At 33.8% G+C, this 72,089-nt stretch overlaps 2 protein-coding genes across 3 annotated transcripts; one reads left to right on the top strand and one right to left on the bottom strand.

Moving 5' to 3' along the window:
- The first annotated feature begins 23,372 nt into the window (after window positions 1-23,372).
- Window positions 23,373-37,628, top strand: LOC110728808 (U11/U12 small nuclear ribonucleoprotein 65 kDa protein-like). The gene is made up of 11 exons (XM_021908472.1): window positions 23,373-24,031; window positions 24,737-24,808; window positions 24,944-25,168; window positions 30,210-30,291; window positions 30,371-30,544; window positions 33,374-33,538; window positions 33,627-33,788; window positions 34,709-34,796; window positions 34,984-35,042; window positions 36,203-36,268; window positions 37,042-37,628. Exons 1-11 carry the CDS (start codon window positions 23,841-23,843, stop codon window positions 37,123-37,125), a joined length of 1,368 nt encoding a protein of 455 aa, XP_021764164.1. The 5' UTR covers window positions 23,373-23,840; the 3' UTR covers window positions 37,126-37,628.
- A 332-nt stretch (window positions 37,629-37,960) lies between these two features.
- On the bottom strand, window positions 37,961-51,785 carry LOC110728807. 2 transcript variants are annotated; one of them, XM_021908471.1, is made up of 10 exons: window positions 51,447-51,785; window positions 50,294-50,448; window positions 50,076-50,210; window positions 47,586-47,696; window positions 47,046-47,324; window positions 46,539-46,738; window positions 44,570-44,843; window positions 40,060-40,170; window positions 38,670-38,858; window positions 37,961-38,567 (listed from the first exon to the last, which is right to left on the bottom strand). In XM_021908471.1, exons 1-10 carry the CDS (start codon window positions 51,628-51,630, stop codon window positions 38,220-38,222), a joined length of 1,986 nt encoding a protein of 661 aa, XP_021764163.1. In that variant the 5' UTR covers window positions 51,631-51,785; the 3' UTR covers window positions 37,961-38,219. The 2 variants fall into 2 exon arrangements, with proteins under 2 accessions (XP_021764163.1, XP_021764162.1); XM_021908470.1 differs by having other exon boundaries at window positions 37,964-38,567; window positions 47,046-47,327.
- Window positions 51,786-72,089: the final 20,304 nt, after the last annotated feature.

The following is a 72,089-nucleotide window of genomic DNA, read 5'->3' as shown; positions in this document are numbered from 1 at the left end:
GGGGGAAAAAAGAAAAAAAAAAGGTAAGACAAGCCTACTTCTCATATGGCAATCTCTCATCCCTATACAAGCCTATCTTTCAGATGGCAGGTTGTCATTCCTTGACAAACCTATCCCACATATGGCAAGCTATCATCTTTTAACAGGCTTACTTCTCATCCCTTGAGAAGACTGTAACACCCCCAAATCTCCCTCTGCGGAATATGTAGAAAAATACGTATAAATACCGTAGAGATAGACTTGGGCGTATTACCGCCGCGTGAAAACGCAAGGCTTATACTTCAAAATACTTTTGCAGCGGAAATACTTTATTCTTTAATAATATTTCAAAATAAAATTGTTCATTATTCATGACACAAAAACAAAGTCAAACTTTTCCTTAAGCTAGGTGAAATTCCCGTGGACTCCCATATGCATCAATCAACTTCCACCTGAAAAGTTCACCTGCTTACCATAAATGGTAAACAGGGCAAAGCCAAAACAAAAGCACGTATTAGCAAATTATGCTAAGTAGATTGTGTGTAAGATAAGTAAAACATCAATTAAATCATTTAAGTTTAATTTCAATGATTTCAACACAATCTTCCCAATATCATACTCATATAAGAACTTTTACAATTCAAATCTTTCAAGACAAATTTAAAACTCAATCGATTACATTTCAAAACCAATTCCTCACTAAGTGTGCACACCCCCCAAGTGGTTTACTTTATGAACAAAGGCCAATCTTGAGGAAAGACTAGGTCATGCAAAGTCCATAACCTTCTCTAATCCATTCCCTAAGTGGGATTTATAATCATATCGATTGATTAGCTTAAAGCACCTTTTAAAATCCGTTATACTTGAATATCAATAAACTTGTAAATCATTTTTTTAATCCAATCCTTTTTAATAATTTTAATCACAATTTAAAGTCTCTTTTGATTAACCAAAATCATTAATTGAAGCCATAATAGAATATAACTTCATAAGAATCATAATAAAACATAATTTCATAAGAAACACAATAAAACATAATTTCATACGAAATATAATAAAACATAATAAGCATAAATTTCATAATAAATCATATTTTCATAAGAAGCATAATAAATCATAATTTCATAAGAAATATATTAAAACATAATTTTATAGACAATTTTCGAAGGTATCAAACCACATAACGTACCTTGATCGTAACACGAGCGATTCACACAATTACTTCACTTAATCACGAACACCCTACACATTATTATAACCTTAATTATATAAGGCTATCAAATAAGCACAACAACTTAACCAATCTATCCTATATGTGCATGAATTTATTATTAATTATTATTATACTTTAATAAAATAATTTTCTGTTTTTATAACTTACATAATTTTCTGTTTTTATTCTATAATTTATTCAAGAAATAATATATATAAAATTCAATTACAAAATTTTAGAATTGTAAAACAAGTTTAGGAGAAAGGAGGAATTGAAGGATGAAGATGGAAACTAAGGCAAAGGAGGAAGCAAGGTGGCCGGCAGTGAGAGGTGGTGGCTGCCGACGGTGGTGGCTGGTGGTCGCCGGTGAGGGGCCGCCGGTGATGGTGGTGGCCGGAAGTTTGAGGGAGGAGAAGAGGAAAGGAAACTGTGAGAGAGAGAGAGAGAGAGGAAGATTTCTTGAGGTTTTTAGTGTGTGTCTTGGGGTGTTTGGAAGGGGTATTTATAGGTGTTTAGGTGATGAGTTTATCGCAATTTTAGGTTGTATAATGTATGGTAATTTTAAAGAATGGAAATTAGGGTTTTAAGGGTTTAGGAAATAATTAAATGTATGGAAGAATATTAGATTTTATTTGGTCATGAAATTTTTGTTTAGCAAGTTTTGAGCTTGGAGTGCAAGTATAGAATAAGATCAAATAAATTTTAGATTTAAGAGTAGAAATAAGGAATATTAAAGGATTTTTATTTTTAATAAAATAAATTAAAATTATTTAGAAAAATTATGAGTGGCCGAAAATATTGAGCTCAATATAGCTCAATAATTTTGGTCCCTCTATGTTAATTTTATAGATTTTGTAAAATAATTTTTATGCCTAAAATTAATAATCCAATAAAATTTATTTTGTGAAAATTAATAATTGGAAGGATAAAAATCAGATTTTTCTTTATTAATAGCCGAAAATATAATGAAAAATTTTAGTTTTATTAGTTTAGGAAATTAGTCTAATTTATTAAATAAATTAGGGTGGCCGAAAATATTAACTTAATATTTTTGGATTTTCTATGTTAATTTCATAGATTAGGTAAAATATTTTGTAATTATATATTTCATGAAAATAATTGATTTAGGAAGATATTAAATCAGATTTTTATTATATAGAATCTGAAAATACCATTTAATTAGTTTAGGAAATTAATTTAATTAATTAATTTATGAAAATAATTAATTTGGAAAGATACTAAAACAATTCAGATTTTTATTATATGAAATCTGAAAAAATACCATTTAATTAGTTTTAGGAAATTAATTTATTTATTTTAACCGAATTAATATAATTTCGGTTTATCTATTTAATTAATTTTTTTTTTTGAGAAATCAAAAATACTATTTATAACATTGGTGTAAAATGGTTTTATTTATTGGATTATCCATTTTAATTAGTTTTGTAAAATAATAAGACAAATGATTTAGGCGCCAGAATTCAATATCATTTTGGCTCCAAAACTAAAATATTCTTTAGGAAAATAATTAATTTAGAAAATACGTCAAAAATACGAGACTAAAATACTCTTTAATTTAGAAAATGCCTTTTAAAAATACGGGGTATTACAAAGACTATATCTCATATGGCAATTTGTCATCCCTTGACAAGCGTACCTCTCCTCCCTTGACAAGCCGACTTCTCATATGTTGTGATGTCATCCCTTAACAAGTCTACCTCTCATATGGCAAGCTATCATCCCTTGACAAGCTTACCTCTCATCCCTTGACTAGCATACCTCTTATATGACAAGTTATAATCCCTTGACAAACCTACCTCTCATATATCAAGCTATCATCTCTTGACAAGCCTACCTCTCACATGGCAAGCTGTCATCTCTTGACAAGCCTACCTCTCATATGGCAAGCTGTCATCCACTTTCAAACTTCTTTGCAACTGTCTATTACCTCCTGTAGCTTTTATGCATTGCTTGGGCACACCGGCCGTTGCAAGTTGCTTAGGGCTCGTTTTAGCCTTCACGTCATTAAAGGTTACTTCGGCTCGCGTATTATTAATCTCGTGGCATCTAATACACTTGTTTTGTGTGATGCCCGAACGTCATGTGATCTTGCTCGCACATCACACATGGGGCTAAATGTTTGGACCTAAGCTAGGTTCTTAGCCCAATCATGGTTAATGACAAAAATACCCTTCTAAAGGATCGGTCTAATATAATCTAGTGCATTATCTTTTATCAGCTTACAATTATTCTAATACATATTTACCCTTGATCTATTAAAAAAGTATCATTTTCCCACATAAAAGTAACTATAAATACCAAACATATGATTATTACATTTCTAACTTGAGCGTTGGAGGGGTGTTCCCGAGATCAACCCCCGAAACAGCTTACACTTTTGCAAGCTTTCAGACATATCGATAAGGATATTATTAAAGTATGTTAAGACACCGAATACAAGATTTTCCCAGAATACTATTTACACTCTTTTGGAGGAATTCTATTTCAAAAACAATTACCATATTTTATGTCTCATATTTGGGCCTTGAATTTTAGTCAGCGTGTCTCATACTCTCATATAGTGAGCACAAAATGTCAAAATAACTAAATAAGTATCAAATATTAAGTCGATCTTATATTTTAGTAAGTTCTTATATTGGCAATGGTTCTCAAATACTCCCTCCGTGTTTGAATAAATGAAATGTTTTGACTTTCATGAAATTTTAGAAAGATTAGTTGAATTTATTAAAAAACTAGGTATTAGTTTGAGGAGAGAGAAAAAAGTAAAGGGTTTTATAGAGACTATCAGTTAGTTGAATATCATTAAACACAAAGGGAGTATTGAATTATGAGACTATGAGAGTAGTATCAAAATTTTTCATATTTTGAGTCTTTGGGCAATAAGGCTCATATACTTCGTAGGTCGTATTAAACACAAAACGTAAAATTAGATTCTCAAATTTAGGGCCCGATCCAGGAAAACCTCATACTTTTGGGCCTTTGGCAATTGAGTTTAGATTATGAGCCTATTACACCAATCAATTTTATTTTATTTTATTTTTTTTTTATTTTTTTTGTTAACAAACACACCAATCATATGTTAAACCCAATAAGAGGGCGTTTGGTTCACGAAATATAGGTATGAGGTATGGGTTTAGAATAACTTATCATATGTTTGGTTGTCAAAAGTATGAATTTTAAACTCATAACTCAAATTCATGAGGTATGGGGTTTAGAAACCTTAGGGATGAGGTGGGTTTGGGTCATTCCATTCCCTTAAGTATCAAATACATGGTATTAAGTAGATAAGATTCCATTCCAAAATTAAACCAAACATATGGTATTAATTATCAAGTTCCAACCCGATACTACCTTAACCCCATTCCTGATTCCAAACTCATACCATTGTGCTAACCAAACGCCCCCTAAAATTTTTTTTTTTTTTTTTTTTTCATTCATTCATTTTCATGTTTATATAAAGTTGTTTTAAATTGTGGCAATCTGAAATACTAGTATACTTGGACAAAATGAAAGTTCAAATTCGTGGATTAAGAACTGTTAAATTTTCACAATCATTTTCCACCATGAATTTCACATGAAATTAGTAGTATCCGGTCATCTTCAAATATGGGGCATTTGAAGAGAAAGTTGCTAATTTATTACGAAAATATCATGTGAATATGTGATTAATAAATTTAGTATTCAAGATATACAATATTTTCCGCTGTATCGGTATAATCTTTAATCAATCATACATTGTATATTATAATTGATTTTCACTTTAAAAGGTTGTATTACTTTTATAAGGCCCCAATTCACCTTATTTTTGTTAAACTGAAATTAATTTTACTGAAATTCTTGGTCTAATTCAACGGAGTATTAAAAAGCAGAAAATATAGTTGTTTTTAAAAATAAAAACAAAAATTATCAATCAACATTACAAAAATTATCAATCAACATTCAACAGTAACCAAAAAATGTGTTTTTGAAGGTCGGTCATGCTCGACAGGCCTTCAACCCTCAGTCAACAGAGCCATCCCCTCGGCTCGCTACAGGCCCACGACCAACAGGGCTACCTCTCGGCTGGCGACAGGCCCTCGGAAAACCGGGCTACCCCTTCGGCATATGGATAGCCATTGATCACTCTTGGCATACCATTGATTCTTAAAAAAAAAAAAAGAATAAATAAAATGTGAACAGCTTTAAAGTAACAGAAAGCTCATAAAAGAAGAGCAAACTGTGTCGCAAGATCTGTTCTAAGGAGGATTAGTATGTGCCCGTAAAACGAGATGTCCAGCCACTATATACAAGTCTGGACATTAGATACCATCGGGCATCCATAACAACTCGCGTCCGAAATTAATCGTTATATTACTAGTTTAAATTACACTATCAACACGATTATTTACAATTTAATCGTCCTATTATTTTAGTCATCATGTTTCTAGTTTGAAATTCGAATTAGTCCATAAACTATGAAAATACTCCATAATAAAAAAAAATTAAAAAGTACCAGCAATCTCAGCCGAAAGATGGTGATAAATTTAAAATCTTCACTGATAAATCAGGAAAAAACATAAAATCATCATCATAGATTGCATAACATTGACTTAAATCAAATTAAGAAAATTAAAATATAAATTGAAATTATGAAAATAGATGATTTAAGAGATCAGATGGTAGTGCATGTAAGATATTCATCATCAAAATGCTGAAAAGGTGGATACAAATCCTCATTTCTCCATTAAAATTTCACTTGAAACTAGACTTTTTGATTAACAAAAAAAAAAAAAAAAAAAAAAAAAAACACTTATCCAAAGTCGAAAATTTCCAGAAATATAAAACAGAAATTTGTAAAACAAATGAACGAAAACTGAAAATTGAAAAATGAAGAAATAACTTCACTCCAAAAAGCTGCTGATGTTGATGCTTAATGAAGCCCGAATTTGAGTTTTTAAATTGATGAGAATAAACCCTAGAATTATTAACTTGAAATTGTAACCGCACGATTAGAAAGAAGCTCCCATCTGAGGCACAGTTGCCGCCTATTAATCAGAACAATTGCTGTAATTCTTGCTTGGGCCTTTATTCTGTTGTGGACTCGTAATGTATGAGTTTTGTGGTCATTCCATATAATCAAGCCCATTTCTTAATTATTTTGGGAAATTAAAAATAATAGGAATATATTTATTAATCATTTCGTTTTGTAATAATTGCAACACTTTTAAAGTCTTGTTTTATACTCATTTTGTCCCTGTGTTTTTTGCCCCATAGCCAATGTTTGGGTCAACTCTTAGTAATTTTGACCATAAATTTTCATTAATCTATAAGTGATAATATAGTTATGTGGGATCTTGTTGAATTTGTCTAATTGTATATTTTATTATAATCAATTTTTTTTATAACTTATACGCTTATAAAAATGGAGGTATTAACGTTTTAACACGCGTCTCATAGACCGTGATAACTCAAATGAAGCAAAAAAAAATAGGGGCAGAGTGAGTATTATGAAAGCATTTATATTAATGGGTGGCGATTTATTTGAAAGTCTTTAACTTGCTGGCATTAATGGGGAGCATGGATTAATGTTTTTGCAAACAATAATGGTGTTGCAAGGGAGAGAGAAAACGAGAATACGAGTGTAATTGTAGAAAGATGGGATTTTAAGTGAAAAAAATTGGAGGGAAAAGGGGTGCAATTAGGAGAAATAAGGGTCACGTGCAAGGCACATGGGAGTCAACGTCGAAAAACGGTGAGTCAACGCCTGAAAGTAGAGCTTGGTCTTTCCTACAAAAATTTATTAAGGTTTGACATTGTCAAAAAAAAAAAATTAAAAGTTTGTCTTAGGCCCTGTTCACTTCACCTTAAACAATAATATTAAGTAAAAATAATTTTAGTTTAGTAAAAAAAAGTTCAGTTCAGTAAAAGTAATTTCATTTCAGTAAAAATAAGATCAGTCCAATAAAACTAAGTTCAATTCAGTAAAATTCACTAACTTTAAAAAAGAAATATAATAGAAAATCAGTAAAAAATAATTTTAGTTCAATAAAATTAATTTCATTTCAACAAAAATAATTTTAGTTCAATAAAATTAATTTCAGTTCAGTAAAAATAATTTAAGTTCAGCAAAATTAATTTAAGTTCAGTAAAAATAATTTCACTTCAGCAAAAATAAGGTAAAGTGAATGGGGCTTTAGACAAAAATATCTTTTAAAAGGTTGACTCTGACAATTTTTCCCACTAACAATGACAAAAGACCCATTAATATAATAATATTTAATTATTTTTCTATCATAGACAATGATTCACCATTTGTAGGTTAAGGAAAATTATACCATGTAACCTTTTTTTTTTTTTTTTCTATTGCATTTTTCTTATATACGGTGTTAGCTTTTCCATCCATTTTAATGATATTTTGTAAGTTTAGGATTACTTTAGTAAGTAGTGCAAAAGGTGGATTACATTAAAAAAAGAAAAAAAAAATTAATCATATAAGACACAAGGTTACAAGGTCTAATTTCCCATAAGTCAGTTCATGTTCGCCTCACCTTAAAAATTAATTTAATATTCAGTAAAATTAATTTCACTTTAGTAAAAATAATTTCACTTCAGCAAAAATAATTTCAATTTAGCAAAAATAATTTCAGTTTAGTAAAAATTATTTCAGTTCAGTAAAAATAACTCCAGTTCAGTAAAAATTAGTAACTTTAAGGAATAACTGTAATAGAGATTAGTTTAAATAATTTCAGTTCAGTAAAATTAATTTTAGTTCAATAAAAATAATTTAATTTCAGCAAAAATAATTTCAGTTTAGTAAAAGTAATTTCAATTCACTAGAAAATAAGATGAAGTGAACAAAGCCTTAATATTAAAGATCAGTTCGTCAAAAAAAAAAAAAATACTCCCTCCGTCCCTAAATATAGTTTCCATTTGCCATATTTGATGGTCCTAAATATAATTCCCATTTGCTTTTTTAACATTTATGGTCTTTTAGAAATTACCAACGAATCCTCATTTTTTTGTCTTTATTAAGTGAATTGCCAAAAGTACCATCTAATTTTTTATTTTTTTTTTTAATTCTCTGTGCATCATTATTCTCTTTTGTACTTTGTTAAAATATCAGATCAGATCTGATTAAAAAAAAATAAAAAAAAAATAAAGGGACAACCTCCATTTATCTCCATGATAAACAAGGGATGTTACTCTAGTGACATAATCCTATATATAAGTGAAAGGGGATTTTGGGTGATAAATTTCACTTTCCCAAAAATACTCCTCTTATTTTTGTAAAAAAAACTATCATCCCTACAGAAAAAACTACCATCTGGAAAAAAAAAATATAACACCCTAGAAATTTCTTTCCTTTATAATACCTGTTTTGCTCCTTTTTAAAATACGAATTAGGAAATTCTAAGACATTACCGCCACCGTGAAAACAGCTAAGGTAATTATCAAAGATGCATAGCGGAAGACTCCAAAAATCATTCAAAACAAGTTAATTCAAAAGTCAAACCAAAGTCAACCTACAACTTGGAACCATTGTAGGTCCTTATCAACCCAAAATGAATTTTAAAAACCTTTTTGTTAGTCTCACAAGCAAAATATATGACAATCAAAACAATAAACCACATCATATCCTTATAGAAACTAAGCATGATTCGCTCTTCACTCATCATGGATATGCTTCATCACCTGAAAAAGCTTCACTTTACTTTGTTCGCACTACTCGTCATTAGAAATGGATCGTCGTAGGGCTAAGATAAAGACAAGGCCAAACAAACATAGAAACACACAATCAGCAAAGCTGAGTACATAAGCGTAAACAAATACACACTAACATGCTTTCATCCTATCAACACACAACTTACCTTGTTGCACCTGTTTACAAGCACACAACACAACCAACCAATAAATAGCTAAATAAATTGCTTATTTAATTTGATTACGCATTGAACGGGTTTTCCACCAATTCCCTACCCTAGATAAATTGAGGTAAACTACGCCGGGAGCTAACCAGATAGGCAAATGCCACGTGAAAGTGACTAGACGTCCTGCGCATAATATAAATAAAGGAAAATACAGCGTCATGTATTCCCAGTAAAATTTATGGTCAAATATAAAGTCGCATAACTCCCCCCATATGTTCATACTCGAGGTATATACGTTCCAAGAGTTTTGGTGCGTAATCTTTTTCACTTTATGTTATTTACATATTTTTAGACTTGGTGATGACTCTTAAATCATAATACATTCATTCATAATAAATCATTCAAGCAATCAAACACACCAATTTAATTCTTGAATAATTAGTGACCACATAAATTTAATGTTGAACCCTTTTTAAACTACCTCGGCATTAAATAACACCTTAAGCGCATAAAGCACCACAAATCCTATCCCTCGGTGTTTAGAACACCTTAAGTACACTTAGGCACCGCAATACATTTTATTCCTGTGTACTAAGACACTTAATAGCTCAATTCTCATGCTTAAAGCATCAATAAAAATTATATGAACCATAATAAAATTCCTTTTTTATATTCCAAACCAAATTATACATTTAGTTTAATTAAACATGCTCTCAATCATGCCAATAATAAAAGTGTGGTTCATATTCAACACACCAACATAATTAATTCCAATTTTCAATTCACCACAAATAATTCATATTTCACAAATCAATCACTAACATCAATCCAATCAACAATTCCAACTAATACCTATCATGATACTACTTTGGAATTAATTAAACAAAGTCTAGAATGCTTCTGACACTTAAATAATTACCGAGTACGCGAACATACACTAGTAGAAAAACACAAATGCGCACCGGTTCAAAACCCCCCTATCGCACCGGTTTTGAACCGGTCTAGATTTGAGGGATGCCAAAAAAAATAAAACTTTAGCACCGGTTCAAAACCGATGGCAATTCTTAGTATTAGCACCGGTTAATCGAGCGCGAATTAATATTTTTGGCATCGGTTAACCAGTGCTAATACTCACTGCCGCGCTTTCTTACGTTTGGTATTAATAACAATTGGCACCGATTAACTGGTGCCATTAATCTGTATATATTTATTTATGTTTTGGCAATAATAATAATATTAATACTAATAATAATAATAAAAAAACCTATACATCCTGCATTAATTCTACCATTATTATAATATATTATAATAACAATAATAATTATAATAATAATTATTATTATAATAAAAATAATAATAATAACAATAATTTCTAAATTGAAATAATAACAACAATACATAGATATTAATAATCCCAAATGCAATACAATGAAGTGTCATATTTACAATTCCTCAAAAAAAAAAGTGTCATATTTACAAACAATACTAATTAATAATGTAGTTAAAAAGTTAACAAAATCTAAATTCAAATAGAAGTGACATTTTACAAATTAAAGGTGATGAAAGACGCCAAAATGTCTCGAACTTCATTAAGTTTCTTGCTTGTCAACGGACCTTCCCTTTGTACCTTGCAAAACTTGGAATAAACAAATATTATGTTAGAATTAATTACTTAGGTTATGCATGTATAAATACATTTTTAAAAAATTAAATACCAAACTTGATTTATTATAAGTGGCTCAAATATATAAAATGTTTCTATTATTTGTAAGTATAAACAAGCAAGTAATAGTCAATTCATGCATTTACAAGTTCACTTAGGCAAAAATGGCCTAAAATGGCATGTAACAGCTTCTAACGTTTCCAAACTTTTCTTTTCAATCCAAAGACTTATATTAAGCTTATATACCATGTTTCTATTGTTGATAACCATAAACAAGCAACTAGGAGTCCAATTCATGCTTTTACAAGTTCACTTGGGCAAAAATGGCCTAAAATGGAATGTAATAGGTTATAACGTTCCCAAAGTTGTTATTCTCTTTCTAAATTTCAATCCAATGAGTTATACTAAGCTTATATACCAATTTTGTATTGTTGGTAATTATAAATAAGCAATTAGGAGTCAACATGCATTTACAAGTTTCGTTGGGAAAAAATGGCCCTAATAAGGCCTATATGACTTCTACTTTGCCTATTTTCTACATTTCTTATCAAATGAATTCATTCTTTCTCATAACATGTCAATATTACTTAGTTTTAGGCGGCTAAGGCTTGAAATCACATGAAAAGAGCAATTTACTAGGTTTTAGGACGCATTTTCATCCAAAATGGCCCAAATAAGGCCTATTTGACTTCTACTTTGCCTATTTTCTACATTTCTTATCAAATGAACTCATTCTTTCTCATAACATGTCAATATTACTTAGTTTTAGGTGGCTAAGGCTTGAAATCACATGAAAAGAACAATTTAACTTAGTCAATGGCATACCTCATCAAGTTGTAGTGTGTCCGTACAACTACTCACTATGTCAAACATGAATCTCATCATGTATAGACCACAATCAACTCCGTTATCTTGTTGTGCGCACTAGAATAGGAACAAAGTACATGAATCAAACATGCATAGCAAATTAGCAACATCGTACGCATTGTTTATTACGAAAATCACAATATCATGTGGCATTACCATCGGTGATTTCCATGTAAGACCCTGAGGAGCTCGACAATTTAGCTTCTTCATAACACTATAGAAAAGTAAGTTCAAATTTGATTAGTATGACTAATAAATGAGTTAGGTAATGATAATCAACACTAGGTAGCTATATTTACTTTTGTAGTATGGCCTTCACGAGCAACTTTTTTGGTTGAGGCAATCGAGCTGAATCAAATAGGAAGATTGTGTTATTGGAAACGCAAATCACTAGCAGGGTCCAATGCAAACTACATAAATTCACAATAGACAAACAAATCAATAATTAGGAGTCAACATATAATCAGGGGAAACAATTGAATTTGACATGGTTAGACGTACTCCTCATAACATGGGGAGAATATGAACTTGTCTCCCGCACGCACTGATTCCTTGATACTATGTTCAACATAGTACATCATGTCAGGGTGGTTGGCTAAGATTCTAGTAGTGGAGGTCTGCTCGGGGCATAACCACCCAACTTGACAAGGAGAATCAATGTCACGTAAGTGCTCCTGTAGTGCTCTGCATGCATGATAATAGAATATTAATGTAAAAATGAAGGTTAATCACCACTAATCCAAATAACATAATTTAAGCGGCATTGAATTACCTCATGAATGTTTGAATGAGGGAAATGTTAAGCATTGAACCACTTAGAAATTCCTTCACATCTTCTTTTCTAATCCATGCAATTGCATCCTCATCATAGTGGAACAATGCCTTAGGTACTGCAACTTCAATGGAGTGTCACTAGACAAAGATTAACACGATTGTGTAGAAAAGTTAAATCCTTAGAGAGCGATTGAAGGACCGTGCCTCCAACAAGTGGAGTAGCTTGCATGGCTGAACCTCTCGAAGAGTTCTTCTTCGACGCTTGTTCACTCTTCGACCGTTGTTCACTCATCTTCTTTGTAGGTTGATCAATGCTTTTAGGCTTCTCCACCCTCCTTCTCTTTGAAGTTTGGCTTTTATTCGAAATCTGATAAAACAAATCACGCAATTGGTTAGAAAATAAATCCATCCAAGTCTAAGGAAGACAACCGCGCAAAGAGTAAAAGGTGAACCGAAGTAGCCGAGGTCGCAGCAGCCCAGGCAGCAACTGCCAAGGCCGCAGCAGCTCAGGCAGCAACTGCCAAGGCCGCAACAGCCAGGCAGTGGAGATGGGGGTCGGGGAGTCTTGAGTTGCGGAAGAATTTTTGTATTTTTTTTTTAGGAAAAGTGAGAGTGCATATTGGTTTATTCAACACAAAATCTGAAAATCTTACCTTGTTGATCAACTTTACCCAAGCACGTGGCCATTGCACAAAGCTACCTTTTGCTTCCCAAAGTGTAGTAATCCCATCCTCCTTTATGGGCACCGGTAGCAGGATGTCATGGAACCCCACAATCACAGAATTGATCCCGAACAAGTAATGTTCTGGCCTAAACGGTCGCAAATGGACCGTATCATAGGTCGGTTGTGCACTAGCATACGCCACCAAATGCAAAGCTCCACTGTTTGATAGCCCCGGGCGTAGAAGGGCACAACGGGTCTCTTCCTACACCAATTTGGAAGATCACTTATAAGAACCAAACATATCACAAGGGGTCTTTTCCTACACAATTGATAATGTAACAAAATTCACTACGCTAAAAATAAACAAATCACCTGTAAATTTGGAAATTCATGAGGTGTTGGATTATAAAGCTCCCTCGAGTCCGCATGTGTAGGAGTACCAACCTACAATAGTAAATCAATAATGTCACCTTAGATATCACGTAACTCAATATGCCAAAACTAATAGATTTGAAATTACCTCATGTATCTCATCTTCTCCTTGTCCTTGTAGGTGACTACATGAGTCAGCCGGTGTAGTCGAGGGGAACGGCAAGCTCGGTAAGTTCATTTGCTTCGCCCAAGCATTGAATTCACCTACTATCTCGTTGTGTACTTGTTCCTTAATTGATGCCACCTTGGCATCCAAGTCATATGGTGAGTTAACACTTGCTCAAGATTTTCCTGATTTGGTGTATTCTGCACCCATCACCTTTTCCCATCCTAGCAATGTCCCTCCCAAACCTACTACTCGTCCTGGATGGTAGGGCTTTTCCAAAGCCAAGGTGAAAGGGTCTTTCTCTACAGTTGGGACGAGCTTGCCTTCAACCAATTCTTCAGTGTACTCAAGTTGTAGCAAAATAAAAAAGGTAACATGAATATAGTTAATGTTTTTGTATAGTGATATTTATGCAAAAGCTTCATAAAGCTCACAAGTTCATAGTTAGCTTACAAGTTCATCTTGCATTTTTTTGGTTTCCGGAGCCTTGATGACCCATTTTTCGGTTTCCTTGTCAAGCGCATGCAGAGAACAAATGAAATCGCCAGCACGACTCACCAACGTAGTGATCGTGGAATTACAGGGTTCTTTGGATGACCCTAGAAGTGAAGTGGGGTATACTCCCTCCTTGACCCACGTTTCCCTCCATTCACCAAATGTCTTAGACCCCATATGATGGGTGTACTGCCTCTGCAATGCATTTTTTGAATTTTTCTCCCGCAGTTCCTACATAATTAGAAATGTTAGTATCATTACTTCAAAAAGAGTCAATATATTATACAATTGTCAACAGATTTACCTAAACTTACAATTGCTTCCTTTTGACTTCTTTGAAGAACAAAAGCTTCCCAATCATCCTTCGATACGCTTGGCCATTTTTGCCATGGGAGTTGGTCTTCCTCGATAACTTCGTCATTTCCACCTCCACTATCCTTTCCCTTGCAAGCTTTCTTCTTCTTTGGTTTTCTCACAACTTTCTTATTGATCCATCTACGAACTAAGGTGGTCTTGAAGCCTCTGAATCTTTCCGCTACTAAAGATTCAAACACCCTTCGCTTGGCGTCATCATTAGGAATATTAAAATGACTCTGCAAGCACAAATAAAAGCGATTATTAGTTTCTCCTTTCAAACAACAGTTAGGTGAAGGTATTTATAATTGTGTAAATGTGCCAACAAAACACTTGCCCTTGTATCATCCCAAAATGTTTGAATCAAGCCTGGAGGTACTTGCCGCCAACCAAGTGTAATGGGGATTTTGCGCGCACATATGCCAACTTGAACAACATATTTTTGACGCCATTTTTCCGTAGGTTGGCCTACCTTGTCATACTCAGGACCATGGGACCGGCGAGTTTCTTAAAACTTGTCGTCGGACCCCTACCCTTTTTCTTAGCCGGTGCCTTTACCCCCCCTCCACCACCTGTGCTGCTCATTTGACCTTGTCCTTGGCTTTGAGTTTGAGGAGTAGGATTCTCACCAACCATCTCAGAAACTGCATTTTCAATAGGAGGCGCATGTTCAGCTGAATTTCAAATTCATCAAGCCTACGCTCAAACTTATCCTGAGCCAGATCAAGCCTACGCTCAAACTCATCCTGAGCCTGATCTTCTGGCTCACCGAAATCATTCTCCATGTTGACATCATAAAGCTCGTCCTCATCCTCATACACATCATCATCATCATCCTCCATATCCTCTACACAATTAAGGTCCTCATCGTCCTCCATGAGATATAAACACCTGCCATTACAAATATAACACGTTATTAGTTGTAATGGAAAATAATTTGTTAGGTAAAGTTATAATCAAATATAAATTTATGAATTATAATACAAATCAACATAGAAAATGGGCAAGTAAGTTAGTATATAGGTAATTTTTATTCCATTATCACCAAAATGACTCTCTAAATCACCTAACTTGTGATTTTATAGTACTGTCAACACTTAAAATATTTTTTGCTATCATATTTAACATGTTTTTAGCTAGAGTTACTTCATTCATTTAAAAGAAAATGTGAAAAATGGGGCAAGTAAATTAACACTTTCATTCATTTTCACCAAAATAATTCTTTAAATCACCTAACTTGTGATTTTATAATACTTTCAACGCATACAATTTCAAAATCACAAATAATAGTACCTCAATATAATATTCCTTCGTTGTGGTCTGATAGCATATAATTTGCTTGGTCGTCTATGTCATTTGGTACAACAGGTCTAGGAACAGTGAAAGTTGCTGAATCATCAAACGCATCATATTCTTCCTCATCCTCAACATCTCCAATGCCTAGGATTCTTCTTTTGTCGGCTAGCACAATAGACCATTTTGAATCGACTGGGTCAGTTATGTAGAACACTTGCTTAGCTTGAGATGCAAGGATGAGTGGTTCCGCACTATCATTCAGGTGGCCAAGATCTACAAGATTAAAGTCATCATATTTAACGTTACGCCTGATATTAACAACCCACTTACATTGGAAAAGAGCAACCGTGAAGTTACAATAATCAAGCTCCCATATTTCTTGAATTCGACCATAGTATAACAACTCTACATCAACGGGTGATTTATCCTTAGCACTTGCAAACTCCCTTGACAATGCCACAAGCGTTACACCACTGTTTTGGGTCGAGGAAGATTTCAAATCCCGACGCTCAGTCCAAAAAGTGTACACCTGCGACATGGTGCAACACATATAGATGTGCTTATAAGAACTTATCTTGGTCAGGTGACATTCATTTCGTCCAGATTGTTCCATGACCATCAAGTCTCCCTTCATGTCGAGAAGTAGGAAGACCAATACTTTCAGCAACGGCTATATAGCCGGCCAAAAAATTACCAATCTCCTCACCCACGGTCCCTTGAATCATACTTCCTTCCGGGTGAACCGAATTCCTTACTTTATTTTGCAATGTACCCATGTGTCTTTCAAAAGGATAGCATCACCTCATGAACACTGGACCGCACAACTTAATCTCACGAACCAAATGAAGAATCAGATGCACCATTATGTCAAAAAATGAGGGTGGGAAATACATCTCAAATTTGCACAAAGTCACAACCACATCCGCTTGCAAAGCATCAAGTGTACAAGGATCAAGAACTTTGCTGCATATTGTATTGAAAAACAAACAAAGGCTTGTAATAGCTTCCGTCACGTGCTTCTGTAAAATACCACGTATTGCAATTGGTAGGAATACTTGCATCATAATGTGACAATCATGGGATTTCATACTTGTCAACTTTAATTCTCCATTTAAGGATACAAATCTTTTCATGTTAGATGCGTACCCTGATGGAACCTTAATTCTGTACAGACATGCACAAAACATCTGTTTTTCTATCCTTGACAATGTGTAGCAAGCTGGAGGTAAATAAGCCTTTTCATCCTTGCCTTTACCCTCATATTTCTTCTTCGACGCATCCGTGGCCTTTCCCTTTTCCTTTCCCTTTCCCTTGCTCTTCCCCTTTCCTTTTTTCGAAACAATTTCATTTTCCTTTTCCTGTTCCTTTCCCTTTTTAACCTTTTCCCGAGCCCACAATTCTGGATGAACCCCCATCTTTTCCAAATCTAACCGTGCACCCTTTCCATCCTTTGTTTTGCCTTGAATATTCATCAGCGTTCCCACAAGAGCATCACGCACATTCTTCTCTATATGCATCACATCAAGGCAGTGCCTAACGTCATGTTCTTTCTAGTATGAAAGCTTCCAAAAGATTGATTCTTTTTTAAAGAGAGCAGTTGAGTCCGCAGCTTTTTCTGTTTTCCCAAATACTGTTCGTATACCCTTAACTCGAGCATAAACCTCCTCACCAGTCAATGGCCTAGGCGTAGTCCCCTCTTCCACTGTCCCATCGAAAGTCTTTTTCTGCCTACGGTACGAGTTATCGCGCCTGAGCAATCTTCGGGTCCGCATGTACACCTCTTTGTGAGAATGATCAAGGTGTATGCTTGGTGTGTCATCAATACAAATGGGGCATGATTTTTTCTCTTTGTTCTTGTACCCAGAAAAGTTGTCATATGCAGGAGAATCATTAACGGTTCACATAAGAGCTGCACGCAATGTGAACTTCTCATTCTTATGAGCATCAAAAACGGAAACCCCTTCGTCCCATATCTTTCTCAAATCATCAACAAGTGGCGCAAGGTAAACATCTATGTCGTTTCCAAGTTGCCTTGGCCCCATTATTAACAGTGAAGAATTACATACTTACGTTTCATGCACAACCAAGGAGGCAAATTGTAGATCACTAAAAGTACTGGCGATATGCTGTGTTGGGTACTAAGAGTGCCAAATGGATTCATCTCGTTCGTGCACAACCCAAGCCTTAAATTTCTGACTTCATCACCAAATTTCCCAAACTTCATATCAATGTTCTTCCATTGTGGGGAGTCAGCTGGATGCTTCAGCATTATGTTTTTCTTTCTTCCCTCTGCACGACACCTCAAGTTTTTAGTGTCTTTTGGTGTTGAGAAGAGACGCTTAAACCTTGGAATTATGGGAAGATACCACAACACCTTAGCAGGAGGTCCCTTCGTACCAACATTGCAACTCATGCACTTGTTGCGCGACTTCTTGCATCGTGGACACTCCTCCAATTGTTCATGTTCATTTCGATAAAGAATACAATCATTAGGATATGCATGTATCTTCTTATACTCCAAACCAAATGGACACATGAGCTTCTTTGCATAATAGTAAGACTTGGGAATTTCATTCCCGTCAGGCAACATCTCATTTAACGCGGTCAACAAAGAAGTAAAACTAGTGTCCGTCCACCCATGGTTCGACTACTTAATGTTAAAAAGTGTTAGCATGGCTGATAGTTTGGAGTATTTTTTGCTCCCAGGATACAAAGGCTTTTTAGAAGCCTCCGATAATGACTCAAACACGTCACCTTCAACACCATGCATCATCTCATCCACCCCTTCATCCTCGACCTCATCCACCTGATCATCCTCAAATCCATCCTCATCACCATTATCAATAATATATTCATCATTCCTGTATTCCTCGTCCACACGAATCTCATTGCTTCTATCATGTACATTATTCCCATCAACATCCCCACTGTACTCTCCTTCTTCACCGTGCCAAATCCACACATGGTATTTAAGCCTAAACCCATGACAAATTACATGATCTCTAATGATTTCAACACTATTAACCACCTTCACATTATTATTACAATCAACACAAGGACAATAGAGGCAATCGACACCTATTCTGCACTGATAAGATGAAGCCCTCTCGCAAAACTCTTGAATCCCATGAAAGAATTCCAATGTATCACGTCTACCATACATCCAACCACGATCCTTCTCCATTTAGTAAATTATCTCTAAACATAGCAACATATTATGAATAATGTATAATTGCTACATATATTATGTAAATCATATTCAAACACACACCATGCATATACCATTCATCTAGTGAAAAAAATACATGCTTCCAAGGGTCCTTATCACTCCAACCTAACCCATCATTGAACGTCTAATCTTACTAGTGAATGTATAGTATGTCGACTTTCCAATTTTAAGGAAAATCCGGCAGCATTTCCCCCTAGTTCTCCAAGTACACGATGTAGATAATTACTTACCCACATATGTACCCAGAGAACATGGTGAGGAAATGGTAAGCCAAGACGTTCCTTAAAATCGAAATAAAAAGACACACATTCACCACCTAAGTGAGAGTAAACTTTCAAGAACAGTCCCAACTGGGGACTATTCAAGACTTTCTCCTAATGAGAAAGCCTTGAACGGGTATCTAGGCATATGATGATGCAAGCATTCTATAGTTGCATTTATTTGTCATTAACAATACACAAGTCGTAATAGCATGAAAAAACTTTTATTAACTAGATAAAGAGAAAGAAATATAACTTAGTAAAGTTTACAATTCATACCAATATATCAAGTACAATGGATGACACTTTCTAACTTCCCACTTGAGCTAAATATGTAGTCTTCAAGCTAAACTTGTGCTTCACATATGAATATATAAAAATAAAAGAATAATAAACAAAATAAAAAACAAAAGTTAGTAATTAATTAATATCTACATACATTGCTAAAGTATAACACATCATTAATCAAATTAACAATTGCTAATCACTAATTTATTTAAAATTTAGAGTAATTAATGTAATTTCACTAATTTATTCACTAATTATAACACAATTGCTAATGACTAATTCAACCACATTATATTTTACATACCAAAATTCAACTAACTAACAAGGTTACTAACCTCTAATTTATTCAAAATTTCCCATTAAACCACCTAAATTCACAAAAAGAACATATAATATAGACAATTTAAGTAGCAATCAAAATTGGGGTTAAATAATATTGAAACCCTAGCTAACTTCAGTTTGCTCATGTGCCCAATAATTGTTCAAAATGCAAAATAAAATATAGGTAGAGCTAGAATTGAAAATAATTGTTCAAAATGCCCAACAAAATTAAAACTAACCCAAGATGGAAGAGGTGAAGATATCCACCATAATTGGAGGTGGAAGGGGAGGAGAGCTAGAGAGCAGAGGACGGCGGCTGCACGCAGGTGGCCGATGGAGCAGGCGGTTGTGGTGGATGTCGGGGCTACTCCTTTGCATGCGCTGCTGAATTGAAGAGGGAAGAGGACTTCGCGGTGGTCGTTGGAGGACGCGACTGTGGTGGAAGAGGTTTTGGTGCAGGTGGTGGCAGTGGTTGAGGGGGTACCCGTGCGCGCAGGTGGCGGCTGTGGTGGAGGAAGGTGGTGGATTCAAGAGAAGGGAGAAATGAAAAATGCGTGGGAAAAACAAAAATGAAAAGCAGGGGGAAAGAAAGAGAAAGAAGAGAAAACTGTATGGCGGTTTTTTTTTTTTTTTTTTTTTTTTAAATTCACACCGGTTTGAACCGGTGCTAATAACATCATTTCGCACCGGTTTGGTTTGCACCGGTGCGATTACTCTTTCACTCAATCCCGCCTAATTTTTTTGGCACCAGTTTTTAAAAATCGTTGCGCATTTTGCGGTGCTCATTTATGTTTTTATACTAGTGGTACCTCAAATATGATTTCAAAATCGCCACAACTACACGAAATCACTCACTTGGAAATCTCCTACAACCCAAAATTACAAAGAGACATTAATATCTATTCAATATAAATTTCCAGCGATATATACACTCTTTAAATCACTTATAAACCCTCTAAAACAAGCTGAAAATTAATTTAAAACCCCTACTTTTATTCCCAATTAATGGGTAATTAAAAATCCTTTCAAGAAACATAATCTAACCTTTATATAAAATTCCAGCTTTATAAAAACATGTAATATTGCTGTAATTATGTTTAAAAACACCTATTTCAATAATTCCAACCAACTACAATCAATTCCCACCAATATACATTAATTTAGAAACCTAGGATTTTCAATTTGGGGCTTTTTAATTCAAAAACTAAATCTGAAAATTTGTATACATACTAATCATAATCAAACATCATAAAATCATCACAAAATCCAAAATAATAATTAAATAAAGGCTAGATTAGAATTAAAACAAAAATATTTTTTTTTTGAACCACACGGACAAGGGGAGGGAGGACGACTGTCGCCGCCTCCCACCGGCGGCTGCTGCTGGCGAGTGCTGGTGGTGGCCAGCCAATGGTGGTGGTGGCAGCCGGCCACCCATGCGGTTGTGTGTGTGTGGGTGTCGTGCAAGGTGAAAGCAAAAAGGGGAGGGGGAAAAATTAAGGGAGAGAAAATAAGAGGAGAGAGAGAGAGAGTTTACCTTTGGGTATTCTCCACCTTGGGCAAGATCTAGCTTGCTCATAAGATGGGTATGTATACCCCCTCTCAAAACCCTCATATCCTTAAATTCCCTTTCTACCCTTAATGATCCCTTCTCCTATTCAAACTAGTCATTTGACTTTATTTAAATTCCATTGACTTTAAATTTCCTTTTATAAAATAATATACCCCAAAGTTTCTAAATAATAAAATAAAATATTTTCAAAGCAATTAAATAAATAAAAATGGACCTTTAATTAAAATAAATCTTTTTAAATTAATAAAATACCATAAATAATCCATTTCAAATTATTTAAATGCTTCATAAAATAATGATTTAAATTAAAATACGTATAAAAATACGGGGTATTACAAAAAAAAAGAAGAAAATTTCCATCTGAAAAAACAAAACAAAACAGAGAATCGAGCTTGATAGATTACTTACGAGTGCACCTAGACGCATAGGGCCCATGTATTTGGCTGCACATAGGAGGGTAATCTGGGGTTCGGTGGTACATTATCTCTCTCTTAATGATACAGTGGTATATTTTTGTGTACTATTATGCATGTATAAGGTACCATTAAAGTATAAGTTGTCTGAATAATACTTTTTATGTATTATTATGATGAGGGATGAGAATGGTAGGTTTTTGATAATAGGGACTCGTCGAATCCCCTATACGACCCCTGTTATCAAGAATTGCAAAAGGGCTAGCTATGAGGTATGGTGTCACATTAGCTAGAAGGTTTGGCTTTCGTAATCTCGCTGTTGAAAGTGATGCAACGAGTGCTATCCAAGGCATCATGGCAAGACTAATGGTTTGAGCCCTATACGTCTTATGATCTTATCTATGAAGATGTTAGACATGACAACTTATTTTTTAATTCTTGTGTTTTTTCTCATGTAAAACGAACATGTAATACGGTTGTTCATTGTATTGCTAGGTGGGATACCGGTATGTGTGATGAACTAGTTTGTACCGGACCTTTCCCTCAAAGCATTACTGTTTTGGCGGAAATTGATTTAACTTAATAATATGCTCGTACTACCTTTTCCTCAAAAAAAAAAAAAAAAAAAAGATACTCTTTGCCATCATGTTTTACACCTCATATTCTCATTATTTACAAAAATGCCATCCTATTTGCATGTCAAATATATAGGGCCTATGCGCCAAGAGTTTTCCGATTACTTACATGCACAACTAGTACAGTGTCCGTACGATGCACGGTTTAAAAAAATATTTATTTTGTTGATAATTTAAAATATTAAGTATTAGTGGACTCTAGTATATTAAAAAACGCATCATTACATGTTACATATATAATTTACAATAATGGCCAACACAAAAATTATGGAATGAATTTTCAATTAATATTATATAGGCGAAATTAATTTTAGAAGGAGTCGGATTAAATTTATCATAAACACCTCAAATTAGTAAAGGCCTTACTAAAAAAACTCTATATATAGGCTTTACAGAAAAATAAAAATCAATTATATAAGGCTATGGAAAATGATTAGTTATTCAGAAGGCTTATGTAAAATTTGACTAAAATATGACTCATATACTTAAAATATATATATTAATAGTACATTATTTAGATAATTTTTCTATTAGAGTATTAGTTAGTTGAATGAAATAATATGTGCTTATAGCTTACTTATAAAAGTGTAGTTTTGATCTAAAATATTATGAATGAATAAAAAAAATAAAAAAGATAGTTACATATTCATGTAACTTTTATGTATGATTAATGCCAAAAATATATGGATGGAAAAATATGTATACATTTGATATATCAATTTTAAATATAATAATGAGTTATCAAAGTTTTTATGGTTGGTTGATTTAAACAATCGTTCTATGTTTAATGCGATAAATAATGTATGCGATAAATTAGTTCCTTTTATTATATTATAATATAATCTAGTACTATAAAGTCTAGTTATTTAAGTCTATTATAATCTTTTATTTTTAGCTATTTCCATAAATAACGAAAAAAATATATAGAATGATTTAAGAATATATTTCATTACTAATTTTTTTTATTTTGAAATATATTTAAAGGGAAAAAACTACAGCATGAAGTGATACGTGTTATTCCTAATGTCTGTTTAGTATTATGTTATTAATGATTGCATTCACATTAATTTTCGTGCGTTTCTTAGCTTGTACTTCGTAGTAAATAAGTTAAAAATAGTTTTCAAAAAAAAAAAAAAAAAAGTTAAAAAAAAAAGGGAAAAGGAAAAAAAAATTGTTGATATTCAGCACAACTGAATGAACAAAATCGTAACCCCCATGAAAGCAAACACACGGCTGCAACTCTGCAAGTATTATTCATTACGGCAGCACCACCTTCCTCCGTCATCCCGTCAGAACATCGCCTCCACCGCCACCGCCACCGCAACCTCCACTGCCACCACCATCTTTCTTTTCCCTCCTTTCCTTCAACTTTGAAAAGGGAGCTTTAATTTTTCATCACAATTTTTAATTATGAACCCCAATTTCCCACCAAATTATGCTCAACCCCCAATTTCATTGCCCAACCAAACAATCCCAAATGAATCAAATTCAGCTTCTACCCTCTTAATTCGTCATCTTCCTGAAGCTATTCCCTTTGATACTCTTTCCCGCCTTTTCTCTCATTACGGCGCTCTTGCTGCTCGCCCTTGTACTTCTGCAAGGTTATTTTTCTTACTTTTAATTGTCATTCTTTATTAGATTCGTATCGGGGACGATTTTAAATGACGGTTCGTGTTAGCCGACCCCAAATAAGGCTTTATTGTTGTTGTTGTATTGTTATTTAGAATCGTTTGAAATTAATTTGCTTTGTTGTGGTAATTCCTTTTTTTTTGGTGTTAAAATTCAAATGTTGGTGTTGTGATAGGGAGTTTTTTTAGTGGGTTTACATGAACTTATCAGCTCGTTTACACAAATAAGGAGACGGGGCGGGTTTATGTATAGATTGGTGGGCTGCCTTGATTTGATGAAGTGCGGCATTTGTGATTTTTCTTTCTTAATCTCGTTATAAATTTGTTATTTTTGATATATGATTGCAATGTGGTTCTTCTGATGAGCTTAAGATTAGACTTGAAATTGAGACTAGTCTAGTATGTAGTTCATGGTAATAATGTGTTAAAAGTGAGGGAAACATTTGCAATTCAATTGGGTTATATCTAATCGGGGACCTTATTGAAAGTTTTCCTTGCTGTATTGAATTGTTTTGATAAAGGACGGATAAATTATACTAGTAAATTTTAGAGAAATGAAAAACCTATTTGTATTGGTATAATGGTCTGTTGGCATGTTGCTAGTAGTTTTTATTACACTTTGCAAACTAAGTTATTTGGATTTTGGACATCATTGTAAAGTTTTCTACGTTTTGGCAGGTTAAAAAACTGTGCGTTTGTGGACTTCGGGGATGAAATTGCTGCCTCACATGCACAACGCCAACTTAATGGGTAGGCATTTCAGATTTCATGCTTAAGTATTGATTTCATACTTAGCAGTGTTTTCATTATTTCTAGTTCATGCCAGTAAATTGTCTCTTTTATCAATTTTTGATGATGAGGAGCTTCATTGTTATGGTGGGTTAGGTTGCGATTTCTTGGTAAAGTCTTGTCTGTGGAGAAGTCTAGTAAGCCTTCAGAGGACAATAAGCAGGTTGGAGGTGAATCTGATAACAATACACTGAAACCCTTATATCAGGAGAACACACAGAGTAGAGATGTGCAAGAAGGCTCAAAGTCAGCCAGCCAGCTTGTCGCTGAGCCAATTGCTGAAAAGCTTGGCATCAATTATCCATTTCCTCCTCATTTAGAGTATGTCATCTGTTTCTTGCTACATCTATTGATTGTTTGTGCTCTTATATCTACGTAACAAGAATGAATTTCAGGGGCCTCATCCAATTTGTTGGCTGTGGTATAAATGTATTTATAATGTAACTGTAGACTATTTTAGTTGAGGTTATTTTTTGAGAAATTATGGAGATAATAATGTTGGAATAAATCAGAGAAAGTATCAAAGTATAATATTGGCGTTACTGACAAGACACTCAACATATACTCCCTTTATCCAAATTATATATATATGGGACTATGGGTAGGTGTAACTGTGTAAGATAGTCAGTGAGTTACACTTTGAGTTTTAGAAAGAGCCCTGCTACTGTTTATCTTGCAACTTATTAACCCTTTGAGGGATAAACAAAGTACCCTCCCATGGAATTTCTATATTAGAGGATCCCACATGAATGGGATTTGGGTGTGCTCAAGCCTTTACTGTACAAAACTCTGAAGACAAAAGGGTAAGATCCATTAGGTACTTATGACTGTCATTCTTTCTATAATCATTGAAAATCATCAAATTTCAACATTTTATTGTTACTTAAACCCAAAAGTATGGAGAATTATAACATTCAAAAGCACATGGTGGCTAACTATCTTGCAGCAATCGGTTTAAAGGCCTTTTAAGGTTCTTTTCTCTGATGCATCTTATGACTTTCTATGGAATAGATGAGTGGTCAATCTTGCATTAGAAGTTGACTCATCATAGTAGAAGTTTTTGTTGTTAGGCTTTTACTGCCGAGGAATGTAAACATGTAAGGAGTACATAATTTTTTTTTTTTTTTTTTTTTTTTTTTTTTTTTTTTTTTTTTGTGGGTTATCTAGCTGGATATCAATGAGTGGTTTTTACAAGCTCAACTATTTGATCAAGTTTAATTGTGAAAGAGGTCATGGTTTTGGCCCTTTTTGAGCTCATGCTGCCTTTGCCATTGGTTTAATCTCTCACTCTTCAGTTTTGTCTCCATAATTCTAACTACTTAGTATTCTCCTCTTTCACCATTAAATTACTTCTTATCTGATACATTAATTAGTGTTTGGCGTTTTGGGGTAAAAAAATTAGGAAAGCTACTATCGCCTACATCAACAATTCAGAGAACCTTATGAGCTTTCTATAATGATGAGGATAAGTCTATAAAAAGACGTAATGTTGAAAGTTGATTTTTTTTTTTTTTTTTTTTAAAATATTGATTACCTGATATCTAACATGGTGTGAATAACCCCATGCACAAATTGGAAAGCCTATGCCAGATAATTGGAATTTGGAATTACATCGTTTTCAACACTTGGATTCAGTTATAAGTTGAAGCATGTCAGTACAATTGATTAACAAATAGGGAAAACTGTTATTTGTATCACAAGCTTTAAGAGGTAAACATAAATGAAATTTATTTTAAAATTTTAATAATAAATTAATTCTCTATCACCTTCTTTTGTGCTGCTTTGCTGCTTTTTTTAAAAAAGCTTTTCTTTGATATATCTGCATGGAAATCAACATGAGCATCCATGCTGTACAGGGGCGAAGCCAGGATATTAAAGCTATAGGGGCCGGCTAACACTTTAATGAAAAAAAAAAAGTTAATGTGAAAATAGTTTAATACTTTAATTGTATGAAAAAAATAAAATTCATTAAATCTTTCTTTTTTCCATGCATTCTACTAAAACATGTATTTGTTAGAAAATTTTCTATGAGATCTCCTACATATCACTTCAAAATAATAACATATATATCAATTTTGATGACATACAAATACTTCCTCTATTCTTCTTGCATATATGCAATGCCTAGTTTTATTAAGACACGCTTCATAATATATTTCATTAACAATCAATATACATTTTAAGCCTTTGTAAACATTTAAAAAATTTATATACGAAGTATTAATAAAGTGAGAAGAATCTAAAATGATCATATTAAATTATATTTTATCTTATTTATAAATAGCAAATGACATATCAATTAGCTTAGGGGAATAAGGAAAAAAATTTAAATGGATCGTCCAAAAAAAAAATTAGCAATGGATAACCTAATGCTAGCATTTAACATTATAAAGAAGAATTTTAAAAATAATATTAAAAAATTGAGTGAAGAAAAAGTAAATTACCGATTGAGTAGTGAAAAAAATCAACAATGACGAAGCCAATAATGGGGATAAATAAAAAAAAAAAAGAAAACGTATTAGTATTTGCCGCTAATGGGGTTTGATCCTAGGATAAAAAAATCCCAACAATGGGCTTCAAACCACTGTGGCACACATTAGACACATTTAAATGTGCAATAAGAACAGTTTTTATACTAAAAATATCTAGGGGCCAGCAATAATATTACTAAGCCGCGAAATTGAGCCAAGGGGGCTGGGCCTCCACCCGCCCCCATGTGCCTCCGCCCTTGATGCTGTATGTCTTCATTCCTCAACAATTTGATTTATTTTCCCTGACAAGATATTTTCTTTATTATTTTTGCTCTTCATATAAATCTGTATCTCTGTGGTTTGAGTGGTTTACAGCTATCGAAAGTGGACTGATAGTTTTATATCTTTATAAGACCTCACAATATACAGATTAACATATGGAGAGTTGCCCACATAGCTCTTTAATGTTCTGGATACATGAAATTTGATTGCACCAGGTTTCTGGAATATTTCTCCCTCATGCAGTTAGACTTGTTACATATGGTGTCTCAGGTTTTGGCTAGCAAATATAAGTATAAACAGGAGAAAAGTACTACTATATTTTTTGTTTCTATACGTTCTTAATCTGTCCATTATAGGAGGTGGTGTAAACTGTGATATGAGTCGTTTACCGTATAAAAATAATTAATAATTTACCTCACTTAAACCTTCAAAAATATTAAAAACTAGTAAAAGGGTAATTAAGGGTCAATCCCACGAGGAGATTAATTAACTCTTAAAATGTAAAGTCTAACTCGAAAAATAAACTATTTACATAAAAGAGTATTATTCACACTGTGTACATGAGATTGGGGGGGGGGGGGAGTCAAATCGAACGAATAACTAAGCCAAACAAGATTAAAAATATTAATTTATTATTTACAATAGACGACAAGCAAACCACCAATGTGATACCAATTCGGTCATAGGTTAAACGACATAACTTAGTTCCCAAATTCGTTTCCTATAGTTTCCTCCAATATTCGAATTAATACTTAGGTAATCAAATTACCTCCGCGGTCAATTTGATATATAGCTCACTAGGAATTAGAATCTTGCTAATATACTTTCTACCCCAATAAATTTGATTTATTAGACCAACTCACAAACTCAACAAAAACTACGATTGAGATGCTCAAACTAGTAATATCGAGTCAATCACTCTAAATCATCAATTAAAGCCGCGTCAAGTAATAATTTAGCATAGTCTAATCACTTCATACTAGTGATCGTGCACTATCACAAGTATAAATAAATTAAACGTTCATATAAAAACAAAGAATCATGTGAATCAATTAAATATCAAACTTAAATATTGAAATACGATTATACTCAGCGTTAAAACCAAATTTCATACAATTCACCAAATAGAAGCAAACAAATAATCACAAAATTGAAAGATTAAGAGTAAATTAAAGAGAACTTATGAACTGAGCCAAGAATCAAACAGCCGCTGCTCGATTTCGCTGTCAACTTCGTCCCTTCGTCTTCCAATACTACCCAATCGATCAAACTTGGACCAATTCGTGCTCTACCAAGCTTCACGAACTCCCCATATATTTTTGTGGTAAAACTTGTGTCTTTGGGAGAGATAATTGAGGATTTTTATACTAAAAAACGACCTAGATTTTCTCAGTATAAAGGGATAGATCCTTGGAATAGGATAGATATTCATCTTCATTATCTTGTTTCTTGCTTTTTTGGATGAAATTGTTAGCTCTTATTGAAGATGAACTTTGACTTAGTTTAGTTCTCTGGTTTCCACGCCTAATAGTTAGGCTTTTCTTCTTATCTTTTTTTTTTTTTTTTTTTTTTTTTTTTTTTTTTTTTTCCCTTCTATTCTTGTACTCCACGTGAACTTTGAGTTAGTGGAACTAATTTGCCTCCATTTCCTAATCAAAATAATGATAAACATATTAAGTATAATAATATAACAAACTTAGTAATAAAATAAAGCTAAAATAAATATGCTACTAAAATTATTAAAGTAGACAAATTCTTAAAATAATAGATAAAAGGCAATTATAAGACTAATATTAGGGACTAAATATATGTTATATTATGCACTTATCAAATTCCCCCACACTTAGTCGTTGATCGCCCTCAATCAAAATCAAGATGTAAAGATAAATCACTAATAAATCATAATTCAAGTATAAACTCAATTACCTTCACAATTTATTTGAAGTCAAAATTAACAAAAATGGATCATGATACAAACCAAGACTTAAGTACCTTTATTAACCAACCAATCTTACTGCTTCTTTCCCCCAAGTTTGAATCCACCTTAGGGATGCTCAACCATTTTAGCTCGAGCCTCACTTCGGTTTGATGACCCTCGTCAGGACTTGCACAAAATCTAACCCTCCACCGTTCACGGACCAATAATGCAATGGAAAATCAAAAAGGACTTTTATTAGGTTGTAATCGGGCTAAGGTTAAGGGTAGGAAGGTGTTTGGAAATGTGGTGGTAAAAGTGTTGTGCTAAAGGAGTAATTGAACAATAAAATAACGATGTCACATACAACTCCTAGAATATCAATGCCATACTCCAAACTAGAATAATACTCCAAACTAGACGGCTAAAATATTTTGTCGTCTCTGTGTAAGCTTTTGTTTCTTTTGTCGTGAAAGCAAATGCTGATACTAAATCTTTACTTTGGTACTACTGTGGTATGGCTTTGAATATTAGTTTGAAAAAGCTGTAATGCTTGAAACTTGGAAGAGGACTAATGTGATGAAAGTACGGGTTAAAAAACTTTGTGCCCTTATTCTGTTGGCCCTTTTAGGTCTTAGAGAGTACGTGATTCATTTACACTGATGTTTTGATATTTTGCACTGTTCTGTTATAGGTATGCTTATCCTCCTCCAGATGGAAATATACTGACCAATATTCTTAATGCTCTTATTGCTGTTCCTCCCTTTTATACTCAGGTACTCGTGTTCTGCCTATTTGACTATTTCTTCAATATTTAAACTGTTGATAATCATTTTTTACCTCACTCCTTTGTAGGTGTTGCACTTGATGAACAAAATGAACATTCCCGCCCCATTCCGTATTGCACTGCCCACTCCCCCTTTACCATCTACACCAGCCCCACCTCCACCACCGTTGCCTTCAGTAACTGAAAAGCCTCACCAAGGAAATTTGTCTAGTGATGAGTCAGAAATGGAAACTTCTGATGAGGTAATCATCTGATTTATTTACGTTTATTTTGCTAAATAAAGTGTCCTTGATCATATTGGTAGATGCTGCTAGCCGCTGCATGATTAAGAATTTAAACTGGGGTTTGCAGAATGCCATTTTTGTACTAGGAAATTCATTGTTGCATCAATCGTAAGGTCTTCTGGGCTAAAGTTCCAGGGGAGGGGTGAGTGCATGTTAGTGTTTTTATGTTCTTTGTTATGTTGATGATCAAAGATTAAGGGTTAGGAGGTAATTCTGTGTCTCCCAAAATTCTTTTTGTTAGGAGCAAGTATAGAAATTATCGTGAAAGCAGATTCTTAGGTGGAGCAGTTGGTTTTCTTGATCTTATATGTTCAGCCAACAGAGGTGGTATTTGACTATTTTCCATGTTACATAATTTGACAATTTCTTGAAAAAGAAAAGTTTCATAAGCTTCAGGGAGACATACAGACAGTGGCTTTCTTTTCTTGTGAATGATTGATTAATAGAAGTATAAGCTCATGAGCTAAGGCGAGTTTTATGATTTTGATGATTAAGTTGGATTGGCTGGGGAAATGGTTAACTTGGCTTGAAGTGAATGGTATAATAGTTAAGCTATTGCTCTTAAGATAGCTAAGTAGGGGCTATCTATCAAACTTTTACTTTTCTATATATAAACCCGATTAAGATTGGTAATTAAATCAAATCTAGAACTAATAAACGATTTAGGAATTAACATAGCTCATAAAATTCAAAGGACTAACAGGCTATGTAATATTGATAATTTACTTAGACATGTAATAAAAATGAAACAAGGGCACATATCACACGAATTAGAGTCCAGTAATCAGTAAAATTTCTTAGGATTGTGATTTTCTAACATTAAATAACAATTAGATGATGCAGTTCTTAAACCAATTCTAATTCAATCAACTAGCTACTAATGGGTATGAACAAATACTAATTTTCCCAATGAATGCTAACCAATGAATAATCAAGTTATCCTCCCATCAGGGCCATTGGTAGTTGTTTATTCAAAGAAATTTTTTCCTCATCGCTCACTTTAAATGCAATTAATCCGTAGTAGATGATTTATGCATTTTTAATGCAAGATGGCCAAGTGATGGATCATTTCATGGACCATGTTTGAACATTCTGAGATGAAGATATTTGGGTTTTTGGTGTTTATTATAAACTTAAATATCAATAATGAATATGAATCTAATTTGAAAGAATCAAGCAAATCTAAGGTGGAAACTAAGTTTAGTGCTATTGAGCAAAGTAATCATGTATCTAGCCCTCATGAACAAATACTAAACTGCTAAAAAATAATAAGAAGGGGTTGATCATGATAGAACCTAGAGTGAATTATTCAGACTACTTTTTGTGACTAGTAAATCTATTCTCATAAATTCAGCTCACAATATGTTAAATATGGCCTATAGATAACTAGTTAGTATGAGAAATTAAAATACACATCTGATTTCTCTCGCAATGTCACTTAAATAATTATTTTCTTTACCTAAAAGATTTATAAGTACCCCATCCGTTCTTTTTTGTTATAATCACTTGCATTTTGCGCGGTCTCCAATATATATGTTTAGTTAACTATATCTTAAATTGTGAAATAGTGTAAATTATGAAAATTTGATATTTGGATACAACACATTGAAATAATTCTAGCAATACCCCACATGATGATTTTTATTTGTATATCACAAGCAATAGGTGGTCAAAGTTTTTTCTAGTTTGACTCCATGAATATTGAGTAGAACAAAAAAGAACAGAGGTATTATATCAAATAATTGACTAAGATCCGTTCTTTATTGATTCCCGATTCTACTAAAGTGAGGACGCTTGGCAAATTTTATTTAAATATATAATAGTGATACCTAATTTGCTAATTCCTCTGTGATCCACATTTGGAAAGTGCAAACTGGTTTTTGGTACATGATTGATGGTACAATGGTACAGAGTACAATTTTGGTCTAGTTTAACACAACCTGTAGTAATGAATTGCCTTCCTAAGCATGTTCCACATACCAGAACGTGCTGCATACTAGATAACACTGCTTTCGAAAGATATAAAGTCCAGGAAAATTTGTCACTTATAACCTTTTGTATTAGCAGTTTTAGAAATAATAACTTTTCGAAAATAAATTGCAGTTTACTTATAAAACAAAATTTGACATCTTTTTGCATTTTTCAGTTATTAATGGTGTTCTTGGTGTATCATATTAAGGAGTGAAATGGTAGAAAAACCCCTCAATGACTTGATTTACTGCCATAAAAAATGCCGAAAGGTATTAATTTTTAAATACTTTTGTTTTTTAAAATTGTAAAAAATTGATTAATTTTTGAAAAAGTTGTATCCAAAGTCACTAACAATAGGCCACAAGTGGAAATTTTCTCTAAATCTATGTAAAGTGAAGTCTAAAATGTTCTTCGGGTCTCATCTAAACGGCTCGATGCTATGTAAAATCGAGTCTAAAATTCTACATATTGAATGCCAAGTAAGGTCATGAAATATTATGCTACATGGATGGAAAAGACTTTCTGATAGGCTAGTCATGACTAGCATCTCCCGTTTATTCTCTTGCTTGGTTCATGGTTGCAAGAATAATTTTCTTCTTTATTAATTGGTTTGGATGACTATACGGAATAATCACTTTTGGTTCATGTAGCTGACCCCACTTATGGGATTAAGGCTTTGATTTATTATTGGTTTTATAGTGGGGGAGGGGGTGGGGGTGGAAAGGTGACTTTCACGATCTACTTATCAAGTCATTAAACAACTCTTTTATAGAATGCAAGTATATACTTTATTGCTTTCTTTTTTTTTTCCTTTAGGAGGCTGATAATGATGCAGAAGCTCCAAGAAAAAGGGTCAAGCGTGAAGTTATTGTTGGCCCTGGCATAGATAAAGATGTATCTCATGAAGCTGTTGGACTTAAACCCGCCACTTTGGTTCCGAAGGAAATTCCAATGATAAAGAAGAAAAACTCTGTATTACAGGTCCATTCAATTGTCTTAATATCCATGAAGATGATAAATATTCCTTTATCTGAATTTTGTTCAAGTTTTCATGTGTATGTGGATGCAGATCAAAATAGTCCCGAAAAAGGTCCAGCATGAGGTTCTTAATGATAATACAGTCAAAGAGTCTGAAAAACTGGAGTCTACAGATATGCCATATGCAACCATTGACCAAATAGAAAGCCAGAAATTACCCCCTGAGGAGATACTATCTCTCCCAATGTTCAAGGTATGTACTTTGGGTGCTCAGATGTGTATGAAACTATGAACTATGGCAATAGTAAATATTTCCTATGTTTCTTTTTACTTGCAACACTCCTCATTTCATGCTTACCAATACATTCAAGCACTAGTATCTTTAATTATTAGTAAGTAATTATTTGATATTATGAAAGTATAAGTTTAGGGAAATTTAACAAGATCCCACGTGACTTAAATTTTGTTAACTATAGATCATTAATGTTAGTCTAAGTGGTGTGTGTGTGGGTGTGTGCGTGCGCGCGTGTGTGTTTGTCCAAGTCTCAATCGTTTTGTGGCCCCGGGTGTTGTTAAGCCATCTACAATGAAGACAACTAATTTGCAGGGATTGGGAAAATGGGTTCTATGTGTCTTTGAAATTTTGTTTAATACTTTATAGATAATTTTCTCATATGGGCAGCTGAAAATTTTGCTATAAGTCCATAACAATTTTATATAATTCAATCTACTTGATTTAGTTTTGATGTTTGATACATAGCGTTATATGTTGATCAATTGCACTTCGCATGAAGTTAGTGTACATAAAATCACGTGTATGAAACTTGGTCTCCTCTTAGCTATGAGACTGCTTAATTGATGAGCTTAATCAGAAAATATGCTTTGATAAGTGGATGTGGGTTATCAAAATTTTAATTAAATCTTGTAGACTGACATTGTTCCACAGTATGCATACCACATCTTTGAACCTGATAAATAATATTCTCTGTTCTGTAAGCATGTCATTAAACAATTATGCAATCGCCCACAAATGTTTCACAAGATGAATTTTCATCCATCCTTTTGATTTGCGTATTGGTTGGCCATATTAATTTCCTCATATTCATGTTTTAGGTTTGTGAATGTACATATTTTTATTGTGCTAAAATCCGGTCATTGCTTCTGCATTGCTAGAATTATGCTGCTGGAAATCCTGCCTCAGTGCTGTACATAAAGAACTTGGCGAAAGATGTGGTTCTGGATGATTTTTATTTAATTTTTGGTGAGTTAGAACAACAACGTTTATAATAGGTGGAATATTTCTCTTATCATATTTTATTATGCCTTCCTTGCCGATTGAACAAATATATTTGAAAAGTGAGTTACTTCTATCAATTTTGAAATTTACGAATTCCTACATTATCTATTTCCTAATTCCTTCTGCCTTCAATTTCTGTAAATTAATGCAGGGTCATTGTTTGGAAGCGTTGATGCTGCTAAAGCTGGTCTTAGTGTGAAATTAATGCAGGTCAGTTGTTACTTTTCTAGCCTTTTCAATCCTGTATCAGTTTATCACTCCTTCCCAAATCCCGATGCAACTCTTGGGTATTGGTGGTTTATTTTGACAAATTCTGAAAAGAATATATTGAATGTCTGATCATGATTGTTAGTTTACTTCTCTAGGATATGTTTTAGTTTTCAAGAGGTAGTTATAGAACCTGTTAACTTCAAATTTTAAAATTTTTGTTTCTTAGTTCTGAATAGGCTGAGAATTTCTTTTTGGCTGGCATGAATTTTGGCAATCCCTGAATTGTTATGGCTTTAAAAGGATGATAACTTTACAACAACACTACTGCTCATATTTTCTTTTAAGTTTCTTCTAGCTTCCCTTTCTGGGTCCTGCGGAAATGCATCTTACTGATGTAGATTGTTATCGAATCTTATCTTTCTGTCACACTAGTTTTTTAGCATATCAATATTCACAAGGTTAAAATAAGTTATCAGAGACATCAATCTTTAAACACACCATTATTTTAGGTAAATGTACTATTTCCTATAGAATCTGTTACGTCCACCTTTTTAAAGCTGAGATTATGATATTTTTCTTTAACATGAAGGCAAATAGGCAATTATCTAGTCCAGAAATCTAAGAGAAATCTAAGGGAAACTGTTGTCAAAGGATCCAAGGAAATTAATCTTTTATTGAAGGGGTCTACAATACTGCAACTTTTATATACAAAGTAATCCAAATGAACTTATCATGATGTTCTTGTCTTGTTCTAGTTTTTGTTCATATAACATCATTAATATGATATTATGATATGATTCTAGTGCTTTGCTGAGCCAGTTGACTTCAAATAGGCAACGCAATAAGCTCTACTGATTTGCATACAGGCATGTGTAAGGATGAGATAGATTTTTAGGGAAAGAAGGGTTAGGGTTAGGGTGAGGGTGAGGGAAGATAGGAATGTAATTATATTGGAGAGGTTGTTTTTAATATTGATATATTTGGAGGCCAACTTTGATATTACTGGAACCTAGTATCAATGTGGTGTTGTGCTTTGGGTATTAGTTTTATTATGTTTCATATCTGTTTGGAGTCATGCAACTTTTATATGGGATGTAACTCCCTGAATATGAAATTTTATTATTAATTTGCTAGGATTATCTGTAATTTGTGTCTTTCAGGAAGGAAGAATGAGGGGGCAAGCATTTGTGACGTTTCCATCAGTTGAGTTAGCACACCGTGCTCTGGTAAATTAATCAACTTATATACCCCTAAAGTTCTCCTAGTTGTGTATCATATTTTTTCCCCCCATGACATTTTTGGTTGAAATTTAAATACGTAGATTTATGTGATCCTCCACATTTTATCTGAACATAGGAGGCCAAGTTTTATAGAGCATAAATGGTCAAGAAATCAGGCTTGTTAATGGAGATTTTATCTTTCAGTTTCTTATATTGATTTGAACCTGAACGCTTACAATGGAATTACTCACTTTTGTTTATACTTGTTTAATACAATTTTGCATCTTGAGTGCAACAATTTTACTTTACTCGTACTCAAGGAGTATAAGACCTGTAATATCACTATACTAAACCTGAACTCATCTCACCTGTCATTTTTGAAATCTATGCCTGAATTATGTGTGACCTGTCATGTTTGTTTGAATTTCCTGTTTCCAAATTTCCGAGTTTCCCAAATTGTAAGTTTAGTTTGATTCCTTCTTGGTATTATGTATCTTGTTGGACCCAGAAAGTCTACTCTACATTGCTTGTCATCAGTGCCTTCATTCCTCTCAAACGACTAGTATGCCGCAATTTGGTGATTATTGGTTAAACTAGTGGTCATGTTTTCATCTTTGAAAACATCTCTTCTTTTCTTTTCTTTTCTTTTTTTTTTTTTTTTTTTTTTTCTTGGCTTTCTTCGCTCATTATATTTTACCAGCAATTAATATTTTTTTAAACTTTAATTAAGCATAGATAGACTATGTATTAATTCCCGTTATGCTGTGTGATGTGTGCAGAATTTAGTAAATGGCTATGTCTTCAAGGGCAAGGCAATGATTATCCAGTTTGGCAGAAATCCAGCAGCAAGCAAAACAAGCTGAATGTATTGCATCTTGGAATTGGAAGCTTTCTGTACGATTGGCAATTTTGGTTACATTGCACGCATGATAACATAAGCTCATCTACATTGGCCATGGCCCATGGGACTGGTACTTGATGAATGTCTGGCCATGGGAAACCCTCCTAGTCCTCGAGACCGTTGAAAGAATTATGGCAACCATCATGAAAATTGGCTCATATCATCCAAGGCATTTGAATTCTGCTCGCAAAATACGATGAATAGGACATACAAGACATTTTCATAAAAACAAGTGTACAACTGATTGGTAGCTAGCATTGGTCCTTGAGTGACTTATCATATGTATATAGATTATTGTAACATCCACCGCTCCACCATATTCTTAAAGATCATTAGGTTTCCTCTTGTGAGGAGGGCTTCTTAATGTCAGTTAAACTTACCTTCCGTTGTATAATACGTGTTCTCTTCGGTTTCTTGTAGTCAAAAAAGCACAACCACCGGTGCAATCCTTCATTGACATGCTTCCAATTCCATTGTTCTCCAAGGTTACCATACACGCAACCCCTTTCAAAACCCAGCAACTACCCGATTGCAATTTTATATATAAAAATATACCGCATGCTCTGTAATGAAATTTTGTAAAAATATAAGCATGCTCCATAATGAATATTTGAATACTAGCTTTACTAACTGCGATAAGATCAATAATTCCATGTTTCCATGAATTGATGGTCTTTACATTATTAGACCTACATAGACCAGTTTAGGTGAAACTGCCAAACTATTTTCACAATAGTTTTCAAGTGTTTATATACCTTGATGGTCTAGATCAAAATATATTTACTCTTTTTGGGAAGGAGTTAACGGCTATTTGGCTAAAGAAGCTCCCTGCTCAGAATTGGCATGCCGGCATGCCTTGCCAATCTTGACATAAACATGGTCTAAGGACTAAGAATAGGTTTTTGCACAAGAATATATGATTATCAAGCATACGTATATGTTAATTTATACATCGAATTGGAACCATATATCTGCTGTAAATTTTACAAAGACTAGTCTACAGCTACTGTAAACTTACAAAACCTAATCTACAAAATTGAAAAGCAATATAGCAAGTTACTTGGTAACCTCCATAAGACTTACCCTGTCAAGTGAACACGCATCCAGTAAGCTCTGAAGTGAACAATGGAACTCATAAGAGTTGGGTGTGGATGGTATAACATCTACCCATTCCTTGTTAATCAACTCAACATGTGAATAGGACTTCAAAATGGCATTCAAGGGGAGTTTCTCCATCTGTTTCACCAACTTCTGCATAGATTTCACGGGCAGTATCACGTGGAAGTTATCCTGAACCTCTCTCTTATCATCGAAAGTCACAAGTCCAATATCTGTTTCTTCTGAATGTACAAAGCCCAGAAAAATAGGGTTTCCACACAAATAGCTTCGGCTGATGCTGCACACCTATAGGAACGACAACAAAAATGATGAGTAAACAGAAGGTTCACACGATCATATACAACCATATTGCTCATATGAATACAGAAGCTGGACATAATAATTTACCTCAACATACTCTACCCCTGATTTGATTAGATCTTCCAAAATATTATTGGATGCTAGTGCACTTATTGTCCCACCAAATCCCATTGATGATTGGTGTACCTCCCAAGGTGACTTCATCAGTACTTTGTTCTTTTGTTCTACTGTTGAACTGCTAACTACAAGAATTTTCTCCTCTTCTAAGAATCTCACCTGTTTGCATGTTATGAACATAAGAAACAAATTAGAAAAATCATGAAAAAAAAAATAAAAAAAAAATAAAAATAAAAAAAAAGAAAAAAGAAAAAAACAAACTGCCCAAGTCTAACTGAAGTTCTGTGCTATCACAATAATTTGAATTGATACCATTCCGACATGCAAAGGCCATTTTGTAAGGAATTTCATCTTGGTGGTGCATGAAAGGTTGTCATGTAACAAGGCTTCTAAAATCACACCACAAGATCGATTACACATTGTTACTTTAGATGTTACAATATAGTAAAACACAGGTATTGAAATAGGCCCCATTATTGTCACCTTGAACGCCATCAAGTCCACCTCATCCCCAATTCACTTCACTGTCAGCAATTACATTACCTAAATTCTTGCTCCTCTTCAGGCTTCACTGTTCTCCATCATTGGTAGAATTATTAAATATCAAATATTTTTCAAGGAGGCTGGGGCTATCAAATTGGACTAATATTGGATGAGGAAACCATGTAAATGGCAGTTATGAGAAGACAAGTAGGAAGTTTTGGTAGGGGAGAAGAGAAGCAGCAGAATGAGGAGAAGACAGAACTGGAAATTCGGTAATATAGAACTGTAGGTCTCAAGTCCTGAATTCAAACCTACAAAAGGGGACATTTTTTGTCCTAAAATACTTGGTGTCCCCCCCCCCCCCCCTAAAAACCTCCCTCCCTACTGAAACTATGACTTGGAACTCATCATATACGGCAGGGGTACTGTGTCAGACTCGACTACTATATGAAATTTTCAATGTATGTGGTCCAAAATGAAGCTTCGAAGTGTGCATATATATGTTAGTATGGCGGGGATTTGACACAGGTACATGAAGTAAAAATGTAGAATAAAGTTCGAGTGCAAGCCAGCCACGCAACCCCTCAAGTTTTATAAGCATTACATACTTGGCTACGTGCTACTCCTAATGAAGATACTTGATAAACTAATGTATAAAATCAGTAACCAGAATGACAGGTAAAGCTGACAATTCTGCAAGATAACTGACGTATAAGGGCAATTTTTCAAAAAATATATAAATCAAATAAATTATATAAATTAAAAAAAAAAAAAGCAAAGAATAATATATAATGTTGCAGGAAATTGTCTATTTTGGCAAACAAATATTTAGCCACAAAAACACTAACCGTTAATGCAAAAGTTGACATCTACCCACCTTTTCCCGGCTGAAAGTAAAGTAGTCATGAGTTTCGAATAGCTTTTCAAGAAGTTGAATTTCCACAACTGGTGAAATGAAGATAATTGATACAGACTCACGCTGTTCTGCCTGCAACAAAAAGTTGACAATCATTGAGAGGCGTCTTCCATCAAGGGGTCTCCATAAACAATATATATATATATATATATATATATATATATATATATATATATATATATATATATATATATATATATATATATATATATATATATATATATATATATATATATATATATATATATGAAAGCATAGGTTATGTGGGAAGTAACAATATTGACACATATGATTAATTAGTTTTTAGGAATAACTGTTTTTAAATAAATTCAATAGATGTTAGGTACTTGTTTACAGGAGTCCTAAGCTTATATGTTATTTTCACTATAATCAAGACACATGGTTAATTAGTTTTGAAGAATAACCGTATTTAAAAAAAATTCAATAGATAATAGGTACTTGTTTACAGGAGTCATAAGCTTATATGTTATTTTCACTATAATCAAGACGTGCAGTACAGAATGCTGATAAATTGCAGCCACATGGAGAACCGGCAGTGCCTTGAGAACTTTATATAAAAACCCATTGAAGCCATAGCAAGCCTTTCTTAGTATGTGTGATGAAGAAAATGGATCTTTCATTGACATTCTTCTCTAAAGAGGCCAAAGTGAAGTCTGTATGAAATCAGTAAAACTATCAGCAATTGTCTAATTTGCCCACTACTTCCTCTACCAATTTCAAATGGGCATTTTCCATCCTCTCAATGATTTTACATTGAGGTTCACTTCTGCGTTAGACAACTAAACTATCTCAAAGAGGCATTTGACCTCTAATCATGCAAGTCCCACCTTTTCTAAAATCTAAATTATGTCCGTATATTTTTGATAGAAAGTAGAAACTCATTGGTGCCAGTTCATTGTTATTCATTAATAATAGGGCCTTTAGGGGCATATCTATGCTATACTTCATGCAAGCATCAACAGGTGGAGCAAACAAAAACATTTAATTTCAAAGCTCAATTTCTTATCAAGTTTGGCAAGAAATCCGTACTTTATTAGTAAGCATTGCATTGTGATGGTTTCATCCCAGGTCACTAACTCATCAGGAAATCCATAAGATTAATAGGCCGAGAACGATGGTCCCAACTTATCATTTTACTCCGTTATATATCCTACCTCACTTAGAAAGCATAGAAGACCTCATCTTTGCTGATGCTATCATCATAGCAATCATTTAGCTACTGTAACTTGTTGATAGGGCCTGATAAGCTTTAAATTATTTCACTTACTACAGCCTTTGACGGGCTCCTGTTTAGTTTGTGTGCGGCTGTTTCAAGGGAATATCCCCGGAACGATATAGGAAGATCAGCAAGACTCATCATAGATTGACCCATATCTAACAAGATTCGATTTCTCCTTTCAACTTTCAACTGTGGTGTTATGATAGAGTTAATTGTGAAAGGATTCCACAATCCCTTCGATAATCATCAAATTCTCGGCATATTCACCAACACGATTGGATTGAAATACTTTAATTGTCTTACCAAGTTGATTTTGTACTTAATTTTGGAATTCTTTGAACTTTTCAAAGGACTACTTTTGCTTCATCAAGTAGAGATAGCCACATCGACTTAAATAGTAAGGGTAATGAAGTAATTGAGCATTTAAACTCACAAGCCAACAAACATCTGTACGAATGAGTGCTTGAGCAATTTGGTCACGTTTCCCAATAAGTATGACTCATAAACATCAAAAGATTCATAATTGAATGATGTAAGGATTCCACCCTTTTGTAATTTTTTGATGCGCTTTTGGTTAATGACTCATCCTGCAATGCCATAGGTAGGTAGAGTTCAAATCATTTGTTTTTCTTTTCAAACTGTCTATGTTGTAAATTTGTATAGAATTTTCTAGAACATACAAAGACTTTGCACTAGCATATTATTGTATGAAACAAAACAACTTTTGTCTCTTATGTCAAAACAATAACCTTCGGAATCCAAAACAAAAACAAGTACTGAAATAATGTTTTTCGTAATACTAGGAACATTATAACAATTATTAAGAACCAAAATGAGTCCTAGATAGAGTCATAAATGAAGCTTCCAACAACAAGTCAAGCAACTCTTGCTCCATTGCCAACTCGAAACTTCACTTCTCGCTTCACTACTTTGCTGCAATACTACTCACGATGATATTCCTTAAGTAGTCTTCTTGATTCGATTGAGATTGTTGACCCAATTGGAGAGTATATGAAGATAGTTATGAGCAAGTGCTTTTATTGTGATAAGGACAACTACGAAAAGGTGTGTTCCCATTACAAGAACAACGTAATGAAAGGCAAAGAGTTACTATGTTGTAAATTAACATAATTTCAACTCATACTTGGGTATTGGATACCGATTGTGGTACTCACATAGTTAAGTATTGTGGGACTGCAGCAAAGTAGGAAGCTGGCGAAGGGAGAAGTAGAGCTTCGAGTTGGCAATGGAAGCAGAGTTGCTGCACTTGCGGTTGTAAGCTACAATTTGCGACTCTTCAAGACTCATTTTGTTTCTTAATAATTGTTATTATGTTCCTAGTGTTACGAAAAAACATTATTTCAGTAATTGTAGTAATTGTTTTGGATTCTAAATGTTATTGTTTTGAAATAAGAGACAAAAGTTGTTTTATATCATACAATAACATGCTAGTGCAAAGTTAAACAATGGTTTGTATGTTTTAGAAAATTCTATACAAATTTAAAACATAGACAGTAAGAAAAGAAAAACAAATTATTTGAACTCTACCTACCTATGGCATTGTAGGATGAGTTGTTAACTAAAAGCGCATTTAAAAGTTACAAAAGGATGAAATCCTTACATCATTCAATTATGAATCTTTTTTTGTTTGTGAGTCATGCTTATTGATAAAGATGACCAAATGCCCTTTATTGGAAATGGTGAAAGGGTCAATAACCTTAGGGTACTCATACATACATATGTTTGTGAGAATATGAGTTTAAATTTTAAAGGCAAGGGGTGCGTTTAGTTATTTCATTACTCTTACGATATAAGTCAGCTATCTCTAATTGATGAAGCAAAAGTCGGAATCCTTTGACAAGTTCAAAGAATTTCAAAATGAAGTACAAAATCAACTAGGTAAGCCAATTTAAGCTTTATGATCTAATCGTGGAGGTGAATATTTGAGCTAAGAATTTGATGACCATCTAAGGGATTGCGAAATACTTTCGCAAACTCCACTGGAAACACCATAATTGAATGATGTGTCAAAAAGGAGAAATCGAACCTAAAATGGACGAACCATGACGAGTCTTGTTGATCTTCCTATATTGTTCCGAGGATATGCTTTTGAAACACTAAACAAGAGCCCATCAAAAGATATATAAAAGACTTCATATGAGTTATGGACCTGAAAAGTTCTAAATTTTCCATTTCTAAAGATTTGGGGTTGTGAAATCTATGTAAAACGTTTACTTACAAACAAACTCGCAACCAAATTAGAAGAAAGGCCTATCTAGGGCCTCTAGCCAAGCAAGGGAAAATAAGGGAAGGGGAGTATTTTAGGCTTGACCTAATTTAATTAAATTTTACAAGTGTTCTTTAAACTATATTAAACCTAAAAAAATCAACTTTATTTGATTGGTCCATCATTCAGCAAAAACCTATTCCTTTTTTTCTTCCAAGGGTGGAAAATAATTCTTCCAAAGGTTCCCTTTTATAGAGAAGGAATGCCACATATCCCCCCACTAATTCCATTGTTCCTTTTCGCTCAAACAAAAGAATATGAATCTTGAACCCTGATTTCCTCTAAAAGATGCAGAAAAATATAACCAAAGAAAAATCCTGGAGAATCCAGAAACTTATAGCATATTCATGTAGATTTAAGATGATGTCACTTGCAATTCACAAATGCAAGAAGTTTTACATTGAAGCGGGAAGTAACAATTTTAGGGGCTGTTTGGTTGAACTTCTTGGAATGGATTGGAATGGATTTAGAATCCATTCCATGGTTTTATTTGTTTGGTTGGGCTATTTAAGTATGGAATCTCATACCTGGGGGATTCTAACTCCACCCCATTCCATTGGAATCTCATACCCACCCCCCCCCCCCCTAAGGATTCATAATCCATACTATTACTCAAGTATGAGAATCTATTCCATGATTAAACCAAACAACTTTAGATTGGTGTGGGATATATAATCCATACCACCGAAGTATGAGAATCCATACCAATCCATTCCAGCTTAGTGAACCAAACGACCCCTTAGTGTAGTTAGGGTGGATTAGAAACAGGAGAATTGTCATAAGATAGGAGAAGGTTAGTAATAAAGAACATAGAAATGTCACTAATATGTCACATAAAAGTACATAACAATAGCATATGGCATATGGTAGATGCAGCAAAGAGTCGAACAAAATACTTGAATCACCAAGAAGTTCATGAAAGTAAACACACAAAAAAAAGGCACCTGTATGAATGTTTGCTTGTCTGAAAGCAAATTCTTCAGGTGGGAAATGGTTGGATCTTCACCATTTTCAAGGTGCTTCTCTGGATTTTCATTGTTTAAGACTAAGACAGTAGCAACTTTGCCTTTCGATATGAGATGGACTCCTGTTTTTCCATGCTCCGAGTATGCATCAAGTTTCTCTATACTTATGTTTGTGAGGTACTTTTCTGGTATTTTCAAAGAATTTCCGCATTTCCTTGAGGCAACATCTGGCATATTCTCCCCAAGGTTACACCTACACATATCAAGACAGTCAAAAAGAATGAGAAAAAAACTAAAACACCCTTCTAGAACAATACACTGTACAAATTAATAGTATAGACTAGTAGAGAAACCATTTCTGTGCACAGCTAACTGCAAAGGATAATTAGCATAAAATGAAATTACAAGACAATCTGAAAGGCATTATTAACTATAATTTCCTATTAGATACTTAAACATCTTACTATGAACTGGATATGCTATCAGCAAATTATATATATAATCCCTAGCTCAATTACTTACCTCCAACATGGTTCAATTAAGAAAAAAAAATGTGTATCTATGTTTGTTTGGAAGGATCAATTAAAGAAAGTTAAGAAGTTTATATGCATCAAATTCAAAACATTTTTCCAATAATCTTACAACTTACCTAACTATCCAAAACATCAATTTGGAACAAATGTTAATTTTGCTGAATCACCATGTTTTGGAACAATATTCTTTCTAAATAATATTCATGCTTAGCTATATCATTTTATTTCCCATGTAATTAAGCTCACTTAAGCTATTTGGCATGAATAAATCCATCTACTCTCATTTCACACCATCAATAAGCAAAAAATTTAGGATTTTTCGATATCCCTCCATTGTGATTTCCTCTTTTATTATTCGTTTCATTTCTCTTTCTTACAAATAACATTTAACTGGATTCATTTTCCAAGTGCGCTAATGCTTCAATGTTTCATAGGCCACTACATCATCACAGATCATAATAAATCATGCATATCATTTAATTTATGGATATCATTTAAGCATATTGCATCTAAACTTAATTGTAATGATACTGAGAATGATACAGACAACTACAATTTTTTCACCAGTGCTTGCAAAATCATATAATAATAATTTCCCTTTGAAAAGACTAATTCCATAAACATCACAAAAGATTAAAACAAAAAAAACAAAAAAAAAAAAAAAAAAAAAAAATTTAAACTGGATGTACCAATTACCATAATCTTTTTCTGTTCCCCTCAGGAGGTTAACTGAAAGTGTCGTAATGCTATGAGATACAATGGCTTGGAAATACTTTTAACAAGCATCAACCACAAGTAAAACAATATTTGGAGTTTAAAATCGTACTACTGTCAATTTACTGCCTTTGATATGAGTGTTTATCTTAAAATGGTCAATTATTACTTTCCCATTACTTCATGGTGTGACCCATAATCTTCATCCAGCAAATAGCTTCTACATACTGGTGCATCTACGTTATTCGTATAAGTGCACTAAAGTTACCATCCGCCATTCCTCTAGTTGGTTCTCCATATTTTGTTAAAGAGATCTGCTAATTATTAGAGACCAACATTAACTAATTATTATCACACTACAATGCATACTCACTAATTTGTGAGTAAACAGTAATACAAAAGAATAAAACACCTCAATTGTGGCACTATCTACAGAATTCCCACATTAATATGTAAAAGAAACATGCCTCTTCCTTACTGTATAATGATAATGGCTGAGTCAATTTTGTCATAAAAAAGCATCAGTATGCATTAGCCAAGAGCATCACAGCAAACAGCATTGAAAAATGTACTCATGTACCTCACGGTCTCACCCAACCTCCAGTGATAATAGAAAGTGTGACTCGCTGATAAGTGATGCACTAATGCCAAATTTTTTATATTATAAACAAATAAAATAAGAATAAGATGCTCAAACTCACCCATTAATGGGCTTCTCAACAGCTTGCAGTGCCTGCTGAAGCAAATTTAAGTTCACACAAACAATCTGCTCTGCGAGTAAGGTCCTATAGGACATTTCTCCATATTGAAGCCCATGAAAGATATGTTGCTGGTCTAATTCACACAATTTCTTTTTGGCAGAAATTAGGCGCCTTTGAAACTTCTTTCTTTCTCTCCATTCCTAAAAAGAAGAAGAAAACTATATCAGGAGTATACATTTACATGGTAGCTGCTAAAAACTCAAATTTCAATTTTAGTATGCCAGATATAACTTGGAACGACAACAAATCTGATCCAAAGAGAGTCATTCGCGATAAAGTAGTTTTGTAATAGCTACAAGATTAAAAAATATGGAACTAAGAAAAGTTTTGTACATGACAAATTTATTATCTACAAGAAAATTAGTAGCTTATTATTGGGATCACTATTTGTTTTTTTTTTTTTAACAGCTTAGAAATTGCAAATTACGAGAGCTACAAATGACTTACAATTAAACGTCTTTCCTTCTTAGACCTTTCATTAGAACGCACATTCAACTCCAAAAGTCCCTTTGGGGGAGTAATCTGCATCTCTCTTTTGTCCATGTCAACATCAGGAACTATTGCTTCAACAAATGGGATCCAAACAAGATGACCTGACTCGTATTTCTCTGACTTCTGCTTAGTACTTTCATCAGGGGATCCAGTGGATGCTTCAAGCAACACTTGTAAGAGATCATTTCCACCACTGTCGATGACACTAACAACAGTTCCCACTGATTCACCTGTCTCCTAGAAAGAGAAAGAAATCACCAATTCCTGAAGATTTTACTTAATGGCCTTGGACTAGAGATACACTCAAAACACCTTTATTGCATAGAATGACATGATAATTGTTATCCAAATTCATTGCAGAAATGTCCATAGCACAAGTAAGAAGTAAAGGTGGATGTCTATAAAAATATTTAACAAAACTCTTTCAGGTTTGTGGCAAGATGCATATATTTTCATAAAATGCTACATCATATGAAAGCATTAGAAGACTCAAACCTTAAGAACAACCCTCATGCCAATAAGATCACGACTATAATACTCGCCCTCTTTGAGCTCTGGCCTATCAATATTCCTGACAAGAAAAGTTGCCCCCACAAGCTGTCGAGCCTGATATAAATATAGTGTTAAGAAAAATCTTAAATAAGATAATGGAAATGAAGATAATGAAGATCAGAAGAGAAGAATTGAAATAATTGAGTAACACCACCCTTTACAGTTTACAGAATATAATTCCTTCTCTCAAATAGTTAACCACCCTGAAATCCACTATAAAAGAGCATGCTAAGCCAACACCTTTACAGTTAGGTAATGAAGAACAGTTTTTCCCTGCATTAACAATGCAATGCAGATGGCCAGATAAGGAAGAAGTATATATATATATATATATATATATATATATATATATATATATATATTTATATATCTGGATAAGTACAAATGTATAGAATATATTATTGGGAATATTTATGTACGTAATTTTAAGAGTAGTTTATTAGGTTAGCAAAATATCAGAATTTTAGTTTATTATGATTAAAAAACTATTAAAGTTATGAATAGATTGTCCAATTAGTGTTATGGCTAAGGAGTAAGGATATACCCCATACTCTTTTAATTTTGATATATTTTAGAATTGATTGAATTCAGTATTGTAATTGGGAATATTCTCCCTAGGTAATTAGAGAGGTTTATGAGCCACATTGAGACACTATTTTGGGTGCTTATGATTTCTAATCATCTTTGTTTACTAGTACATAACAGTTTGTGTTATAAGTATTAGTGACTTTTTTTTCCTTTCAATCAATTTCTTACTGTCATCAATCAAAACTCAAAAACCACCAGATTATCTGAGCTTCTGTCAAACCCATCCAAAACACCACCAAAATCAATATTGCTGCCACTGATGCTGCAGATTTAACAATATTTTTACTCTTATTCAGAAGCTTACATAATACTTCAAACTAAAATGAATTTTACACCCTACGAAATGCATGAAATTATCTAAGATATCCATGGTTGTGTGTTTGTGTTTGTGTGTGTGTGTGTGTGCGCGCCGGGGGGGGGGGAGAGGATTTCCATATGTTCACCTGTTTCTGTTGCTGTATAGATGAGCAAAGAACAAAAATTATAAGCATCTGCATTCAAATTACAAGGGTACAGGCCGCACAACAAGCAACTGACTTAAGAAAGTTTGGTGAACCTGAAATGGAGTTACAGAATGGAACCTTTGAACAATTAGTGATGTTCAAGAAAACCCTTACTAAGAGCTTCACACCTAATAACCACAGAGATCGTCCCCAGATTTTCTCTTCCCACCTTTTTAATGGATACATCTCAGCCCAAGGCTTTGTGTTGCCTTTGCTTACATTAGTTCATAGATGCAAGATCACTAATAATTTGTCTCTTTAAAACTCATGGCCTAGTTTTTTCAAAATATGGAGAATGATGTGGATAGTATCATAGCAAGGGAAAGAACAAGAAATTTGGGATAAATTAGTACCTCTATATTTTTTTTATTATATTTTTACTTGTTCCCTTATCATGATGTATTTACATATCTTACCTTGAAGCTTACCTATATGAGTATTTAGGCAAATATTCCACAATTATCGCTAAATTTTCCTAGGAATGTCCTATTAACAAATCTACTCTCATTATTCATTGAAACCTCTATGTATTATAAAAATTTGTGTGAGAGAGAGAGAGGGGAAGATATAACTTTAGTTTAAGAGAATGTGTTTTATATGCAATACAAGGTCTATTACTTAATTTCGTCTAGATTTCTACTATGCAACCAATCCACCTCTAGCAGCCATATTGGATCTTAGTCTTGAAGAAAAATCATCGAAATGTTTCAAGAAAGCTAACTCATGCTTGACGTGAGCACCTAAATAACATAAAATTCTTAAGGGTTTTACTAATCCTATGAAGTTAAATATTAGCTTTTTATGATAAGGATAATGTTATGAGAGTTATATTAGGATGTTAAATTTCCAATTATTTTTATTCCAACAACAGTTCAGGCTATAAATATCCCTAATATACTTGGTTATGTTGAGAAAATTTGATACAACTTAATTTACAATTTTAATTGGAGATGTTCTACATCACACCATCAACAATACGACATCTTAATCATTCACCTGCATAGCCATATTCAGTACATTTAGAAAATAACAGATTCATATATTTCTCACAAGATAAATTTACAAAAGAGTAACACTGGTAGAATTACTGTTTTTCTTTTCCTCCCTCTTCCTTTACCTTACACAGGCGGAAATGGATATTCATATTAGACTCATCAACCTGTCCCTCATGATACTTGTATCTAGATAGTTAAATTGGCTAGTCACAACACTCCCGCCCATAGAACGAATTCTTTTTAGTAGTGGTTTTTAATTCCCAGATTTATAGAAAGAATTCTCTATAACAATATGACAGGAGATGATGCTTTTAATGAAGTTTGTGAGACAGAAAAATTATAAAAACCTGATCTACACTGTCAAAGCCGCTCAATTTAACTATCCAACTCTTACTTCCATGATGGCCTCTTCCTTCCTCGATCTCAACTTCAACAATTTCATCTCTTCCAGAATACTGTTGTCGCAACCATCTTTTTCCCGGCTAAGAAGAATGTAATACTTATGTTACTGAAACACTAGAGAAAATGAAGTTGCTGAAATTCTGGCTATCAGGATTGTACATACCGTTCCAAAGCGCAAGTCAGGAAAATCAGTGTTATGCTTTACACGAATCTCTCCGTCAAGCCCATGTACATTAGATACATAGCCAATCTCAACAAAGTCTAAATCTCCATTGTTTTCCTCTATTATCTCTTCAGCAGCTGAAGCGGAAGAAAGAGCTGAGAAAAAGGATAATACATGGTTGAGTGTCATAATACATGGTACATTATTTTGGAAATAGCAGTTCTTTATAACAAAAATGCCTCCATGATGTAAGCAGATGTATTATCATCTAAAGGGGATGTTCTGGTCTTTTAAGCTAATCAAGGAAGAAATGGCTTAACTTGAATGTAATTATACGAGATACTAATATCTATCATGAGTTAACATATAAATGTTAATCATTCATTATCGTCAGGTTCGTGACAAACTGAGAACAGACAACCTATGTTACTCCAACTCTTCAATTCACTCCAAGTACCAGTGTATCAGATACTCCACACACGGACATGGATATGACACTTTGACACTTCATTGTTCGTTCTGAACCAAAATCATGCAAAAATTTCATAAGACTGCCCTGTCTTACACTTGGACAACCATGCCTAACAGTTCTTACAATACTAAAAGAGTCTGTATAACATTTTTTTTTTATTTACAAAAGCGGATTACAGAAACAATACAACTACAAATCTGATGATTGGGGAATAAGTAACCATAAATTCTAATTTTGATTAGTAATTTAAACCTAGAAAGAAAGCAAAAAATGATATGATTCAGGTGAGGCATTGAGCTATAATAAATAAACACAAACTTTCATATTTTTCCAATTAACTTATTGCCACGAACCAAAATAACACAAAAAATTTTCAATTCTTCCACAATTATACACAATAATTATAAGAAACTCACCAGTAAATTCAAATTTTCAAATCAAACTAGCATGAAATTCAACAAACAAAAAACCCAGAAACATGAATAAATCAAGATAACCCTAACATTTCATGTTACAGAAAAATTACTAGAAACCCACCAGTAAATACATCAGTTATATTCAAAATTTCAAATCAAATTAGCATGTAATTCAACAAACACAAAAAAAAACCCAGAAATATAAACAAACCAAGCGATTAAAAGAGATAACTAATGCAAAATTACTACAGGAAATTGGAAGTACCAGTGCTTTGTAAGGAAGAAACTTTAAGCCCATGAGTTGGTTGAAGACTAATGAGGCGCCATTGACATGGAATACGAGAAAAAGTAGAAGAGGGGTTTAAAAATCGGGCAGAGTACGAGGATTTAGGTGGTGAGGAGAGAGGATTTGAAGAACAGAGTAGAGAGATAGAGGAGCTCTGAGCCATCTCTAAGAAGTAAGAAGGAATGAAATAGTAATTTGTATTCAATACGAAGTACTAGTCTTCTATTTTTTTTTTTTGGATGTATAAGTGGGCGAAGCCCTACAAGAAAGAAACAAAACTAAGCAATAAAACGAGAAGTAGTAACTCCTCTAACATCCTCCTCTAGCGGACTCTTTATTTCGATTGGAGGTGCATCGAAATTAACAATCCCCTCGCTAAGACCTACTCCTAAATTAGCAAGACGGACTATTACCTTATTTCTCTCCCTATACCAGTGAACAAGACGAAAATTACAGCCAAAGGAATTAATTAAACTACGACAGCTACTAAGGATATGCACGCATTCACCACCATGATGATCTAGATTCTGAAATGCTTCAATACATGCCTTATTGTCCATCTGCATCTCGAGCTTCCTGATTCCATAAGCTACAACCATCCTAAGTCCTCGTTCTGCTGCTAATAGCTCTGCTCTATAGGCAATACAAACCCCAAAATTAGCAGCAAAACTTCGAATATGTCTGCCATGAGCATTAAGAAGGATGCCTCCCCCACCTGCTAAACCAGGGCTTCCTTTTGTTGCCCCAACAGAATTGAGTGCAAACCAATAGGTGGGAGGAGCTAACCAGCGAATTAGGACCTCTCTTTTCACATTAGTAGTTCCAGCACTCTGAGCATAATTCCTTATCATAGCATTCCAAACTTCATCAACACGAGCTCGTAGAAAGTCCCCTGTATCCATAATGAAAGCATCACTACGCTAAAAAATTTCATTGTTTCGCCACTTCCATATCCACCAGAGGGTAGTAGCAAAGGCAGTAGGCCATTTTTCTGAGAAAATCAAGCCATCAGCCTTTAAATTTCTGACCAACCAAGCCTGCAGATCACCATTCCAGAACGAAGTATAGAGAGCTAATCCTCCTAGGCTATTCCAAATTTTTTGAGATTTGGGGGAATCACGAAGAAGGTGGAGCAAATTTTCTTCAGCATTCTGATTACATCTAGTGCATCTAGGATCATCTCTGAGCTGCCTTTTCAGCCTATTCGAGTTGCAAAGAATTCTGTCATGAAAAGCAAGCCAGAGGAAGGTCTTCACTCTTTGCTGTACATGAGTGCTCCAAGCTAAATCCCATTTAGGATCAGAGGGATGTCTTTAGTGTCCTTCATGATGTGTAGGGCATACTTGATTGAAAAACCACCTTTTTTCGAGCCTTTCCAGTACCTTAGATCCTCAACATCCGAATCTTCAACAAGATTATGTGCAGCAATTAGTTTCAGGCTGTGATCAGGAAGAATATGAGCAAATTCCTCCCACTTCCAACCAACCCCAACACTCCACATTTCCTCCACTGTAGCCCCTTCAATATTGCTCGAGATTGTGGTGATGGCTGCTTCCCTCAATGGAACATCAGATGCCCAACAGTGATCCCAAGAAAGAGTGTTCTGACCATTTCCAACAGCCACAACTAATCCCTCTTTAAGCCAATTTACATTATCTGTTATACCCCTCCACACATTAGACATGTTAGAGGTGGGAGTAAACATGTCGATGTCACATCGGCCTTTACAAAACTTGTAGCGAAGAACACGAGACCACAATGAGTTTGGTTATGTGAGCATACGCAAGCCAGCTTGGTTAAAAAAGTCGAGTTTACTTGCCTTGCAGAACGAAGATTCAGCCCCCCTTTATTTCTTGGTAATTGAAGAGTATTCCAAGAAATGAGGTGAATTTTCTTCTTTTCATCCGAACCACCCCAAACAAATCTCCTTGCCTTACAATCTATATCATCACAAATAGAGCACGGGATCTTTGTCGTTTGCATCAAATAATTTGCCATCGAAGTTAGAGTTGTCTTGGTGAGAGTAATGCGACCTGCTAGGGACAAATATTTGGTTTTCCACACGGTTAATCTTCTATCTATCTTCTCGCAGAGGTGGGCATATGTCTCCCTAGTAACTTTGCTCGATAAAGTAGACATTCCAAGGTACATGCCCAAATCTTCAGTCGCGTCGATACCAAGAGCTGAGCATATAGGTTGTTGTTCTTCCAAAGAGACATTGCGAGAAAAATAAATTCTCGATTTTTGACAGCTAACCTTCTAACCGGATGCCGCACAAAATCTATCGAGATAATCTTTAATTACACCTGCTTGTTCAAGTGTAGCTTCAACAAAGAGTATAAGATCGTCCGCCAAAAAAAGGTTGGATAACAACGGACCACCCCTGCTAGCATGAATGGGTTTCCAATTTCCCGCTATGATTGCTTCTTCAATGACTTGGTTTAAGCGCTCCATACACAAGACAAAGAGGTAAGGAGAGAGAGGATCTTCTTGCCTTATTCCTCTTGAAGGGAAAAATTCATCTGTCTTCTCACCATTCCACAACACACGCCTAGAAGGGGACGTAACGCACTCCATAATAACTTCAATCACGAGAATCGAAAAAATCATTTCCACAAGAGTATCTCTGATAAAATACCATTTGAGCCTATCGTAGGCTTTCGCAAAATCAATTTTAATAGTCATGAACCCCCTTTTACCACTTTTGTGCTTCATGGTGTAGATAACTTCTTGCACAATCACGATATTGTCGATAATTTGTCTACCGGGATCAAAGCTTGATTGAGCTTGGGCTATTAATTTTGTGAGCAGTGGCTTGATTCGGTTAACAATGGCTTTTGTTATTATTTTATAAGCCACGTTACATAGACCAATCGGCCTAAATTGTGAGGGCAATTCTGGATTATCGATTTTTTGAAGGAGCACCAAGAAGGTTTCATTGATAGACTCTGGAAGTCCCTTTCCCTCAAGGGCAGCCAAAACCATAGTGTACACATTTGGAGCAACCTCCTGCCAATTTTTTGGTAAAAATTGCTTGAAACCCATCCGGTCCTGGGGCTTTGAGAGAACCCATGCTATTAATTACCAAGTCAACATCGATCACTCTTTGTGTACGGCCTAGTCAGCTTCATCCATTCTTCATTCGAAAGGGAAGCACACACCCCTGAAGGAATATTCCATTCACCTACAACATCTTCCTCATCTGTAAAAAGATTGGTGAAATATTCAACCACCAAACTCTTCAGTTGTTCCCTGTTTTAAACCCACTGCCCATCCGAATTTTTAATGGCTACTATTTTATTTTCTCCACCTTCGTACAACCGTACTGTAACACCTCCAAATCTCCCTCTACGAAAATACTAGTATAATACGTATAATTATACCTTAGAGATAGATTTAGGCGCATTACCGCCGCGTAATTATGCAAGGCTACTCAAACTACTAACCAAAACCAAAACTTTGCAACTGTAACTCAAACTCTTTCTTTATTAATAATAACTATAAATAGAAACCATCGTCATAAATACTCATAATTAGACAAAGACCAACAATCCTAATTCTAGGTGAAGAACATTCCCGGGACTCCCATATGCTCAATTCTTGACTCCACCTGAAATTAGTCAACACTGCTTACCATTACGGTAAATAAGGCGAACCAAAACAAATAAGAAATACATATTAGCAAAATATGCTAAGTACGATAAGTGCAAGATAAGTAAATTCAATTTATTTGCAAACATGCTTTTAAAACCAATTCCAATAATTAATCTAATGAATTCCAAAACTCATGATTCAAATCAATTCTCAATAATTCGATGAAACGATTTATAAAACCAATTCCTCTTTTGAATACCAATTCTCAAATATTCTCTAAATAATTCCAATAACTCAATAATAATGATTAATAAAATCAATTATTTTCGAAAACTCAATCTCCTCTCTAAGTGTGCACACCCCCAAGCTAGTCTCCTCCTATTTCAAGGCTATTCTTGGAGAAAGACTAGGTCATACAAAGTCCATAGCCTTCAATGAATCCGCTTAGTGGGATTAATATAATAATCATGCTTGTAAAGCTTTTTAATAAATAAATCCTCATAAAATGAATAAAAATCAACCTTTATAATAGGTTAAGTCAAAACTCCTTTTTATTTAATTCAACATGCTTTCAAAATCAACCTTTTAATAAAAACTTGAGAATTAAATCTCATATAAATAACTTTTCAAAATCAATAACTCTTCCTTTGAAAAAACCTTTTATTTAATTATCAAACTTTTCAAATCAATTTCTTTATTCAAACATTATAAGTAATTCAAACCGTACAAAACATGATATGAAAATCAATCCTTCAAAAATACATTTATTAAACAAATATTAAAATCAATACCTCCAAACATACTTTATTTCATAAATCATAATCCAAATAAATTTAATTCAATCACCAATAAAATCATATAAAACATGTTATTCAAAGGTACCTAGCCACCTAAACGTACTTTGATTCTGAATATCAATCAACACTTCGCACTTTATAGTTCAATCACGAATACACCTTGCAATTAACATAACCATAAGGTTATCACAACATCTTTAGACATAAACCCAAATCTAATGTACATGGACTATAAAACTTTTTTAAAAATAATGCTTTAATATAAAATTATAGCTTTGAAATAGGTATTTATATTTTAGAAAACTAACCATGAAGAAAATAAAGGAATAGGATTAAAGAGAATTGGATTTGCGTTGAAAAGAATATGCAGAACTTGTAGAGGCCATAACTCCTTCAATATAACTCCGAATTGGATGATTCTTGAGCCTAACCTCAAAGATATTTTGAGAGGAACAATTCTTTACGAAATAGAAAAACCCCAAAACTGACCAAAAGTGCCCGAAAATTGGCTCCAAAGATATATGGGCTGATTTTCTTTTAGAAAAGACGAGAAGAAAAGTAGGAAAAGGTTGAGGGAATAGAAGAGTAAGAGAGAAGAAGAGAATTGAGTTTTTGGTGTGAAGAATATGAGAGGTATGAGAGGGTATATAGGCTATATCATTCAAGAATTATGGTAGGAGAATGTAGGAAGAATTATGGTAAATTGGTTTAAGGAAATTACTTGGAGAAGAGAGCTAAATAGTTATGGAAAGTCTAGGTTATGGTAATTAAGTAATGAAGAAATAAAGTAAGTATGTAGTCATGAAATATTAAATGGTAAATGGCTTTTCTTGGGGAATAATCAAGAATGATTTAAGGTAGGGAAATAAGATGATCAAATATTTAGGAGATGGAAAATAAGAATTAAGGAAAATAATAGAGTTGAGGAAGATAATTAAAATACAAAAATTACCAAAATAAGGTTGCTCAGAATACAATATGGCGGCCGAAAATTTGAGCTTTCCTAAGCTCATATTTTTTGACCTCCCTTTAAATATTTAGGCAATTATTTTCCTAGTTTTTAAGGAATAAAAATGATTGTGTAAATAATATATTGTGTATAAAATAATTAATTAAGAAAATACCAATTATTCACTAAATAAATTCACTAAGAAAATCATATTTTCTACACTTAGAAAATCTGAAACTCATAGCTTATTATTTAGGAAATTCGGACCTCTTAATTAAATAATTAAAATATAATTTTGTTTAATTAAAATATCCGAAATATATATATATATATATAAAATCCGGTTTTTATTAAATAATAAATGAAAAATAAATCTTATCCAAAATCCAAAATAACAATTGAGTTTTGAAAATGTTGTTGGCGCCAAAATTCAAATATCATTTTGGCTCCAAATTTCAAATAGTAAAATAATTACTAAAATACCCTTTTAAGAAAATACTAATTAGTTAATTAGAAAATACGTTTTAAAAATACGGGGTATTACACGTACTCAAGTGAAAGAGCGAAGTGTTGTGATCACCATGTTGTAACCAATCCACCCGAGCCTTTTGGTACCAGAGAAGTTCCTCCTGCTGAAGCGCTAGATCAAGTTCTCTTCTCCATCTTGATGAGCCCAGAATTACGGCCAGTAGCAAGGGAAGCTTGTACACCTTTGATTCTTGCCATAAGTGTACGTTTTTCCCTGAATATGTTGTGAAATACGTTCTTGTTCCACTCTTGTAAATTTTCTGACAAAGAGTGAAGAGAGGAACGAGAGGGGTTGTAGAATCCCATTTATCTTCAAGAAATTCCGTGAATTTCTCGTGAGTGAGACAAGTTGCCTGGAATCTAAATAGTCGATCTACAGCCTCGAGTGGTGCAAATCCGTTTGGAGATATGAACAAGGGGCAGTGATCTGATTGTAGTGCTGGAAGGTGCTTCACTCTTGCTTGGTCAAATCTCATACTCCATTCTCCTGTACATAGAGTGCGGTTAAGTCGTGCACTCTGATAAGTCTCCACTGAATTACCACGAGACCATGTGTGTGAAGGACCTGAGAATTCGACTTCGATAAGATGATGTTCATGAACCCAAGCATTAAACTTTTTGCTACGTCTTGAAGTCTCCGTACAGCTAGAACTTCTCTCCCATCCAACACGAGTCTCATTGAAATCCCCAACAAGGAGCCGAGGCTTGTTATTGTTCCTTGCAAATCTTGAGAGATCCTTCCACAGATTTTCACGTATATGGCAGAAAAATACCAAGGTTCTTCATCTTTTTTTTTTTAATCTTCAAAGTGATGTACTAGTTTAATTTTTCAATCAGGTCAATCACTACTAATTCAGACTTCCAGTACACCCAAATGCCTCCACTAAAACCTTAGGCATCCATACGAGTATGGCCACTATATCCAAGTATATTAGCAATTCTTTTGGCATGATCACCCCCTATGTGCGTTTCCACTAAAGCCAAAACCACCGGTTTATTAATACGCACCACTTCACACAAAACAGAGATAAATTCACAATTTTCGGCACCTTGAACATTCCATACCATACACGTTATGGGGTAGGAATTTGCAATGACATTGTGATTAATATTCATGACAGAATTTGTTGGGAAATTGGATTGGTAGGAATTCATGAGATGTCGAAAGGCTTGAGACACCTCATAAGGAAGCTTCAAGGTCATCATTAATTCTGGCAACATTTGCATCGTCGCCAACCATGAGTGTATCTCCATTTCCATCACATGGATCAGGGGGTCGACCATGGCTAAGTAAGGCTCTGTCATTGGCATACTCTCACAAATTATCTTCTTTGGTGGAATTGGGAGAAATATTGGAGCAAGGGGTTGAAGAGACATGTGTGGCAGGGGATTCAATTTGGCTTGGGACATATTGCTTTTAGGTTTGGTTTGAGTAATGCTTTGGGAAGATTGTTTCAAAGGTTCAGTAGGAGTGTCAAAGGAGAAAAAAGATTTGGGTATTTTCTTTGCCATCAATATTTTGCAAAATTTGCTTATTTTGGGTCATGAGAGATAAGTCATTAGACTTATCCAACTCCCATATTTGCTTCTCTATTGTTGGGATTTGAGTAGGATTGCTTTTGGGTAGAAGGGGATCAGAATGATGCTCCCCTTCCTCCATGGCATTGGACATGTGTGTAGGACAATTATCACCTTGATGACCTATTATCCCACAGTTGAAGCAAATCATACGAAGGCCTTGCTCCACACTCGTCCTTTAAGCCAAAACATATAAAGTAGTGGTTTTGACAAGTCTAACTCAACACTAAGCGAGTAAATTGACCTCTCTGCGCTAGAGCTGTGTTGTTATCAATCCGAATAACCTTTCCAATTTTTCCTCCCACCTTCTTCAAAAATTCTTGATCAAAGTACTCAACTGCAAGATGAGGAATGCGAACCCAAGCAGCCACGAATCTTAGAGGATCATCATCTGGGAAGAAGTTAGGAACCCATTTTCGAATGGTTAAATAATTATCATCAAGCATCTAAGGTCCTTAAGTCAAGACATGATTATAATCACCAAGGTTCAAAAACCTTGCAATGAAATAGTCATGTCCTATATCAGTTAGGACTAATCCACCAGATAATTCCCATTTTTTTCAATCTTTTCATAAGCGCCATATATCTAATTTTGCTATCAAACATCTTGAAAATCAAGGTATGCTTCCAAGGCTGACGCATGCGACGCTTTTCCTCCTTAGAAAGGAGGATTATTGGACATTTGGGATCATCAATGAAATTCTCTGGTGGTTCATCATCATCAGAAATATCATTATCATCTTCAATTGAAATAATTCCCTATTGATCAGTGTTCACCATTTCCTTTAAAGACACCTTTCTGTCCCTGCGCGACTGCCATATTTGACAACGGAGTGAAGTGTTGTTGAGCATCAATTTCTGTGGCAGAAGTGTGACTGTTATCCTTTGAGAAAATGAAATTTGTAATTTTTCTTTTAGGTTTTTTGGTAGAACGAAGAAGAAGATCATATTCCTCTTGAGAGGTTTCTTGAGAGAGAGAATTTTCATCCATTCTTTTTTAATATTATTGCAATTACGAAGTACTATAGTCTTATAGAGTAAATAATATGGAGTAATATCCTTGTGAGAAGATATCGAGAAAATACAAGTTTATCTCGTTGATAGATAAACAAAATATGTTTATCAAATGGCAAAATTATAAATAAACTAACAACTTTTTATTACAAATGGGCCCTGTATTTGTTGATTTATTTACAAATATGTCATGTTGACTAGGTAAAATTGTTGATTTATTTACAATTTTATCACTTGATAAATAAATTTTGTTTATCAAGGAGATAAATTGGGTTTCCTCGAAGATATCATGTACGACTAGCAAAGGAATATTTGCTTAACTGAATAATTTAAAAGATTACAAGATTGATACGAGTCAAAGTGTTACTGCGTATAGTATATGAAAAAGATAAGTAAGAAAAGTATATCAATTAACTCTGTTATTGATATTCTTGATATCTTTTTCAACATGCCTTGCAAGACGAACGATACTTCGGAAAGTCCGGTCTTGATCAAGAGAACATTGAGTTGTGGTCGAGTTGGTTTAGTGGCAAAATCGGCAATAAATCATGTCCCACGCATAATGTCCTATTCTGTACTTGCTCATGAATGAAACAAATGCGACTACTAAATGCTTCATCTTTGAATTACAAAACGGGATTAGCGCTAAGGTAAGTGGCAATAAGGGTGAAAGTTCGGTGTTCGGTTTGAATTTTAGCCCAAACCAAATTTTATTTGAAATTGAACCAATCCATTCCGGTTTTGAACCGAAAACTGAATTATATGGTGCTTCTTCACTGGATTACAACACTAAAATCTACGATAATACCAAAATTACGGTATTAATCCGAATTACTTTCACCCCCTAAGTGGCACTAAGATCATCACATAAATCACCAGAATGTGAGTAACTTTAACATCTAGTTCAATGAGCAAATTTAAGACTCACTTAATTTAAGCGGTAGCTAGTAATGGCAACGGACCTATACTCTGCCTCAATAGACAAACAAGCCATTGTGTAACACTCCCAAATCTCCCTCTACGAAAATACCATTATAATACGTATAATTATAACGTATAGATAGATTTAGGAGTATTACCGCCGTGTGATTACGCAAGGCTACTCAAAATACTTAACTCAAACAAAACTTGCAGCAGAAAACTCAACTTTCTTTTATTAATACTTATAAAAATAGTAACATATCGATATGAGTACTCAAAATAAAGACAAAACCAACACTCCTAAACTAAGTGAAGCAAATCCCGGAACTCCCATATGCTCATTCATGACTCCACCTGAAAATGGTTAACACTGCTTACCATTAAGGTAAACAGGGCGAACCAAAACAAATAGGAAATACGAATTAGCAAAATATGCTAAGTACGATAAGTGCAAGATAATGTAAACTCACTTTATTAGTAAACTTGCTTTTAAAACCAATTCCAATAATTAATCCAATAATTCCAAACTCATAATTCAAAACCAATTTCTCAAACTTTTAAAAATAATTCCAATAACTCAAGAATTCAATAACAATGATTTATAAAATCAATTCTTCTTTTTAAAATCCAATTCCTCTCCTAAGTGTGCACACCCCCCAAATTAGTATCTTTATATTGAAAGACTATCCTTGAGGAAAGACTCGGTCATACAAAGTCCAAAGTCTCATCAACCAAATCCGCATAGTGGGATTAATAAAATCATACTTGTAAAGCTTTAATAAATAATTCAATAAATCCTCATAAAATTCCTCCGTTGAATAATATCAACCTTTATAATAAAGTAATTCAAAAATCCTTTTTATTTAATTCAACATACTTTTAAAATCAACCTTTAATACATACTTGAGAATTAAATCTCATATTAATAAATTTTCAAAAATCAATACCTCTTCATTTCGAAATCAAAATCTTTTATTTAATTCAACAAGCTTTTCAAATCAATTCCTTTATTTAAACATGATAAGTAATTCAAAATATGATATTAAAATCAATCCTTCAAATATATTTATTAAAACATGTATTAAAATCAATTCTTCCACCACATACTTAATTTTATAAATCATAATTCAAATCAATTTAATTCAATCACCAATAAAATCATATAAAACATGCTATTCAAACTAATCACTTTCAAAGTAATCTAGCCACATAAACGTACCTTGATTCCGAATCTCAATCAACACTTCGCACTTTCAAAGTTCAATCACGAATACACCTTACAATTAACATAACCATAAGGTTATCACAACATCTTTAAACATAAAACCAAATCTAATGTGCATGAACTATAAAACTCTTGTAAAAATAATACTTTAATATAAAATTATAGTTTTGAAATAAGTATTTATATTTTAGAAAACAAACCATGAAGAAAATAAAGGAATAGGATTAAAGAGAATTGAATTTGCGTTGAAAACAATAGCAGAACTTGTAGAGGTTATAACTCCTTCAATATAACTCCGAATTGGGTGATTCTTGAGCTTAACCTCAAGGATTTTTTGGGAGGAACAATTTTCTATGAAATAGAAAAACCCCAAACTCACTAGAAGTGCCCAAAAACTGGTCAAAAGTATACGAGAATATTTGTATGAAAAGAGGAGAAGAAAAGTAGAAATGGTTGAGGGAAAAGAAGAGTAAGAGAGAAGAAGAGAATTTAGTTTTGGTGTGAAGAATATGAGAGGTATGAGAGGGTATTTATAGGCTCATGAATGAAAGAATTAAGGTAAGATTTTGTAGGAAGAATTATGGTAAATGTAGTTTAAGGAATTACTTGGAAAGGAGAGTTTAAAAATTAAGGAAAGTCTAGTTTATGGTGATTAAGAAATGAAGAAATAAGATAAGTGCTTGATCATGAAATATAAAATGGTAAGTAGGCTTTGCTTGGGGAATAAGCAAGAAAGATTTAAGGCAAATAAATTATTGTATGATTAAATCTTTGTGAGACGGAAAATGGGAATTAAGGAAATAAGGAATTTAAGGAAGATGATTAAAATACAAAACTAACAAAATAATTATCCCAAATTTAACATAGGGTGGCAAAAAATATTGAGCATATCCATGCTCATATTTTCGGACCTCCACTACTAGTTTTAGGGAAATATTTAATAGGGGTTTTAAGGATTAAAAATGATTGTGTAAATAATATATTTTGTGGAAAATAATTAATTAGGGAAAATACCAACTTTAAACTAATTAATTAATCATGAAAAATCAGGTTTTTTTTGTCTAGAAAATTCGAAATTTCTAGCTTAATTAAATAGGAAAATATAATTTTTGCTTAATTAAAATATCCGAAATATATATGTATAATCCGGTTTTTATAATAAAATAAATCGATAATAAATCTTATCCAAAATCCAAAATAATAATTGTGTTTTGAAAATATTTTTGACGCCAAAATTCAAATATCATTTTGGCTCCAAAATTCAAATAGTAAAATAAATGACTAATTAATTGATTAATCAGAAAATACGTCTCAAAAATACGGGGTATTATACATTGACTTTGTTTCTTTGAGCACCAAGTAATAAGAGTGCGCCCGGAAAGATAGAGTATGGCCTAAATATGTGCTAGGATAATCTAAGGAAAATAATAATATTCTTTTGAGAGGATATTATGTACAACAACGAAATAGTTACCTAACTAATTAAGAAGATTACAAGATTGATACAAGTCAAAGAATATTATAAGAAAAAGATAAGTAAGAAAATTATATCAATTAATTCCATTAATTGATATTCTTGATATCTTTTCCAATACCATCATCATCTTGAAAGAGTTGAGTATAAATTATTGGATTATGGTGAGTTATTATTAAAAGTTAAGTACATGAGAGGGGATTGAACTTTGACACTAGTTGCAAAAAAACCCCTAAACTTTGGAGCATAGCAAGTAGAGGCAGAAGGTAAACTTTCCGATTACAAGTTGCTACAACAAGCAGGTAAATTGAAGTTTCAGAGTTAAAATAAAAATACACATCCACCAACAATTGAAGTTATTTATCCTTCCTCCCTCATAAACCCTTTGTTCCTTCGTGAAATCATCATTTCCTCATCCAATCGCACATCCAACTACCCATTCAACGCCTCTATCGTACCTCTATCACCTTTTCCATGCAAGTACACTTCCACCCTTTTTCAGTCAACCACCTAATCAACCTTCCACCTTCCTAAATCATTTGGGCACGTGCCTTTCACCCATTCACCTCCACCACTTGAACACCCTTCCATCGTCATACTTATCACCTTCTGGATAAATATTTGTACAACTGGAGATATACCCTTTAGAATCATCAGTTGCACCCAATTTTGCATTGGAAGGGATAGAAAATGAACACTATCAAGAATACTCTTCTTAACATTTCGATTATATTCAAAGAAATCAAGGCAAAACTCCCAACTAAATCTTACTTCGCTTTAAATCTATTTCCAAATCATGGTTTCTGCATATTGTTCCCCTGCATTTATCTGCAAACTCCCACCTCCAATTCTCATTGTCCTGCTCCAAGTATATCATACGTGTCGAGAGTAATCGTGTATCATAATACCAATTTACTTGCTACACTACGGTGAAAACAAAATTTTTGAGCTCAAATATTTCGTTGAATTGGAATTTATTTGAAGATGGACGTGAAAGTCTAGTTGAATTTATATGGGGTACGAAATAAAGCAAAATCCCTACAATAAATGGACTAAAATTGAGTGATTTGTGTCAGCATTTCATTTTTTATTCATTTTCTAGCTTTGGTTAACCGGTTATAAGAGGTGAACTTGCCTGATTACCTGTTTTGAGTCCCCTATATCTGTTACTCTTCAAAGTTGAGTCCCTCATTTGCAACTATTGCCAAAGTTCAACGCCCTCATATATACTTAAATCTTAATTTTAAGGGTGTGCATATTCGGGTTTGATTTTATTTGCATATTTGCTTAAATAAAATCATCAAAAGTTTAAATTATATATCAATAAAGGGGTCTTAAAACAAAAACTCTCTTACTTCTTTTACTTCTCTTACCATAACTCACCTTCACTCTTATTTTTCTCTGTCTTTCTTCAATTTCCATCCTCTTGCATACGAGTAAAGAACCCTAAAGCTACTTTCTCGATCTCATTCAAATCTAAGGTGAATCTTGGAGTTGTTTTGTTGAAATTTCCACATTTCACATCACACTCTCCTTCTAAACCAAAGCACATATCAAATTATCTTACAAGTGGTTGCTTAGATTAGGAATTATGACAAAAGAGAGTGGTGTGATGGGAAGCATTCCTACATACTTCATAAACGAACGTTGATCATCGAAAAGTGTATGGTTCTTGCAATGGTTCTTTGGTCACCAACTCCACTGTTGATGGTGAATCCAAACCTGAAACCCTAAGTAGGGATTAGTTTGTTGATTAGCCTAAACCGTCCACTAAAATGATGTTGATGTCGGTTATGATGAGTGCGATGAAGGTGATGGTAATGTTACTCGTGAGGCTAATTATTGTTATGAAGGTGATGTTGGTATGGCTAATAATGGTGATGATGTTGTGAATGATGCTCTAGATGGATACATTATAAATCTTGTGAATCACAAATCTTAGTGTTTTAATCTTAACCACTATATACTCTTAATTATGTAGACATGTAGTGCTCTCTTAATTCTTTAATTAACTTACTGGATGTGTGTTTATTTTGTGAATTTGGATGGGTGTACATTTGTTAGTTATCTATGTTGGACCTAATTTCTCGTTATTAAAATTATTTATTGTCCTTTTCATCATTAATTGTCCAATTGATTAATCATGAACTTGACTAATTGTTTTTGTGACCATAATACTGGAATATGTCTTTTCATTGATTGATCTTGATGACTCTAATATGTCTCATGCTAATTACTCTGATCTTGATAATTTGGTTGATTATGTTGATTTGATTGAAGTTTTTGTTGTTGACAACATGTTAATTGGATTTTGGTTGTCAATTGACTGATTCTTATTACTTTATGATTGATTATTAATATAATTGAATTTAGTATCTTAGCTTCCTTGGATAATTTGGTTGAATTTGTGGGCTTAAATGAGGGTTTTGTGATTTTTTTTTTGTTGTCGTGAGCATGTTAATAGGATTAGGTTGTTGCTTGAATGATCTTGATTAATATAATGTTCAATATGTCCCCTGCTTATCCCTTATTTAATCATACAGTGATTATGACCTCTTCCTAGAATATTGAAATGGCTTGATTGTAAACCAATGATGAATTGGGGACAACTGAGACAAAAAAGTATGAGCATAAATAAAACTAATGAAATTGATGCATAATCGCTGAAAAGTACTATCAAAGATTTAGGGAGATGAGGCATGCAACTAGGAGTGTTCAAATAAAAGTACATGTCCCAATTGACCCCACTTGTAGAGTTGATCAAAACTAGCTCGGTCCGCTAGCCCGACCCGATTTTGGTTGGTTTTGGGCAGCATTTTTCAACCCGAAATCGGATCAGGCCTGACCCGGCCCGACTTTTTAATTTTTTGGGCAGGCTTGGGAATGCATTTTTATGCTATTTTAGTTCATTTTTTTTGCTCGGCCCGAAAAGCCCGCACGACCCGGCCATTTAGGGCGGGTTTGGGCATGAAAATTTTGGCCCGAAGCTAAGCCTGGCCCGACTTGAGAAATGGGCAGAGTTTTTATTCCTTGGCCCGGCCCGCCCATTGATTAGGTCTACCCACTTGCTAACCCGTTGACCCGAATAATTTCATTAGGGTATTTTTTTTTTCCTTTTTTCCTTGAATTAATGGGTCGGATAACTGACCCACATGGAGTCAGGTTGGGTCATGGGCCAACTAGTGTAGTTCGCGACCCGAAGACCCGATTTTATTTTTAGTCTAAAAAGTGAATCGACCTAGATTAGTGGGGTTTTAATTTTTTTTTTCCCACTCATATCTCAATTCTCACAGTTGCATTGTACTACTACTACTACTACTCTATTTTCTTTAGTCTTTTGCACACTCCTTTATTTTCTTTGGTTCTCCCACTTGCCCTATTGGCACAAACTAGTCTCCATCTCTCAACTAGATCTTCTTATCTTCAACAAATCACGATTGCTTTTGTCTATTTAAAGTGAATTGCATTTTGTTATTCAATATGTAAATTTAATACACAATAATTATCAAACAAATAACTACTCAATTGTTAATGCCAAAATTGCCACTGAAATATAGCTATGTTTCGAAATAAGCGAATTTGGCTACCCACTAGTTGGCATGATATAATAAGATGAAAGTGATCCCCATCTTGTTGGTAAACTTTCCGCGTATTCAGGTCATCTTGTATAATGTGTGTCCTTATGTTGTCTTGTCTAATGAAAATTGTTTTAGGGGCATTACTATGCCATTTATCATTGAAATTTGGAATAATTTGATGAATTAATGTGTAACACCATGGAAATTCCCCCACTTTTGAAATACCTGTTTTACCCTTTTAAAATACAAAATAGGAATTAACTAAGGCTTTACACCCACCGTGATAACAGCTAAGGCATTTATCAAAGATACACAGCGGAAGACATTTTCAAAACCTTTCGAAACAAAGTCAAAGTCCAATAGTCCACCAAACAAAAGTAAAGTCAAACCAAAGTCAAACGAAGTCAAACCTACAACTTGGAACCATTGTAGGCCCTATCAAAACCAAGCGAATATTTAAAAGTAATGTATTAGTCTCATTAAACAACAATAATTATCAATAATTAATAATAAACACATATTCAAGATAAAACTAGAATAAGATTCGCTCTTCGCTCAAACTCCCAACATGAATATGCTGCAGCACCTGAAAAACTTATCTTTAACGGTCCTTATTACTTACCATTAGAAATGGTTCGTCGTAGGGCCAAGATAAAGACAAGGCCAAACAAACATACAAACACACAACAATCAACAATGCTGAGTACATAGGCGTAAACGAAACACACTAATAATTAACATGCATACAACCTAGCAACATTCAAACTTACCTCAAGCCCTGAGTTCAACATGAAACTAATAATACAAACACAAGACATCTAATCATTTATTTAATTTGATTACGCATCGAATGGGTTTCCCCCATAACCTGCCCCAATAAAGGGATACTAACACGGGAACTAACCGTGCTAGTATAAAAGAACCACTCGTAAGTGGCGGAATTCCTGCGCATAATAACAAAAAGAAAGTACAACGTCCAGTACTCCTAGTAGAAGTTATGATCAAATATAAAGTCACATAACTCCCCCCATATGTTCTAACTCGAGGTACATACGTTCCAAGAACTCACCACATACCCAATCAACTCAAGGCACTCTCTTTTTACCCAATCTTTTGTTAAACTATAACACTTCCAACTTATTGACATCCTTGTTGGGTGAACTCACCATATAACCAATCCTTTACTCAAATCGTGCTAAGAGCTCATGAGTGAGCAATAATTAATAGCAATCTCCTCATGGAATAATGATCGATACATTAATTCTACTTAAATCATTCATTATCGGTCCTTTATGAATATATGCACTTTTAATGTTAATAACTTGACAAACCTTTCCTCATAATTTAAACATTGGTCTAACTTGCTAGTTTCACGTTTCAAACCATTCCACTTATCATGGTCATACTTTTTAGTTATTCATCCATATGAAAAATCTTAGTATCTTTACTTATCCTTTCTCAAATCTCATATAAGCATAAAATTCTTGGGCTCCACCTCTCTTCTTATTCAACTTCATGACCCATAATATGATGAAACTTTTAGAAATTCTTGTCCTAGTTTGCAAACATCCTTTTTACACTTCGAATACACTTACCTTTCTGTTTATTCTTCATATTTCTAAGCTTTGTTTTAGTATATCTCATTACACTATAACCTTACTCATAAGGTTCCAAAACCTTCATCCCACTAATGTTAACCCAACATCGTGGACCTCTTCTCTTACAAATCCTCAAATTGTGCCATGCCGATTCTAGCATGGTGATCATCAGAACTTAATCAGATCTCATGATTTAATTTCCATTCACCTTTGAAATTGGTAATAATTATTCTCATCATATCCATTTGCCGTTATATTCACTTCCAATTGTTTACCCAACATTCTCGTGTAAACTCCTCTAAATTTCGAAAGAATCATGTAGTTTAGGATGACATTTTTGGTGATCCATGCAGCTTCATCCCCTTATTGATGTAAGTCCCTACAAGTTTGTCCTTGCAATTCAACGATATCGTTTTCATTTTTGAGTTAAGTTAATATGTCATAGATTTATCGAGATCCTACCCCATCTCCACCATGGAATCTCAAATAAATGCCTAATCCCTTGAATTTGCAATATTAAATTAGATTTACTTCTTGACAATTTAAATTAATTTGACCACATGCTTAACGCTTCAATATTCACCCAAAGCCACCAATACGCCTTCTTAATTCTTTATACACTTCATCCCCTTGTAGGAGCACCCAAATATGATGAGTTGTGTTTTTCTTCCACAAGTTTTCTCTTTAAATGATTCGTCACATTTATCACCTACCTTCTCACACCGAGGTTCCATTCTTCATTAATATTAACGTAGTCACCGTTCTTTCAATAATTTTTTCACAAATTCGATCAACTCCAACACTTGAGATTAGCTTTCCTTTATTTCCTCAAATAATGCCAAATTTTCTTTCTTTACCATATTGCATAGCTTATTCTCTAACGATCCTTTCCCCCATGATTTCAATTCAACTTTTCCATTTCTTAACAACTCCCACGTTACAATCACTGTATTAAATCCATGACTCAATCTTTGACCTAGATCATCCTCAAGTATATATGCTTCTTTCCAAAATATGGGATGCCCAAATCGTATCCAAATTCAAAAATAACTTATAGTTAAATTCAACCACCTCTCTTCACACGTAATCAATCCTTAATTATTACAAGAAAATGCACTTCGAATTCTTGTGATCTTTGACACCATGATGCCTTCATAATGGAAATTTCTCACCAACTCCAATAATGTCCTGTTAAACTGAGAGCTATGAATCTCAAACACCTTTAAGGTGTAGGTTAATCCTTAACAACTTTCATCTATCCTTAGTCTCTTTCTGTACCTTCCTTTTGCAACAAATATCATTTAATCCAATTTGAACCCATACAACTAATTTCACCTTTATGCATGATCCTCTATATTTTATAATGCATTAAAATGTCCTTTATAAACTACTATAAATTTACCCTCAAATGGAAATACTCGCTTTCTCATGCCAACAACAATGCAAGTGTGATTGTCAACTCAAAAACATGATACTAAACTTAACTCGTGGTGTCAATTAATGTTTATCCTCAAAACTACCGTTGTCTTTCTCTATTTATCAACCAATTAACCATTCTTGGCAGAAATACTCTTTCTTTAATATCACCTTTTTAAACTTCTTTTGACTCTCACACAACCTCTCACTTCCATCCTTCATTTCTGTAAACCTATACAAGTGCTTCCCAAAGCGATGTAACTCTATTTAACAATTCCTGACAATTTCACTTCTCAACTCCCTCATCTTTTGATTAGTTGATAAAACTTTATCTTTTTCCTCTATAAAAATGCATTCCCATAGCTAAGAATCATTCCCCACCTTTATATTCTTAGATCATAGTGCTTCTCACAATCCAGTATTTTAACACTATAAAAGTCTCAACAGGTCACAAATTCCCCTTTAATACCTTATATAAACCCTTTTGTGACTCACCACGAATCTCAATGTAGTTGTAGTAATTGCATAACAATTCCATACTCAACATCACATCGAAATCTCCTCAATCAAGTTGAACATTGGTTTTCTCCCCATACAATTTCAAATTCATAATTATGCTATCCCCATACATTAAAGTTTACTATTTCCTATTAACTCAAGAAATTCCTAAAGTTCAAGAATCAACTCATGCCATCCCTTCCATGCTTTCGCCTTGAAAATGTTACAACTTCTGTGTACATATTCTTAAAATTCCTTTGGTCATTACCATTTGAATTCTCACGAGCCTTCTTTCTTATTCAATCCTTTAACTTAACACCTTTACTTCTAAGAGTATATATATAAGATGTTTCTCCATACAAATCATCCAAGTCTCAAAGACTTACCCCCAACAACTTCAGTTGAAATCCACATTCAATCTCCTTCCTAACAACATGCATACAACCTAGCAACATTCAAACTTACCTCGAGCCCTGAGTTCAACATGAAACCAATAATACAAACACAAGACAACTAATCATTTATTTAATTTGATTGCGCATCGAACGGGTTTCCCCCTTAACCTGTCCCAATAAAGGGGTACTAACACGGGAGCTAACCTTGCCAATATAAAAGAACCACTCGTAAATGGCGGAATTCCTGAGCATAATAAAAAAAAAAAAAAGTACAGCGTCCTGTACTCCCAGTAGAAGTTATGATCAAATATAAAGTCACATAACTCCCCACATATGTTCATATTCGAGGTACATACGTTCCAAGAGTTTTGGTGCGTAATTAATCTATTTCACTTTACGTTGCTTACATATTTTAAACTTGGTGATTACTCTTAATCCACAACACAACCAATCCGTACATGTCATTTAAGTAATCAAACATTTCAATTTAACTCTTGAATAATTAGTGATCACAAATAATTAAATGTTGAACCCTTTTTAAACTACCTCAGCGTTAAATAACACCTTAAGCGCATAATGCACCGCAAATCCTATCACTCGGTGTTTAGAACACCTTAAATGCACTTAGGCACCAAAATATAAATTAAACCTCGTGTACATAGACACTTAAATAGCTTCTTTCCCATACTTCAAGCATCAATAAAAATTATATGAACCATAATAAAATGGAAAAATTTGGTGAAAATAATCCCAACTTTTACGTATTCGCTTTAAATAATCCTAACTTTGGATTATTATTAAATAATCCCAAGTTTGGGGTGTATTCGTTTTCTTTGGTCCCTAGTGACCGGTTACCTGTCAAAGAGGTAATTTTTTTTGTTTTTGGTTTAACTAACACGTGGCACCACGTGATTGGTTGAAATATAAAAAAAAAAGTAAAAAAAAATAAACTTAACGAAAAAAACCAACTGCCACCAATAACACAACCCCAACGACCAGTAGTTTTCGGCAACACCTCCCACAACCTTGCCCAGTCAGGTCGTCGGCCACCATCAGA

Source organism: Chenopodium quinoa, unplaced genomic scaffold (assembly GCF_001683475.1).
Source record: "Chenopodium quinoa cultivar QQ74 unplaced genomic scaffold, ASM168347v1, whole genome shotgun sequence".
Lineage (NCBI taxonomy): Eukaryota > Viridiplantae > Streptophyta > Magnoliopsida > Caryophyllales > Amaranthaceae > Chenopodium > Chenopodium quinoa.
Note: the sequence above shows the minus strand (reverse complement) of the source record. Positions and strands in the feature narration are given on the sequence as shown.

Bases quoted from the DNA above. Each gene is read 5' to 3' on its own strand.
- LOC110728808 (XM_021908472.1), top strand. From the start codon at position 23,841: ATGAACCCCAATTTCCCACCAAATTATGCTCAACCCCCAATTTCATTG. The intron at 34,797-34,983 runs GTGAGTTAGAAC...AAATTAATGCAG, and splicing joins TGATTTTTATTTAATTTTTG to GGTCATTGTTTGGAAGCGTT. The intron at 35,043-36,202 runs GTCAGTTGTTAC...TGTGTCTTTCAG, and splicing joins TTAGTGTGAAATTAATGCAG to GAAGGAAGAATGAGGGGGCA.
- LOC110728807 (XM_021908470.1), bottom strand. From the start codon at position 51,630: ATGGCTCAGAGCTCCTCTATCTCTCTACTCTGTTCTTCAAATCCTCTC. The intron at 46,739-47,045 runs GTAAGTCATTTG...TCTTCTTTTTAG, and splicing joins AGAAGGAAAGACGTTTAATT to GAATGGAGAGAAAGAAAGAA. The intron at 40,171-44,569 runs GTGCCTTTTTTT...TTTTTGTTGCAG, and splicing joins ACAAGCAAACATTCATACAG to GCAGAACAGCGTGAGTCTGT.